This window comes from Symphalangus syndactylus, chromosome 4, assembly GCF_028878055.3.
Source record: "Symphalangus syndactylus isolate Jambi chromosome 4, NHGRI_mSymSyn1-v2.1_pri, whole genome shotgun sequence".
Classification (NCBI taxonomy): Eukaryota; Metazoa; Chordata; class Mammalia; order Primates; family Hylobatidae; genus Symphalangus; species Symphalangus syndactylus.
Window position 1 is genome coordinate 47,115,154 of NC_072426.2, and position 72,089 is coordinate 47,187,242.

Here is a 72,089-nt window from a genome sequence, read left to right on the forward strand (position 1 = left end):
AAATATTTATGACTTAAACTTTAGTAAATATTCAGGAGACAAAATTGTATATTCAGTTTTTTGTTGCTACGTAAAAATTGGGAAATTGATTGGATGGACATGCACCAAATCTTAAAAATGATTATACCTGGAAGTAAAATTATGAATGATTTTTCCTTGTAGTTTTCCATGTTACATTTTTTACAATAAATATATATTATTTTTAGAATCAGAATGTATTCAATCCATTGTGGGAATGTAAATGTGTGAAAAGAATGATTTATAATCCCACTTGGGAGGCTGAAGGGGGAGGATACCTTGAGCCCAGAAATTCAAAACCACCCTAGGCAACATAGCAAGATCCCCCGCTCTTAAAAACAAAAAACAAAACAAAATCCAGATTGATTTGAAGAATAGCTGGTGGCAACTGAATTTGTGGGTAGTAATTTCCAATCATTATCTATTTCAGATTACCATTCTCAGATATACATAAGTGGTTTTGCAAAATATTTTGTCATTTAAGGGTACAAGGGTAGCCTACATTTTAAAAAAAGACCATTACAAATCTTTTATATAGAGAATAGTTATTTTGTAAATCAGATATTTGCTGGTTTTTTTTACTATAATAATTTATCTTTTGTTGAAACTACTACATAAGTTTTCCGTCTGACTTCAGATTTTGTGAAAAGTCCATGTTCTCACTTACAAGTGGGAGCTAAACATGCTGTACTCATGGACATAAAAATGGCAACAATAGACACTGGGGACTACTAGAGGGAGAAAGGAGGGAGGGGAGCAAGGGTTGAAAAACTAACTGTTGGGTACTATGCTCAGTACCTGGGCGGTGGGATCATTCGTATCCCAACCCTCAGCATCAGGTAATATACCCAGGTAACAAACTTGCATATGTACCCACTGAATGTAAAATAAAAGTTGAAAAACAAGTCAGTAGTAAACATTAAAAATGTTTTGTGTGAAAAGTTTATGATGTTATAAACCGCTATTCAATTACGTGTTCAAAATAAATCTTCATTTACGTATGTTTTCTTAAAGTAGGATTTACCTATAGCTACTTGTGGGTGAGAAAATATTCTATACGTTCAAATTTATTCTAGACAATGACAACTTATATCTCATAACAGAATAATTCATTTAACATGGGAACTTTTACCACTAAAAGATTCTCACCATGTTTTTATGTTTGTATATTAATTGGATTGTTTCAATCATACTTTCCTTATAGTAACTTATAAGGAAAATAAGGTAAAATATTTGCAACATGTATTTTGAGATGAACAACCTGTACAGAGGGAGAGGTTGATGATACAAAAGAAAAATGAGATCATTGGTACTGCCAAGTCCCAGAGTTAGGAGAAAATGGTATATTAGTGCACAACTGGAGGTCTCACCTTGGACTAGAAGAGGCACACTTCATTATTATTATTACCGTAATTTTCTGCATTTCATTGTAGAGATTTTTAAATAAAAATTGACAGCTACCAGAGAAATCAGGACAGAGCCATACCTTTTCACTAATTTTAGGTGTCCTTACAAAAAACCAAACACCGCATGTTCTCACTCATAGGTGGGAATTGAACAATGAGAACTCATGGACACAGGAAGGGGAACATCACACTCCGGGGACTGTTGTGGGGTGGGGGGAGGGGGGAGGGGGGAGGGACAGCATTAGGAGATATACCTAATGCTAAATGACGAGTTAATGGGTGCAGCAAAACAACATGGCACATGGATCCATATGTAAGAAACCTGCACATTGTGCACATGTACCCTAAAACCTAAAGTATATAAAAAAAAATTTTAGGTGTCCTTATCCTTTCTGACCTTTATCAATAATGGTTTCCATAATGATTTTTAGACTTTTGCCTTAGAGAAATAAATACCTTTATAAAAAAGAAAAAACCCACCCTAGTTTTAGGCTCATAGAATATTGGTACTATTTTTTAATGCATCATGTATTAATTGATCTCCTCTAATAGATTCTAAGGCTTTTTGAGGTCAAATCATGTCAAGAAGCTTTAGAATCTATTAGGTAGTACATGATTTGACCTCAAGCATCCATATATGTTGAGTGACTGCATCCTGGATCATGCTTGCTTCTGAAGGTGAAATCCTGGGTCAACTCAGTATTGACTTGAAGTTTGAGAGAGCTGTTTTCACTGGCTCGCTACAGGGTTCTATACTTGACCTAGTTCTATTTAATAATTTAATCAATGACTTTAATGAAAATAGGGAAAGTATGCTTGCCAAAATTGCAGTGGTTGAAAAATTGGAAATGTGTTGGCTCTTACAAAATTTCTGGAGTCTGGAAACCCTAACTCAAAAAGGAAAAGGTATGTGTGTGTATTTTTGCACATATTTAAAAAATAATTATAATAGATCAGGAAAGGAAAACAAGCAGGCTTAGCAGCCATTCAAGCATAAAAGATGCAGGCAAATTATTGTATTGCAATATGAACAGTGTTAAAGGGGCTACCGTCATACACTACTCAAGTACCATATAAATTTCTGTCTTCTGTGTACCAGATTTTAACAAACACATAGTTGCTAGAGGAGTGGATTAGGATCCATCAAACCCACCAATCTGTCATAAATCTCCTGTTTTTACTTTCTTCTGTGGTCCATCACCCTCTTGGAAATACTTGAGCATTGCTACATGAAAGGTGGTTAGGAAAAATCTCATTCAGTAGAATTGTCTAAGAATTCTTGACACGTGATTTTTTTCTTTTTTATACGTTCAAGGGGTATGTGTGCAGTTTTGTTACATGGATATACTGTGTAGTGGTGAAATCTGGGCTTTTAGTGAACCCATCACCCAAATAGTGAACATTGTACCCAACAGGTCATTTTTCAATCCTCCTCACTCCTCTCCCACTCTTCCTGCTTTTGGAATCCCTAGTGTCTGTTATTCTCCTCTCTATGTCCATGTGTACCTGATATGGTTTGGCTCTGTGTTCCCACCCAAATCTCATGTTGAATTGTAATCCCCAATGTTGGGGGAGGGACTTGATGGGAGGTGATTGCATCATGAGGTTGGATTTCCCTTTTGCCTTCCTCATAATGGTGAGTTCTCACGAGATCTGGTTGTTTGAATGTGTGTAGCACTTACCCCTTCACTCTCTCTCTCTCGCCAGCCATGTGAAGACCTTGCCCTCCACCATGATTGTAAGTTTCTTGAAGCCTCCTCCTCAGAAGAAGCCTACACAGCCTGCAGAACTGTGAGGTGATTAAACCTCTTTTCTTTATAAGTTACCCAGCCTCAGGTATGTCTTTATAGCAGCATGAGAACAGACTAATACAGTATCCATCCCGTAGCTCCCACTTATACGTGAGAAGTTGTGGTATTTGATTTTCTGTTTCTGAGTTACTTCACTTAGGATAATGGCCTTCAGCTCTACCCATATCGTTGCAAAACACATAATTTCATTTTTTATAGCTGCATAGTATTCCATGGTGTATATATACCACATTTTCTTTATTTAATCATCCATTGATTAACACTTAGGTTGATTCCATGATTTTGCTATTGTGAATAGTGCTATGATTAAGATTTGAGTGCAAGTATCTTTTTGATACAATGATTTCTTTTTTTTAAATAGATATCTACAAGTGGAATTGCTGGATCGAATTGTAATTCTATTTTTAGTTCTATGAGAAATTTCCATACTGTTTTCCACAGAGATTTTACTAACGTACATTTTCAACAATAGTGTAAAAGTATTCCCTTTTCCCCACATCCTTTCCAATATCTATTGGGTTTTTTTTTTTTTTTGACTTTTTAATAATATAAATTTCTGGCACATCTTTAAAATTTTTTTCTCTTTTTCCAACTTCTGTCTCTAGGTATACATGGCAAGCAGAGGCCAGATTATATACACTACCTTAAAGATTATGGTCTTTATCCTCAGTGCAACAAAATAAAGTCATTGAAGAGTTTTAAGTAGAGGACTGACATGATGACATGGTGAGCTATTTAAAAAAATTCACCCTGGTTTGCTCTATGAAGAATGGATAGCCAAGAATGAGTCTTAGTTGTTGTTGTCATTGCCTTTATGAATGGAGTGAGTCTTGAAGGACAGCAATATTTAATGGCAGGATAGAAGAATATATGCCTGGAAAGGACACACAGAAGTGGCCAGAGAAAGAAAGGACTTAAATCACGGAAGCAAAGGGAACTTAATGTTTCCGCTGGAAAGTCAAGGATGATGAAGCCTGAAATACGTCCTTTGAATTTAGGCACAAGAAGGTCATTCGTGAGTGCTGATTGTATGGAGTAGTGGTGGTGGGGAGATGTATTGAGACAGCTGGGAGAGTGAGTTGGAGGGGAGGAAGTGCAGGCAAAGAGCAGAAATAGCTCTTCTGCAAAGTTTGCATCAGAAGAGAATTAGTTATGGGTTAATGTGGTGTTCAGGCAGATTTCTTCCTTCCTTCTTCTATTCCTTCCTCCCTTACCTTATTATAATGGCAGAGGCTTGAGTAAGGTTAAAATAACTGTGAGGATAATCTATTAAATAACTGAGAGGAAGAGGCGGAGCATAAAAGGAAGAAAAATGAGTTGTCTTACAGAGAAGAGGGGATGCTGCTGTCTGGTATCAGAGGGGATACTGCTGTCTGGTATCCTGTGGACAACAAATCAGGGCAGGTGTGAAGGTTTGTAAGTTAAATGGTAGAAGATGGAGTCTTCTAGTCAGGGGGCATTATGGGTTGGTTCATGTCCCCTCAAAATATACATGGCAATCCTAACCCCTGGTGCCTGGATGTGACTGTGTTTGGAGGAGTATCTTTGCAGATGTAATCAAGTTAAGATGAGGTCACACTGAATTAGGGTGGGTCCTAATCCAATATAACCGGTGTCCTTATGAGAGAGGAGAAGAGAGACATACACACACAGAGGGAAGTCAATGGGAAGGCACAGAAAGACAGTGACATAAGACAGCAGAGGCAGAGATCAGAGTGGTGCATCTATAAGCCAAGGAATGCCAACGATTGCTGGCAGCACCAGAGGCTAGGAGCAGGCATGCAACACATCGTTCCCAAGAACCTTCAGAGAGAGCATGGCCCTTTCATCACCTTGATTTAGAGCTTCTAGCCTCCAGAATTGTGAAAAGATAAATTTCTGTCATTTTGTGCCACCCAGTTTGTGTTAATTTGGTATGACAACCCTGGGAAACTAAGACAGCTGGATTCTATTTTTGGGTGTGTAAAATGGTAGACAAGATCATCTGCTAAATATGAGAGGGCAGGTAGGGGATAGAGGTTTGAAAACAGCATGGAAAAGATCATGCTGATGTAGTGAGAGGAAGACAGGGCTGACCAGTGTCATAAATGTAAAGAGTTTGTCTGGCATGTTCAGGGCACTGGTCAGCAGGATTTCTAAAATGGCCCCCAAAAGACATTCTACCCTAATCCTCAGAACCTGAGAATGGGCTGAGGTATCAATCCTGTAATGATCTGATATTATATGGCAGAGTTGATGTTAAGATGGGGAGATTATCTGGGTGGGAAAGATCTAATTGCATGAGCCCCCAAAAGCAGAGAGATTTCTCCAGCTGATGGCAAAAGAGGAAGTTAGAGAGATGCACTTGAGAAGAACTCTATGGGGGCATTGCTGATTTGCAGATGGAGGGGCAGCCTCTAGAAGCTGAGAGTGGCCCCTGGCTGACTGCTGGCAAGGGTACCTCAATCCTACAACTACAAGGAACTAAATTCTGCCAACAGCTTGGATAAGCTTGGAAGAAGATTTTTCCACAGATCCTTCAGATAAGAGGTTAGTCCTGCTGAATCTTTGGTTTTGCCATGTAAAACCATAAACAGAGAACCATGTTGAGCTTGCCTGGACTTCTGGCCTACAATATGGAGAGCTAGTAAATGAGTGTGTTTAAGACTGCTAAGTTTGTGGCAATTTTTTAAATGTAGCAATGGAAAACTGATACGGGGTATTTTCAGGAATGGTGATGGCCAATGGACTATGAACAATTTCACCCAGTAGGCCCTGTGGGTGGAAATAATCTCTAGCAGTGCTTGGCAGCTCTGATGCAGACATAGTTTCCAAGACACCACATTCTTCTGACTGTAGTTCATTTGCATTTTTTGGTTCCTCTTCTCCCAAACTCTAAAGGTTGGAGCTCTCACCAGAAGTCACATATCTAATAATTGCCTTCAAACATCTTAAAGGCCACCATGTGGAACAGAGATTGTCTTATTCAGTATATATTCTGAAGTTAGAATTAGGACAAGTAGACTTTATATGAATGCAGATTTATACTTAATATAAAATGCAAGTTGGACTTTTTGAGAAGCTGACTCTGAGATAGAGATTTCCATATAGAAAGTTTATTGAGAAGTTTATTGATCACAATAAACTTAGGATCAATAACTATATGGGAGTGAAGGAAGGACTGGGCAGAGGGAGCTGTTGAATGGTAACGCAGGCTCAACAAAGACCTCAGCTGATCCCATGTACTTCAGATGAGATGGTCCCTCAGAGTTGTTCTGAGTTGAAGCAAGAGGGAAAGGTCCTTGTATCCTCTTAACCTGTCATTTAAACTAGAAAAGCGGCATAATCTTGGGCAAGGTAATTATCTTCAGCTGAAGGAAGTTGTTGGTGAGGAACTCAGCTGAGAATCACAGCTGTCAACATTCCCAGCTGGGTGGAAGAATGAATGCTTCCCTCCTAAAGGTGGGGATGAGAGGGGCAGAGATCAATGTGCTCCACAGCATCTAACATGATATAAAAGAAGACACACCAGTGTCATGGGGCTCTATGTCACTAAAGGGGTTCATCAGTAGAGGTGGCAGGACCCCTGGCAAGGATGTTGCACTAGTGGAATCTAGTATTGAACAGAACAATGAAGTGGAGTGTGAATCCTTAGAGAATTTCTGAAATTCTTTTTATTCTCTGGCATTTCTGGTGGCTACAGGTGTCCATTCCAACACTGGCTCACCCTTGCAGCTTTAATGTAGTGACCATTTATGAGCTCTCTGCCCTAGGAAGAAGATATAGCATGAGTCAAAGTATGGAATGATATATTAATACTTGACTACCCTTGACATATTGGATTTAATTGTGTTCTTCTACCCTCAGGACAGTACATATGTAGTCAGGAAAGTTCTCCAGGTGTCCTTGGACTGGCCCAGTTCTACCTCCTTTCTCACATGTAGTTCTCAAGAATAATTGTAGAATGTGCTGGGAATGCAGTAGCCTGAGATAAGGAGGAATTGGCCACAATGGCTCAGTCACCCCTAGAAACAGAATGCCCTCCAACACTTTAGCCCAGTGCGTCCTGTAGCTGCCAGGGTATAAAACCCAGAATGGGCTGCTTCCTGGGGTCTTTCAGCTGCATTTTAAGTGGGGCACATGGAGATGAGACTCCATCAGCCTTGGGTAGCTTTCTTGAGTCCTGGGGGACTGGCTCATCGTGAATCCTAGGCTTTTGTTGTCCTTTGCTGACTATCTGTGAGTAATAAATCTGCTTCATGTAACTTCTTTTTTTTTTTTTTTTGAGATGGAGTCTCACTCTGTCACCCAGGCTGGAGTGCAGTGGTGCAATCTTGCTTCACTGCAGCCTATACTTCCCAGGTTCAAGCGATTCTCCTGCCTCAGCCTCCTGAGTAGCTGGGATTACAGGCATGTGCTACCACACCCGGCTAATTTTTATATTTTTAGTAGAGATGGGATTTCGCCATGTTGGCCAGGCTGATCTCAAACTCCTGACCTCAGGTGATCTGCCCGCCTCGGCCTCTTAAAGTGCTGGGATTACAGGCATGAGCCACTGCACTCGACCTGCATGTAACTTCTTAACATGTGTGAGTGTTTTGTCTCACTGGACTCCCACAAGTAGTATAGGTGCAGCCGGGGATGCAGTGGGCTGAAATAATAACTAGTGCACAGTGAATCTGCTTTGCACGTAAGAGGTCTAGATTTTTAAAATTATAGAAATATCTTAATCTAGTCATTACTCCTTTAGAAAGAGTAAATTTCTTCAGTTTTTATAATTGGCAGAGCAGGCTTCTCTATTTCTATTTACACATCATTATTTAGGAGGAGTCTTTTAGCTTAAAAATGGGTTAGAGCTATTATCAATTATCTAAAAAGAGTTTTGTTTTTTAGTTAGGTTCAGCTTTCTGAAGAATTTGAGAATCCATCATTGCACTGGAAAATGGAAGAAAAAGTAGACTTCAAAGGACCTTGCCCACAAAAGACACCAGAATGCTGGGTCATCTGGCAGGGGGAGGCTAGAATATGTGGGAGGTGAGGTGGGGGCTGAGAAGGAATAACGAAGACAGAGCTTCTGGGTACACACCAGCCTGTGTAATGTAGACAGGAAATAAATGTTTTTTACCTGCTGAACTCTGTGCTCATGACAGGATTCTGGTAAGACTGTTCTTTTTGGTAATGTTCTATATGTATACACTCTTCCAGACAGTGAGAGGCATAACAGCAGGGTTATAACAATTTAGCATTTCTGACTTTTCCTCATGCATATTATTTATTTAACGAATATTTAATGAATATTATTAAATGCAAATCACTATATCATCCATTAAAAATGCTTTTAATGTCCTATATCACTTGGTTCTTGTTCTGTCTTCCTAACCAGATGAGGCATCTTGTTAGATTTTTGGCATCCTCCAGGGTTAGGGATCCTGGCCACTTTCTCAGGAGTTAGTTTTCAGCTCTGATGTACCAAGCTCTGCCCTGTCTCAGGCTGTCCCACTGCTGTCACTCTAGAACATAGCAGGAGCATCTATACCACCACCATCTGATATCCAATTGATACACTCTTGCCATTTCCTGGACCCCTGAATGCATATTCAGGTGTTTTCATCCTAAGCATTGAATAATAATATGTGTGTGGAGTGACAGATAAATAGGATGATAGGCAGATATGTAGATAAAGTTTTATTTGCTTGGGGCAGGGCGCGGTGGCTCATGCCTGTAATCCCAGCACTTTGGGAGGCCAAGGCAGGTGGATCACTTGAGATCAGGGGTGAGACCAGCCTGGCCAACATGGTGAAACCCCGTCTCTACTAAAAATACAAAAACTAGCCAGGCAGGGTGGCATACACCTGTAATCCCAGCTACTTGGGAGGCTGAGGCGGGAGAATCACTTGAACCCCGGAGGTGGAGGTTGCAGTGAGCAGAGATCGCGCCATTGCACTTCAGCCTGAGCGACAAAGTGAGACTGAGCCTCAGAAAAAAAAAAAAAAAGGTTTATTTGCTTGGATCCAAATCCTTTCTGTGTGCAAACCCTTACAACAAAATAGGTGAAAAGGGCTCTTTCCTTGCTCTATTCTCTCTGGGGCCTGGCATATGCCTCCCTCTTCAGGAGCTGGAAATTTGTTAAATGGCATAGAGCACCAGCGGCGAAACCTCTGACTTCTTCATTTCAAAGATACAACTCAGTCTTAGAGTACGGGAGTGTGTTTTGAACATTCAAGTGGATGCTGTGTGTTTGTGTGAGCTGCTAACAGTAATGCTGTCTCATAATGCATGGTATCACCCTTCACTCTCCTTTTAATGGCATCACACAGATGAAAGGTAAGCATAAGAATGTGTAAGAACCTCTGTAGGAGGTAGGAATAGACAGTGAAATGCTACAAAGATGCAGTGCCTTTGTTAAGTGTCTTTTATTCTGTCATGGTCCAGATATAATTAATGACACAGTGAAGTTGTAAAAATAAGGATGGTGTGTTCACATAACTGAGAATTAAGGAAGTGAGAGGAAACCTAAAAGGAACTAAGGCAGTGGTTGCACAAAAAATCAGTGTTCTGACCTTTAATGGACTAAAGGGAATTTGGTAACTTTAAGCAAATGCCTTCTGTAGGGGAAAGACAGCACAGTTTATTCAAAGTTATCATGTCTGGCTCATTTATTAATTTTGGGGGCATATATGAATAAGGATACACAGAAACAATAGACATAATTTGTTTTATCATTCAAAAAGCCTTTCACAAAATTTTCCATCAATGTTACAATGGGAAAAGATGAGGCGGGTAGACAATTTAAAAGGTGTAAAAAGTCTTAGAGACATAAAATGAAAAGTCTCTGGAAATAGAATTGTGATCTTCCGAAAGGGAAGGTAGAACTGGATGGGTTTAACAACTTATAAATACGGGAAAGTCAGAATAAGCAGTGACGTACTTGAAGATATTGCTTGTTGCTAAGCTATTTTGGGAATTTTAATGACTATGGAATAAACTGGTGACTACATGAATAGACAAAAAAAGGCATATTAATTTCAGTGATTGAAAATGTATGAAAAATTAATCCAAGTTAGATTTATCTATGTGTTATCAGTTATGGACCAGGTGAAAGACCTGAAAATCAGTTAAAGTGTAATCTCAGTGTGGACAGCCTAGAAATTCAAGATTTTAAACAAAATGTTGATACAAAATAAAGGCTATCATCTACCCTAGGTCAAAGTCATGTGCTCTGATAGCAAATTCCATGCACAGTTTTAATAGACTCCATAATAAAATAATAAGAAAATAGGCAAATGTTTCCAAAGAGGTAATTTAAATGATCCTAAAAATGGGTGGGCTGAACATTTGCAAGAGATCAGGAATACAGGTTGGAAAGATGACCAGGGAATGTGATTTATTAATTTTTTCTCAACTTTTTTATTTTGAAAAATTGCCAACCCTCAAAGAAGCTGAAATGAACATCTATATGCCCTTCACCTAGAATTCATCAATGAGCATTTTTTACATTCATAATCTCTGTTTTTCCAAATTCTTTGAAAATAAGTTGCGGAGGTCACATTGTTTTTTTCCTAATACTTTAGCTTCTGTTTCCAAAGAAAAAGGACATTCTGTTATATAACCACAATATTATTATCACAATATGACTGACACATTAGTGTTATCTAATAAATGGTCCACATTTTCAGATTTCCAAAATTTTCAATAAGATTTTAGTTATTTTTTAAAAAAACTAGAAGCCAATCAATAATTATTTGTGCATTAAGTTGTCAGTCTCTTTAATCTTTCATTTTAAACATACTACCAGTCGTTTTTTTTTCTAGTTTTGGTATTGACATCTATGAAAAGTCCAGGCCAGTTGTTTTGTAGAATAGGCCACAATTTGGAATTTTTTAAAAAATATGTATACTGGGTCTCTGTCACCCAGGTTGGAGTGCAGTGACGCGATCTCGACTTGCTGCACCGTTGCCTCCCAGGCTGAAGCAATCCTCTCACCTCAGTCTCCCGAGTAGCTGGGACTACAGACATATGCCACCACACCCAGCTAATTTATTTTGCATTTTTATTGGAGATGGGATTTCACCATGTTGCCAAGTCTGGCCTTGTACTGCTGGGCTCAAGCGATCTACCTTGCTTTCCACATTGCTGGGATTACAGATGTGAGCCACCATGCCTGGCCCATGATGTGGATTTATCTTATAGTTTCTTTATGACTGTATCAGGTTAAACATGTTTTAATATGAATAATACGTAGGTGGTACTGCTTTCAATGCATCCCTCCAGGTTGCATATAATGTCAACTTGCCTCATCATTGGTAATGATGAGTTTAAGCACTTGGTTAAGGTGGTGTCTGCTAGATTTCTCCACTGTAATAGTAACTTTTCCCATTGGTAATCAATAAACAATCTTTGGAGTGACGTTTTGAGTCTGTGTTCCTCAATAACTTTTTAACCAAGAGTTTTAGTGTCCATGGAAGATTCATACCTATTTTCTCATTCTCTCATTGCTTTTATATTACTAGCTGGCATTCTTTTAAGGATGAACTCCCTCTACCTTTTTAAAGGATCACTGTGGCCTTGCCGATTCTTTTTCTATTTAATGTGTTAAAATCCGTTCCATAGTTACTCTTTTTGATGCTTGAATTGTTCTGACTCCAGTGTTCCTTTGAACATCTCCGTCAATTTTTCAGGATTCTTTTGTTTTCCAACACAATACAGTATTTCAAATTCACCTTGAACTTTCCTTGCTCCAAATTTGTAATCAACTATTTATCCAAGAAATTCATTAAAAATTATTTATGTATTTATTTAAAAGTAAGAAGTGGTATTTAGATACCAAGATCTGGGTGTTGGGAGAGAGACAATTCTGTGCAGGTCTCTCACATTTCTGTGCACCTTGTGAGGGAGGGAGTCCCAGCTCTTTGTTCTGGACTCATTTTTCCAGGGTGTCTGTGAAGTGAACAGCCTTGGAAGACAGAGATGAAGTCTTTCTCCAGAACAAAGGCCAGGTTTGTTTACTGTCCGGTGTAATCAAGATAACGTCTCTCTCTGGGGCAAATGTCAGACAGCCTTCCCATTCTACAAGATTCGGCCAAGTTCAGGGTTTCTTTCCTATAACAGAACCCACTGCGTGTGCAGGCATTACCTGGTTCTTTTCATGTTGCTCTGTGGAAATTGAGGTTGGAGAACAGGAGCAAATGCTGATACTCTGGGAACTCTATTTCCACGAATAATAAACTCCTTTGTTGCTGACCCAGGAGTTTCTTGTGTTCTGCTGGCATTCATGAAACTGGCAGGCTAGCTTGTCGGGTTTCAAGTAGGATAACATCTCAGACTCTGTACGGTTCTTGACACTGGGGAATGGGTGTGTTTACTGCTACTGATGTGTCATTGCTTCCATGCCTTTTCAATGGAGAAAACTAGGAAATATATTTTTTTTAAATCGTGAGTGGATACTAACAACTTGTATTTCAAAACAATGCCATTAAGTTCTTCCTCTCCTTCCGCTAATCCATATTTACATCTCCCTTCTCCAACAGAGAGAGCCCTAGTTCCTAAGAATATCAATAAATTCACACAGTTGCTCTTTCCTGCATTTCATATAAATTGGGATTACAATTATTATGCCAAAGTTATTATAAGTTCAGTAGTTGTTTGCAGTTTTTTTGTCCTTACAGTATATCACACCCAAGATGCAGTCATATTACTGTACTATAAAGATACTTCAATTCTCTTTTTTTTCTGATTATGTTACCAATTTGGTATTGTTCTGACTCCAGTGTTCCTTTGAACATCTCCATCAATTTTTCAGGATTCTTTTGCTTTCCAACACAATACAATATTTCAAATTCACCTTGAACTTTCCTTGCTCCAAATTTATAATCAACTGTTTATCAAAGAAATTCATTTTAAAAATTATTTATGTATTTATTTAAAAGTAAGGGGTGGTATTTAGACACCAAGATCTGGGTGTTGGGAGAGAGACAATTCTGTGCAGGTCTCTCACATTTCTGTGCACCTTGTGAGGAAGGGAGTCCCAGCTCTTTGTTCAATTTTAGACCTGCATAATACTCCATCTTGTTTATTCAACCAGGTTCCTGTGCATGGGCATTTTGATCGTTCCTAATATTTTACTATTATCAGTAATGCCATATTGAATAACCTTTTGTTTTGGGTGAGGTATACCTTCACGGTAAATTCCTAGAAGTAAAAATGCTGGCACAAAGAATAAATGCACATGCAATTTGCTAATATCTTCCTAATAGATTACATCATTTTGTAGTGCCATGTAAAAAGTTTGAGAGTGCCCTGTTCATTTCTTCTTAATGGTGTGTATGGAAAAGCTCCTGAATTTTTGCCTATCTGAAACGTGAAAAATTGTGTTAGTATTTGGCATTTCTAATTATATGTGAAATTATGCATCTTTTCATGTGGGGGGAAATCGGTGTGATTCTTATACACATGCATATGTCAAAGCTCATCAAGTTAAATATTTTAAATGTGTGCCACTTATTGTATGTCAATTATAGCTAAATAACACTTTTTTTAGTTTAAAAAAATTAAGGAGTGAAAAGAGACTAAAACCCCAAAAGAAAAATGAAAAGACAGGAGCAGGCAGTTAAACAAGAGAGAGATAAATAAATACTCTTTAATAATACGCCTTAAAATTATGGCATAAATTTAAATTTTTAAAAAATTTCTTTCTGTGAAACCTAACAGGAAAATTACAGTGTATGCCGTCTCAACCCAAGATAACCAAACACTTTTCACAGATAGAAAAAAGATCATTTGAATAATATAAATATAAGTAATAAAAACAACTTGAAAGTAAATAAACAGGTCATACATAAAATGTAACATGAAGAAGGTTTATTATATTCTCCAAAGGAGGAAGAAATGGCTTGATAGTGGGTGGCGAAGGAGGATGTGGGCGCTTGGGGAGTCATTCTTTGAAAGGTGCATTCTTTTTTTCTGCATGATCTTCATCAATTTTTTTCACTTTAGGGAGATCACAATTATTTGCAATCAAATTACACTTAAAAATAAAGTTTATAGGCAGGGCGCCGTGGCTCACGCCTGTAATTCCAGCACTTTGGGAGGCCGAGGCCGGCGGATCACGAGGTCAGGAGATCCAGACCATCCTGGCTAACATGGTGAAACCCCGTGTAGTTCCAGCTACTCGGGAGGCTGAGGCAGGACGATGGCGTGAACCCGCGAGGCGGAGCTTGCAGTGAGCCGAGATCGCGCCACTGCACTCCAGCCTGGGCGACTGTGCGAGACTCCGTCTCAAAATAAATAAATAAATAAATAATAAATAAATAAAAAATAAAGTTTATAACAGTTAAGACCACCTTCAAAGAAAAATACAGGGTAGACATTACAGTGCTTTGAAACACACGGAATTAGCTAATGTGTAGGGCAAACTGCAGAGCACAGATCTGTTGGCATAGGTCCACACAGAAAAATATGTTTGGACCATCCAAACGTGGAACTCAATTCAAATTTGTTCCATTTTGAAATTTCCTGACTAGAAATATATTGAGTAAAATGGTGACTGTCTTTTTCTAAAACTGTAATATTGAAATATCACTTTTTACACTAAATCTACTTAGCATGTTTTTTGGGGAAAGGTAATTATAACAAGAAAAAAAAACCCCAGATAATGTGAAAGGCGGTATAACTTTTCAAGAGGCGTGATGGTAAAAGTGTCATTGAAATCAACAATCATTATATAAACTGAGCTTGTATTTCAATGCTACTATTCTAATGGATAAGAAAAGCCGAAATTATCATGTCTAAGTAAGTAGTTTACTTTGGTAGAGGTACTGATGATTCATCAAACATACTGCCCTTGTAGACACTAAACAATTCTAAGTTTGGTTATCACATGCTTTCTTTCATGTTTTAACTCAGAACCTTGATTTATGCTTCCCATTGTTTTTGGATAAAATCCAAATTTCCTAATTCTGTTGAAAGAGCCTCCACAATTTGGTTCTCACAAATCTCTTCAGGTCTTTTATTTTCACCCTTCCTCTAGAGCTCTGTGTTTTAGCTATGTTGAAATGCTTTTACCTTCTAGAATTTGACCTACTTCATCTCATCCAAAGGCCTTTTAAAACCTGTTTGCTCACATTAAACACCCTACCTTTTATCGTGATTTGAAGGTTACACAATATATACATGTATCTAAATATCGTGTGATACCCTGTAACTATGTAAAATTACTATATGTCAATAAAAATAAAATAAACATAAAAACACCAACCCCGCCTTTTGTTCTTTGCCTCATTCTCTCCTACTGAGGAGTGCCAGCTTAAATTTCAATTCTTTGGAAGGTCTTCCGTGTCCCCAGATTAGGTTAGCCCTTAGGTTCCCTTGCTAGGTGCTTCCAGAGTACTGTGTATTTCCTTAATTACAATAGCCTTTATTATAATGCTTGCTTCATTGAATGCCTTCTGAACTTTCAAGGGCAGGTACTATGAATGTCTTATTTATTCCTGTCTCTTCAGCATATAGGAAGATCTCTGTAAGTATTTCTTGGATGGATGAATAGGTAAAAATGTATACGAATTATGCCATTAAATATACACTTCTAATATACTTTTGTCAACTCTATCAGTTAAAAATTGGGGGCTTTTAACCCTATCATTAACATTTTTATTACAAAAATGTATTTATATTTATCTGTTTCTATTTCCCTGCAATGAGAAGGACAGAATTCTGAAGCATAGACACAGAATAAATAATGCCTCCTTGCTGTTACAATTTACTTGGAAAAAGCATGTCTACTTTATAAACATTGTTATTTTTATCCTATACTTTCTGATTGGCACAGGACAGATATTAAAAATATTATACTTTATAACCTGAAATCTGTTTTTTAACTTAATTTTTTTTTGCTTTTTAAATATATAAATTTTCAGAAACTCATTGCTTGCTAACTGAAATCTGTTTTAAAGCAATACATTTTCCATAGAGAAGGTATTTTGGATAAAAAGAATGATGATGTAGCAAGTTAGAGATTTGGGAGAGCATTTTAAGTAGTTCGATTTGTTCAAGTATTGAATATGAAATTTAAATCACATTTTAACTCTTTCCTTTAAAAGTATACAATGTTTAAAACAATATTATTAAAAACTTTATTTTAGATATTTAACAATACCTTTTAGAATTGGTGGCTTTATATTAACATTGCAGTTTTAGCTAGTCCATGGTATTTGGAAAAAAATCAGGTTTACAATGGTGATAAATATAATGCAAAAGTCTTAAAATGATTTAAAATGATGACTTAAGAGTTATGAAATAATCAGCCTAAGCCTGTATTAAGAAAAAGTTCCTTTTTTAGTTTTGAAAAGCAAAAGGGCTCCACCTGGTGTTGAATGAAACTATAGACTTTTAAAAATGATTTGATGATTTTACATTTTCTAAAAATTGAAATTCAAAATGCTTTTCTCGATTTTCTGTTTATAGTAACGCTATTGATATTGTTCCAAAATTACATGGACTTAGTTCTTTTATGAAGTAATTAATGTGTGCCTGATAAAAAATGTTTCCTTTAACATTTTAAAAGATTTTAGAGAAACTTCTCTCATGCACCTTCCCTTCATCCTATCTTTGGCAGGCATGAAAATGCACCTCACAGACAGAGCACCCAGCTGCTGTGCTTTGAAGTCAGCCACACCTCCCATTCATTGCTCTTACCAGTGGACTGACTGCTGTGGCGATACTGAGGCCGTCTTGGTTCTGGAAGACAGGTGGGGCTCCTTCCACCGCTTAGGCTGGAGTACTTCCCCAGGGCTTTGACAAACAATCCTTAGACTGCAGAGCAGTGTAGGATTCTTCCATTCAACCTTCTCTCCCTCATCCTGGGGTCAGACTTGGATGCAGTCCGACAGCTCTCCCAGCCTTTCCGAGCTCCTTCTTTATTTCTTTTTACACGGGCATTTCCCACTATTAAAATCCTGACATATTTAATCCTGTCTTTGTTATCTGTTTCTCTGAGGTCCTGGGCTAACACAATTTCCCTTCTGGAACTTTTATGAAAAATGAGCAAGTGGAGACATTGATCTTATTTTCTAATATCTGGGTGATCTACTATTTGGTTCTTATGCATTAAATTAGATTTTGAAATCTTAAACTCAGGTCCAGGTCTCTTTGAGCTTTGCTAATTAGTGCATGGTGTGGAAAAGTTCATGTGTCCTGTGGAACCACTTGACACTTTGATGCTCCATGGCTTCAAAGCATGAAGAATGAAATAAAATGGTATAATTATTTTGTATTTTGACTACAAGATCTCAAAGGATGTTATAGTTAAAATTCAAAATAATTATACTATTTACATGATATAACTATATACCATATAAGGTATAAGGGCTCTCTGTGATCCTTTAATTCTCCAGGATCTCAGAGAAACAGATGCAAAGACAGGATTAATAAATATAAATAAATTTATATAATAAAAATATTAACGACGGGGTCAAAAGCCCCCAATTTTTAACTGATAGAGTTGACCAAAGTATATTAAAATAATATATTTAATTACTTAGTTTAGTCAGCATGTTATTGTTTGCACCAGTCACAAGGGCTTTTGGACAAGAGTGATGATAAATCAATGCAAATCCAACATCGCTTCTAGAAAAATGCCTTCTCATGCCTGTAATCCCAGCACTTTGGGAGGCTGAGGTGGGTGGATAACATGAGGTCAGGAGTTCAAGACCAGCCTGACCAACATGGAGAAACCTCGTCTCTACTAAAAATTAGCCAGGTGTGGTGGTGCATGCCTGTAATCCCAGCTACTCGGGAGGCTGAGGCAGGAGAATCGCTTGAACCTGGGAGGCAGAGGTTGTGGTGAGCCGAGATCGTGCCATTGTACTCCAGCCTGGGCAACAAGAGCAAAACTCCATCTCAAAAAAAAAAAAAAAAATTTTTTTTTTTTACTGATGAAGAGAAGGACTTTAATGTCACTTTTTACCCACACAACAAATCATATTTAGTGTTATTTTTCAATATTAAGTGCTGGTGATGATGCAAATGCATATTCAGATTTGTTGGTTCTCATTGAAATGGGATATACATTATTGGAGTATCCTAGAGAATAATCAACTATGTGAAGTGAAAGACACTTCAGTTCCTGATAGAAAGGCAATAAGCACCAGTAACTTGCGATTTCTGGAAACTGCCCAGGGATCTTGTGTCATTCCATGTGCTTGGTTTGCTTCTATCTCACTGATATTTACACTGAGAGGTTAATGCAACTCTAGGAAAATAAAACTTCAGATTACTTTGTAGTATAAGAGAATGGAAAGAAACCATAGCCTGGGAGGTAGAATATTTGCATTTGAGTCTTGGCTTCACTTACCTTGGGTAAGCCACTTACCTTCCTTAAACTTCCCTTTCCTTATCTGTAAGATGGGGCTTTAATTCTCTGACTCTCATTCACATGGTCATAAGGCTTAAATGAAAAAACCCACTTGAGAACACTCAGTAAACTAAAGCACATTGCATGTTTAAGGTTATATAATCATAGTTTAATTGTATTTCTAATAAAATTATCTGCTAAAAATGTAAGTAGGTATTCTGATCTTTTATAGGAATTTTGAAATTTATAGTACATGTAAAGATATTTAAGTAAAAATTTTCTGAAGCAACTATTTAAATAAACAAATATGTTTTAAAATAGATCTTATTTTGCTTTGCTTCTTTCATGTAAAATACATAGATTATTTATTAACAAAGACAAAGATTATAACTTAGCTACCTTTGGTAGGTTAAAAATGGAAACAAAACTAAGTGTAAATTTGAATTGCATGAAAGTTCTGGAGAGACAGAGAGGTTAATTCTCTCCCTTCAATTTTTGAGGCAGTGGTGGAGGAAACACATTTTTATAGAACCTGACAAAGCACAGAATGAAAGAAGACATCTTTGTTTATCTGTAGACCTGAACAATGAATAATATTTTTGTTTTAATTTTTTTATTGTGCTCTTTTATAGGTTTTCATGAAAGTAAGTTAATAATGTAACATCTCCACAAATTCTGTTTTAAAACTATAGCTGATAATGTTCTTACATGATAAAATATTGTCCATAAATTATTCATTTGTAGTTAAAATACAAAATAATTATTCCACTTAATTTTGTTCTTCATGCTTTATGCAACCATTTAACTGTGATAAGTATAACACTGTTATTATGAAGTAGTTTAATTAGGCATCCTTATTCTGGTTAACTTAAGCAAAAAGAGGAAAAAATGAGCTACTGATATTTCACATAGACTCCAAGGAAAAGTTGAACATCTAGGCCTTGGGAAGTGCAGGAACAGGAGGCTCTGAGGTCTAGGGAGAAACTTTTCATCCCCTCTTTGCTCTGCCTAAGATACTCCTTAAGTCAAAGTCTGGGTAAGGTTGCACTCTGAGCCCATTCCTTGGTCCTGAAGAAAGTAAAATATCTTCTGTGAAATGCCAGTTTTGTGCAATACAAGAGGGGTGGTCCCCAAAAGAAAGTGAAGGGATGCTGGGCAAGAAAATAACAGATACTCACTACTTGATGTATTCAACTCAAATATTTTCCAATGACTTTTTTCATTTGTGACAGTTATAATCACTTTCCTTAGTTTCTAAGATGACATGCACTATCTGTTAAGTCATGACAAGCTCAGATATTCACCAACATGCTTTTTTGATGTTCGTTTCTTCTCTCTAAGCAAATACTGCACTAGATAGACCAGGCACTGATGCTTATCACTGAGGTATTGGTATTTTTTTGTTCTTAGGATTGTATATTCTTGAAATGATTGCTGCCGTGTAAAGTTAAGGCAAGGCACACTGGAAAATTGCAGGCTTGGCGAGTGTCCAGGTAAATGGTATTCTTTACTGCTTCCCTATGGCCATTATTAACAGGATGACTTGAGCAGAGGCAGCAGATGCCCATGGGAATAGTGTTTTATCTTCTAGAGATAGAAGCTCTGTGTATGCATGCTCATGGACAGGGCACAGGTATGGCTTTGGGCCAAAATATGTGTATCTGCTGCTTTGAGAATGACTTCTTTCAGAGGCCAATGTGGGAGGATTGCTTGATCCAAGAGTTCGACCCGGCCTGGGAAACATAGCAAGACTCTGTCTTTACAAAAAATAAAAAATGAGCTGGACATGGTGGTGTGCACCTGTAATTCCAGCTATTTGGGAAGCCGAGATGGGAGGATCCTTTGAACCCAGGAGTTCAAGGCTGCAGTGAGCCATGATCGCGCTGCTGCACTCTAGCCTGGATGACAGAGCGAGATCCTGTCTCAAAAAAAGAAAAAAAAAAGACTTCTGTAGGTACTTTAGTTTAGAGTTAGCTAGAAAAGTAGTACTAGAAATGAGACATGATACATGTTTCACATCTGAAAAACTCTCAGAACATCTCTGATTTCTATCACCATTATGTATACATTACAATAATATCTGTTGTTTAGATTGGACAATATGTGTTGCTACTCTTATTTTTTATTACATTTGAAACATTTTACATATTCAGATTCTGTTGTTTATAATTTACTTTTTAAATAGTTATAAAAATATCATTTAAATATATAATTTATCTTTCTGTTATTAAAACAGATATTCTAGCAAGAAACACTAGAGGGCATTCACTGCTTTGTTCAAAGACATTGGTCCACTTTATATGCAGCTGTTCATATGTGATGCAATTTGTTAATATGCTTGAGAAATTAAATATGAAAATTTTCATTTTCTAAACTATCTCAGCATATTATTGAATACTGAAACAACAAAAACGAAAAAGTGGATAAGTAGGTCACAGGGCACAAGAATATCGAATTTTTCATATTGGAAACAAATCTTTAAATAATCTTTAATGTGACTTAATTTCTCTTAAAATAAGTCAACAAATAATACAAAATATCAAGTTTTTAGCATTTCTAGCACAGAAAAAAAGCTTGATATAATTTTAGACTTACCTTTATTTTAAACGCACCTGGAATTTAAAAACACAAGTAAATTATGTAGAAGCATCAATGAGTTAAATCATTCATTTCCCAATTGTCATTTTATTATAAGATATCACTGAAATTATCCTGCTTCTATTTCCATTCTGAAGTTTTCTTATTACACTTACCTATCCTTTTGCTCTCTATTCAATTTAACTTATTTATGCATTCAATTCTCTTATTGGGCACATTCTCTATGCATTGTTTTGGGTTTGTAATTCTCAAAATACTGTGTGTATGCTACAACAAAATATGCTCAAATAATTTGAGTAAGAACAAATCCTCATGAACTATAGAGATAACAGAAAGAAGAAGTAGTTTTTTTAGCCTCAGTTTCTTTTTTGATAGGTTTACTTTATTTTATATTTTATTTATTATTATTATTATTTTTTTGAGACAGGGTCTCACTCTGTTGCCCAAGCTGCAGTGCACTGGCAGGATCTCAGCCTGCTGCAACCTCTGCCTCCTGGGCTCAAGCAATCCTTCCACCTCAACCTCCTGAGTAGCTGGGGCTACAGGCGTGCACCACCACATCTGGCTAATTGTATTTTTAGTAGAGACAGGGTGTTGCCATGTTATTCAGGCTGGTCTTGAACTCTTAGGCTCAAGCAATCTGCCTGCCTCTACCTGTCAAGTTGCTGGGACTACAGGAGTGAGCCACTGTGCCCTGCTGATAGGTTTATTTTAGACTGGACATCTGGCTAAATATTCTTATTGGCTTAAGTTTAGACCAAAATATGTAAAATAATCTGAACAATTTTATAGATAACTTTGTAAAACCACATGGCTTAACGAAAACCTAAAAAAGCAAGTGTTCACTTAACATTTTTACCCCTAATTTTTATATTTATATGTGGAATTTTAAAAAATGCAAGTATCACAAATATGAATCTTAGCATATCTCTCCCCTGCCTTCAGGAACCCATTTTTAGATAAAATTATCTAATAAAAGTTAAGTAAATTTTGGCCCAGTGTGGTGGCTCACGTCTGTAATCCCAGCACTTTGGGAGGCTGAGGCGGGCGGATCACGAGGTCAGGAGTTTGAGACCAGCCTGACCAACATGGTGAAAGCCCGTCTCTACTAAAAATACAAAAATTAGCCGGGCATGGTGGTATGCACCTATAATCCCAGCAACTTGGGAGGCTGAGGCAGGCGAATCGCTTGAACCTGGGAGGCGGAGCTTGCAGTGAGCCGAGATCACGCCACTGCACTCCACCCTGGGCGACACAGCGAGACTCTGTCAAAAAAAAAAAAAAAAAAAAAGTTAAGTAAATTTAAACTATATGTATGAAATCCTTTAAAAAGTATAAGTGCTGTATAAATGTAAGAAGCTGTCATTTTGGGATTTAAATTTTGACTTTGGTATTTATCAGCTCAGTGTTTTCATCTGTAAAAATGAAAACGACAACTCATTTGATGACTTTCCTCCCTTTTTGCATCAGTACTTTCCTGAGAAATAACAGTCTAGCTGATGGATCGTGTCTAGGTACTGCAGAAGGTGGGGAACCATATGAGGAGCAAGAAAGAAAAAAGCAAGGAAAAAAAGACATGAAATTTAAAAAAATTACAGAACTGTAGGAATGAATTTTTCAATTGTAATGTAACACTACCAACCTAAAAAGATGACAAAAAAATTGCGAAGGACTATTTAGATGTCTTTTGAGTCACTACCCTTACAGTATCTTGGTTCTCAAATTTCTGTACGAGTTTTCTGTTTTACGGGTTTTTCCAACACATTTTGAAACTTTCACTGGCTTCTTCTAATCTGCACTGTTTGTGATCTGTCTCCTATGTTACGTCAGTGTGGGATTAGAAAATGCAATAATAAATTATGTTAAACATAATTAGAAAAGCAAATCTATTAGCATTCCAAAAAATATATGACTTTTGGAGTATTCTTTTTTTTTCTGTTTGTAGTTAGCTTCTTTAGTGTAAAGGTAATTAGGAAGTTTCACTAATAAACTTGCCCTCTTTTGATTGTGCAATTAGCTCTGAGACAGCAAAGTTCAAATGGTGTATCTTTTCATTTTTGCAAACAATGACTCTGTTTTAGAGTCAGTGCTTTTGTTCAAATATTGTAGAGGTCTTTTGGTGTGGGATAAGGGTGTATTCTGGGAGGTAGCTGGTGGTGACATCAGAATCAGAAGGAGCATATGTTGTTTTAAGAAGCACATTTCAGCTTTGAACAATGAGAACACTTGGACACAGGATGGGGAACATCACACACCAGGGCCTGTCATGGGGTGAGGGGAGGGGGGAGGGGGAAGGGATAGCATTAGGAGATATACCTAATGTAAATGACGAGTTAATGGGTGCAACACACCAACATGGCACATGTAAACATATGTAACAAACCTGCACATTGTGCACACGTACCCTAGAACTTAAAGTATAATAATAAAAAAAAACACATTTCATTGTATAATTACTCTGATGTGTTCTTAATCATTTTACATTGAAATTTTGAATAACATTTAAAAAGGGCCTGAGATTTTTAGATTTATTAGAAAGGGGCAATAGGTTTAAAAGAAGGTTGAAAGATAGAAATTATTGGGCAGCTACTTTTGGCACAAAATGATCCTTTGTTTTGCAAAAGGAAATCTTGTACTCCAAGATTCCTGGATATACAGCACACAATTTGATCTTTAAAAATTTTATTTACCCACATTTTGGAAGGACTATATTTACTTTGGAAATAGGGCACATCTAGAACTTTTTTTTTCCCCTTTAATTTTGCTAATATGCTGAGCAACTCCTAGTTCTGATAACTACCAGAGAAAGTGAGGAATTTAGGGTAACAGCATTCACCGACAGGGGAGCTTCTCTCGCAGAATCCTGAGAGTCTCTGGGACCTTGAAAAAGTGAAGGAAACTTTCATGTCACCATACTCCTCACAGTCCTACAGTCCATATCTAATTGCTTCCACTGACATTTGACTGCTCCAATATTTTGTCTTCCCCTTAAGCTCTCGACATTATCTGGAACCTGCCTCACCCTCAGCCTGCCTGCCTGACTCTTCACTGTCAAGAGGCCTTGCTACACACAGTTTCTTTAGCTTTCTCCTTTTTTCCCTCAAAATATTCTATCTTGTAATCCCCTGATCAAAATCTGCAGAGACCCACTTGCATATTTCAAACTGAGTATGTATCCTTCAGCCTGGTATTTAAGACCCTCTATAATTGGCTGTCTCTGTATAACCTCTCATGACTTATTTTATTCTCCACACTCAAGTCAAACTCATCAATTTGCTTTTTTTTTTTCTTGAAAATGTGCTACATTTTCTCAGCTTTTCACATTTTCTCTTGCTGTTCTATTCACCAGGAATACTTTTTTTCATTTTCATCTGTAAAAATTCAAGCCATCTTCAAGATACATCTAGATGCCAAGTTCTTGGTTAAGCCCTCTCTGTTCTCATTTGGATGTCACATCCCGTTACCCCCCTGAATTATGCACTCAGCTTATGCCTTTACCAGGTCTTATATTAATACCTACCTTATATTAAAGCTATTTTATATTTTTCTTGAATTCTGTTCTTAAGGACAGAAGAGTATCTTAATCCAAGTTTTGTCTTGTTTTTTTGAGACAATCTGGCTATGGTGCCCAGAATGTACTACAACTCCTGGGCTCTAGTTATCCTCCTACCTCAGCCTCACAAGTAGCTGGGCCACAGAGGTGGTGTATAGTTTTATTTTTTCATGCAATGTCTAAAACAAAGCTTGACTCACAGTAAGTGATCAACAAATATTTGTTCAGGCTGGTCTGGGCAAAGCAGTGAAACCCTGTCTCTATTAAAAAAAAAAATTAGCCAGCCATGGTGGTGCACACCTGCAGTCCCAGCTACTCAGGAGATTGAGGTGGGAGAATCTCTTCAGCCTGGGAGGCAGAGGTTGCAGTGAGCCGTGATCGTGCCTCCAGCCTAGGCGACAGAGCGAGACCCTCTCTCAAAACAAAAACAAAAACACACACACAAAAAACAGAAATAAAATATTTTTTGCATTATTTTCTGATAATGTGGGGTGATTTTAAAGATTGATTTTCAACATAACACAGTTCTGGAAACCATATTATGAAATAGATTGTTATAAAGTAGCTTATGTTTTGTATTGGAATGATATAATTCTCAGGGGCTTGATATGTGCCTGATCATCAATTTTGGCATAATATTACCAACAGTATTTTTTAAAAAGCAAGACTTGGCCGGGCATGGTGGCTCATGCCTGTAATCCCAGCACTTTGGGAGGCCGAGGTGGGTGGATCACCTGAGGTCAGGAGTTTGAGACCAGCCTGGCCAACATGGCAAAACCCCTTCTCTACTAAAAATACAAAAATTAGCTGGGTGTGGTGGCATGCGCCTGTAATCCCAGCTACTAAGGTGGCTGAGGCAAGAGAATCGCTTGAACCTGAGAGGCCGAGGTTGCAGTGAGCTGAGATCACACCATTGCGTGATCACGCCCATCCAGTCTGGGTGACAAGAGCGAAACTCTGTCTCAAAAAAAAAAAAAAAAGGCAAGCCTTTAAGTTCAATAACTCTCAATAGTCATTTCCTCAGACTGTAAGTATAGTGTTGATTATATAGTGTTTTGAAAGTGGACAGAATCACACAGAATCACCTTTTCCAAACTTCTTCAGTTTATGAGATGACAAAGAGGTTGAGTGACTGCTCAAGGTTTTACAACGGATTAGTGGCAGAACAGTGATTGAGACTCAAGTTTTTCGATCTCAGTTAAATAGCTTCTTCAGGACTTTATCATATCTCTTTAATAAAGTTCACAGTATGAGTTTAAAGGTACTTTACCTATTTATTATACCAGGTTCTATGACAATTGTCTTCAAGTGTAAATATAGCTCATAAAATATTCCTATGGACCTATTCCTAGGGTCTCTGAATGTGTCTCCTCAGAATTCATGTTGAAACATAGTTACCAAAGTGCTGGTATTAGGAGGTGAAGCTTTTTAGAGGTGATTGGACGAGTGCCCTTGTAAAAGAGACCCCAGAAAGCTGCCTTGCCCCCTCCACCATATAACACAGTGAGAAATTGGAAGAGGGCACTTACCAGAACCCAGCCATGCTGGAACCATGATCTTGAACTTCCCAGCCTCCAGAACTATAAGAAATAAACTTCCGTTGTTTATGAGCCATGCAGTTGATGGTATTTGTTATAGCAGTATGAATGGTCTAAGACAATTATGTTGTGTTTTTCTTATCTAAATGATATTTTAGTTTAATACAGTTGTGTATTGCTTAACAATGGGAATGCATTCTGAGCAATGCTCTAAGTGAGTTTACCATTGCATGAACATCATGGAGTGTATGTTCACAAACCTAGATGGTATAGCCTACAACATACCTAGGCTGTATGGTATAGTCTATTGCTCTTTGGCTACATACCTGTATTGAATACTTTAGGCAATTACAACCACTGTGTATGTAAACATAAAAAAGGTACAGTAAAAATATGCTATAAAAGGTAAAAATGGTACACCTGTATAGGGCATTCACTGTGAATGGAGCTTGTGGGACTGGGAGTTGTTCTGAGTGAGACAGTGAGAGAGTGGTGAGTGAATGTGAGGGCTGAGGACTTTATAAAACACTGTACCCTTTGGCTACACTAGCTGTATAAAAAATATTTTTCTTTCTTCAAAATGAATTAAGCTTCACTTACTGTAACTTTTTTTTACTTTATATGCTTTTAAATTTTTTTAAATTTATGATCTCTTTTGTAATAACACTTAGCTTAAAACACAAACACATTGTACAGCTGTGAAAATATTTTCTTTCTTTATATTCTTATTCTATATGTTTTTTTCTATTAACATTTTTAAATTTTTACTTTCTAAACTTTTTTGTTAAAAATGAAGACAAAAACACACACATTAGCCTAGGCCTGGACCCAAAGCGCTCCATGGCCTCTACAATATTCATGCCATCTTTCACCTTGCTAAAGACCACATGCTTGCCATCCAACCACTCCTGGCAGTGCAGATGAAAAACTGGGAACTGTTTGTGTTGGGTAAAGCATTTGCCATGGACAAGATGCCAGGACCTGTATACTTTAGGATGAATTTCTTCTCATCAACTTTCTCTCTGTCGATGGACTTGCTACCAGTGCCACTATGGTGTGTGAAGTCACCACCCTGCCACATAAACCCTGGAATAATTCTCTGAAAGCAGGGACCCTTATAACCAAATCCTTTCTCTCCAGTGCTCAGAGCACAAAAGTTTTCTGCTGTCTTCGGAAACATGTCTGCAAACAACTGGAAGGAGACACGGCCCAAGGGCTCGCTGTCGACAGCGATGTGGAAGAACATGGTGGGGGTTGACCATGGCTGATAGTACGGGGCTGCTGGCGGCGGTGGCATCTGCAAAGCATCATTTTCTAGATTTTCTGTAGTAAACTATGCATTAAACTCATCCCATTGAACATTCTTTAAAAAAAAATCCAACTATGGAGAACGGTACTATCATGAATCTAGGCCTCCCGAAATATAGGCATCTTGCCCTCTCTTCTTTTCTTGAAGACTTGGTGTAGAAACAGGGAGGAGTGATAATATTTATAGTTTCTATTTGTTGTAACAAGACATCGCTGAACTCTCAGTGTCTAAGTGCAATGTAGGCTTTTTTTTTCGCTCATGTCACAGTCTACAGCAGGTCAGGAAGCTTTTCTGGTCAACTCTCTTCTCAGTGGTGCTTTAGGGATGTGAGCTCTTTCCTCAGTGTGGTTCTGCCATCTTGGAGTACTTATGTCCAGGCCCATTGACAGTGAAAAGAGAAAAGAAAGAGTGAGAGAGAAAGGAGAGGAAGAGAGATTGACAGACAGATTTGAAAGAGAGCTTGACAGAGACAGAGGTGGGAGAGGGAGAGACTGAAACAGAGAGAGAAAGAGAGAGAGAGAGAGAGAATGAGAGATTGTGTGAGAACTTTTTTTAGGACTAGATTTAGAAGTGGTATACATCTTTCTACTTTGCTTCTACTTACATTCCTTAGTCCAGAGCTAGTCACATGAGTCTACCTGTGTGTCTAGAAGGAAAATGCAAATAATTTGATGCATACATAATATTGTTCTTGCCATAGTATATAGATAGAGATAGACACATAGATACACAGCAATATACAGAGATAAAGAGATACAGGCTTTAACTAATTGCAGATTATTTAATTAATTAATTAATTTAATTTTTACTCTTTCATATTGCCTCATTGATATGGTTTGGCTCTGTGTCCCCAACCACATCTCATATCGAATTGTAATTCCCAGTGTTGGAGGAGGGGCCTAGTGGGAGGTGAGTGGATCATGGGGACGGATTTCCCCCTTGCTGTTCTTGGGATAGTGAGTTCTCACGGGATCTGGTTGTTTGAAAGTGTGTGGCCTTTCTCCTTTCCACTCTTCCTCCTGTTCTGCCTGTGAAGAAGGTGCTTGCTTTTGCTTCACCTTTCTGCCATGATTGTGAGTTTCCTGAGGCCTCCCCAACCATAAGTCCTGTACAGCCTGCACAACTGTGAGTCAATTAAACCTCTTTTAGTCATAAATTACCCAGTCTCACTTTCTTTTTTTTTTTTTTTTTGAGACGGAGTCTCGCTCTGTCGCCCAGGCTGGAGTGCAGTGGCGCAATCTCGGCTCACTGCAAGCTCCGCCTCCCGGGTTCACGCCATTCTCCTGCCTCAGCCTCTTCGAGTAGCTGGGACTACAGGCGCCCGCCACCATGCCCGGCTAATTTTTTTGTATTTTTAGTAGAGATGGGGTTTCACCGTGGTCTCCATCTCCTGACCTCGTGATCCACCCGCCTCGGCCTCCCAAAGTGCTGGGATTACAAGCGTGAGCCACCGCGCCTGGCTGACCCAGTCTCACTTTCTTTATGGCAAAGTGAGAACAGACTAGTACACTTGTTAAGTGAGTATCTTTAGATTTCTGGTATAGAAAACAATAGAATAATGAGTAAAGAATTTGAGAAATGAAATACAGCTTATTATTAGTTAGAAGAAGCAGAGCAGAATACCGAATAGCAGGGTTTTGTGTTTAGGTTTTAAATGAGACAATGTATAAATTAAGCTTAAATAATATCCAGTAATGGATTTATGGAAATCTGTAGCCAGAAGAAGAATCGGAAGTTAGACAAGTTTCTTTAAAAAATAAAGTCCACAAAACAAGGCTTAAAGCCGGCAGTGTGTTGGTAACTTGCTAGGGCAGTAGGTAGGGTGGGAGGAAACCCTGGTTTGTAGCATTTGATGATTTCTGCAGTGTAAATGTTTCCACCAATGCCAAGCTTGAAAAATTAATTAACAGTTAATAATTAGCCCTCTAAGCCAGAACTAGCCAGGGGTAGCACACCACTCCTTAAACTCTACTACCACAGTCAAGCCCAGGAAACACTTTTTATGTTTTATTGTGCAGGCAATTAACGGCCACCACAGCTGCCCTCTCCACCTCCACCACCACAACTGCCACATATTGGTACTTACAGTGGGCCATGCCCTGTGCTAGGCATTATGAAGATGATCTCTTCAAATCCTCACAACTATGCTTTGAGGTAGGTATTATTAATGCTATTTCCGTCTTACAAATGAGAGAACTGAGGATTTGACTACTCCATAGTCAAATAGTGAGTAAGTAGCAGAGCCGGGGTTAAAAACATATGTAAATCTTAATTCAGTCTAAAACCAGGAATGCTTCGAAGCTAGTATCTGTAGCAAATCTCTTGCCATCCGGGGAATAAAAAATTAGATTTAGGAAGCTTCTAAAGGGGGATTTTTTGGAAATATTCAAAGAACAAAAAGCTGTCATTTGAGACTCGTACTGAGTCCTATTACTCTCAAACTTTAGCTGGCATTGAAGTGTTATAAGTGCTCTTAATATATCACTTTTATTTTAGGTTTTGAAAATATTTGTACAGTACAGGCATATTTTATTTTATTTTGCTTTGCTTTATTGCATTTCGCAGATAGTGTGTTTTTTACAAATTGAAGGTTTGTGGCAACCCTATGGGGACCATTTTTCCAACAGCATGTGCTGACTTCATGTCTCTGTGCCATATTTTAGTGATTCTTGCAATATTTTAATGTTTTCATTATGATCATATCTGTCATGGTTATCTGTAATCAGTGATCTTTGATGTTACTATTATAATTGTTTTGAGGCACCATGAATCACACCCATAAACAACAGTGAACGTAAGCGGTAAATATTGTGTGTGTTCTGACTGCTCCACCTACTGGCCGTTCCTTCATCTCTCACCCTCTCCTTAGGCATCCCTATTCCCTGAGACATAACAATATAGAAATAGGGCCAATTACTAACTCTACAATAAGTGTTCAAGTGAAAGGTATGGTAGCAAATCTCCCACTTTAACTCAAAAGCTAGAATTGATTAATCTTAGTGAGGAAGCCATGTTGAAAGCCAAGATAGGCCAAAAAGCTAGGCCTCATGCACCGAACAGCCTAGTTGTGAAAAGAAAAGTTCTTGAAGGAAATGAAAAGCGCTACTCCAGTGAACACATGAATGAGAAGAAAATGAGCAGCCTTGTTGCTGATATGGAGAAAGTTTGAGTGGCCTGGATAGATCAAACTAGCCACAACATTCCCTCAAGCCAAAGCCTAATCCAGAACAAGGTCCTAACTTTCTTCAATTCTAAGCTTAGAGAGGGGAGGAAGCTACAGAAGAAAAGTTGGAAGCTAGCAGAGGTTGGCTCATGAGGTTTAAGGAAAGAAGACATCTCCATAACATAAAAGTGCAAGGTGAAGCAGCAAGTGCTGATGGAGAAGCTGCAACAAATTACCCAGAAGATCTGGCTAAGATAATTGATGAAGGTGTCTACACTAAACAATAGACTTTGAATGTAGACAAAAGAGCCTCCTGCTGGAAGATGTCATAGGACTTTCATAGCTAGAGAGAAGTCAATGCCTGGGTTCAAAGCTTCAAAGGACAGGATGACTCTCTTATTAGGTGCTAATGCAATTGGTTACTTTCAGTTGAAGCCAATGCTTATTTGCCATTCCCCAAATCCTAGGACCCTTAAAATTATGTTAAATGTGCATTGCCTGTGCTGTATAAATGGAACAACAAAGCCTGGATGACAACACATCTATTTACAGCATGGTTCACTGAATATTTTAAGTCCACTATTAAGATTTACTGTTCAGAAAACAAGATTCCTTTCAAAATATTACTGCTCATTGACAATGCACCTAGTCCCCCAAGACTTCTGATGAAGATGTAGAAGGAGATTAATGTTTTCATGCCTGCTAACACAACATCTATTCTGTGGCCCATTGATCAATGAGTCATTTTGACTTTCAAGTTTTATTATTTAAGAAACGTGTTCTATAAGGTTATTGCTGTTATAGATAATGAGTCCTCTGATGGATCTGAGCAAAGTGAGTTGAAATCTTCTGGAAATGATTCACCATTCTACATGTCATTAAGAGCATTCATGATTCATGGGAGGAGGTCACAATATCAATATTAACAGGAATTTGAAAGAAGTTGATTCCAACCCTCGTGAATGACTTTGAGGGGTTCAGACTTCAGTGGAGGACATAAATGCAGATGTGGTGGAAATATCAAGAGGCCTAGAATTAGAAGTGAATCCTGAAGATGGGACTAAACTGCTGATATAACTTTAACAGAGGAGGAGTTGCTTCTTAAGGATGAACAAAGAAAGCGGTTTCCTCTTTTGTTTTTTACAGTTTTATTTATTTATATTTATATTTTCAGCTGTTCTTTTAGATTTAGGGGTACATATACAGATCTGTTATCTAGGGAATATTGTGTGATGCTGAGGTCTAGGGTACAAATGATGCCATCATCCAGGTACCGAGCACAGCATGCAATAGTTAGTCCCTCAATCCTTCACCCCACCCTACCTCTCTGCCCCCAGTAGTCCCTAGTTTCTATTGTTGCCATCCCTACATTCATGAGTATCCAGTGTTTAGCTCCTATTTGTGAGAACATGCAGTATATGCTTTCCTGTTCCTGTGTTAATTACTTAGGATAATGACCTCCAGCTGCATCCATGTTGCTGCAAAGGACATGATTTCATTCTTTTTTATGGCTGCATAGTATTCCATGGTGTATATGGACCACATTTTCTTTATTCAATCTACTGTTGATGGTCACCTAGATTGATTCCATGTCTTTGCTATTGTGAATAGTGCTGTGATGAACATATGAGTGCATGTGTCTTTTGGGTAGAAAGATTTGTTTTCTTTTGGATATATACCCAGTAATGGGATTGCAGGCTTGAATGGTAGCTCTGTTTTAAGTTCTTTGAGAAATCTGGCTGAACTAATTTACATTCCCATCAACAGTGCATAAGCATTCCTTTTCTCCACAGCCTCACCAGCATCTGTTGTTTTTTGACTTTTTAATAATAGCCATTCTGACTGATGTGAGATGGTATCTCATTGTGGTTTTAATGTGCATTTCTCTGATGATTAGTGATGTTGAGCATTTTTTCATATGTTACTGGCTGCTTGCATGCCTTCTTTTGAGAAGTGTCTGTTCATGTCTTTTCCCTGACGTTTAATGGGGTTATTTGTTTTTTACTTGTTCAATTGTTTAAGTTACTTATAGATTCTGAATGTTTTACCTTTATTGGATGTGTAGTTTATCAATTCTTTTTCTCTTTCTGTAGGCTGCCTGTTGACTCTGTTGATAGTTTCTTTTGCTGTGCAGAAGTGCTTTAATTTAATTAAGTCCTACTTGTCAATTTTTATTTTTGTTGCAATTGCTTTTGCTAACTTACTCATAAATTATTTCCCAAGGCCAATGTCCAGAATGGTGTTTCCTAGGTTTTCTTCTATGATTCTTATAGTTTGGAGTATTACATTTAAATCTTTAATCCATCTTGAATTAATTTTAGTATATGGTGAAAAGGAGGGGTCCAGTTTCGTTCTTCTGCATATGGCTAGCCAAATATTTCAGCTCCATTTATTGAATAGGAGTCATTTCTCCATTGCCTATTTTTGTTGATTTTGTTGAAGATCAGATGGGTGTAGGTGTGTGGCTTTATTTCTGGGATCTCTATTCTGTTCCATTGCTGTTTTTGTATCAGCACCAGCTGTTTTGGTGACTGTAGCCTTATAGTGTAATTTGAAGTTGGGTAATGTGATGCCTCTGGCTTTCTTCTTTTTACTGAGGATTGCTTTGGCTATTCTGGCTCTTTTTTGCTTCCAGGTGAATTTTAGAGTAGCATTTTTTAGTTCTGTGAAAAATTATGTTGGTAGTTTGATAGGAATAGCATTGAATTTGTAGATTGCTTTTGGCAATATGTCCATTTTAACAATATCGAATCTTTCAAGCTATGAGCATGGATGTTTTCCATTTGTATATGTCATCTTTGAGCAGTGTTTTGTAGTTCTCCATTTAGAGATCTTTCGGCTCCTTAGAGTTATTCTTTGATATTTTCTTCTGTGGCTATTATAAATGGTTTGATTTGGTTCTCAGCTTGAATGTTATTGGTGTGTAGAATTGCTGCTGATTTCTGTACATTGATTTTGTATCCTGAAACTCTACTGAAGTCATTTATGTTTCAGGAGCCTTTGGTGAAATCTTTAGGGTTTTGTACATATAGATTTATATAATCAGTGAAGAGAGTTAGTTTGACTTCTTTTCCTATCTGGATGCCTTTTATTTCTTTCTCTTGCCTAATTCCTCTGGCTAGGACTTCCAGTACTATGTTGAATAGGACTGAGAGTGGGCATCCTTGTCTTGTTCTAGTTCTCAAGGGGAATGCTTCCAGTTTTTGCCTGTTCAGTGTGATGTTGGCTGTGGGTTTGTCATAGATGGCTCTTATTATTTTGAGGTATGATTCTTTGATTCCTAGTTTCTTGAGGATTTTTATCATGAAGCAATGTTAGATTTTATTGAAAGCTTTTTCTGCATCGATTAAGATGATCATATGATTTTTGCTTTTAATTCTGTTTCTAATTAAGTGGTGAATCATATTTATTGATTTGCATATGTTGAATCAGTCTTGCATCTGAGGAATAAAGCCTATTTTGATTTATTTATTTATTTTTTTGAGGCAGGGTCTTACTCTGTCATCCAGGTTGGAGGGCAGTGGCATGATCTTGGCTCACTGCAACCTCTGCCTCCTGGGCTCAAGTGATCCTTTCACCTCATTCTCCTGAGTAGCTGGGACTATAGGCATGCACCACCACACCTGGTTCATTTTTTTTTTTTTTTTTGTAGAGACAAGGTTTCACCATATTTCCCAGACTGATTTAGAACCCCTGGACTCAAGCAATCTGCCTGCCTCAGCCTCCCAAAATGCTGGAATTACAGGCATGAGCTCCCATTACTGGCCTGAAGCCTATTTTTTGATGTGCTGCTGAATTTGGTTTGCTAATATTTTGTGGAGAATTTTTGTGCTGATGTTCATTCATCAAGGATATTGGATTATAGATTTCTTTTTTAGTTGTGTCTTTGCTAGGTTTTGGTATCAGGGTGATGTTGACTTTGTAGAATGAGTTAGGGAGGAGTCACTATTTTGGAATGGTTTCAGTAGAATTGGTACCACCTCTTCCCTGTACATCTGGTAGAATTTGACTGTGAATCCATCTGGTTTGTGGCTTTTTTGGTTGGCAGGTTTTATTTTATTTTGTTGTTTTGAGACAGGGTCTCACTCTGTCAGCCAGGCTGGAGTGCATGGGCACTATCATGGCTCACTGCAGCCTCAACCTCCTGGGCTCGAGCAATCCTCCTGCCTAAGCTTCCTGAGTGGGTTTTTTTTTTAAAAATCACTGATTCAATTTTGGAACTTGATATTGGTCTGTTCAGGGCTTCAGTTTCTTCCTGATTCAATCTTAAGAGGTTGTGTGTTTCCAGAAATTTATCTATTTCCTCCATATTTTCCAGATTGCGTGAATAGAGGTGTTCATAATAGTTTCTGAGGATCTTTTGTGTTTCTGTGGGATTGGTTGAAATGTCCTTTGTCATTTCTGATTGTGCTTATTTGGATCTTCTCTCTTTGTTAATCTAGCTAGCCAACTATCAAAATCATGCTTATCCTTTCAAAGAACAAAGTTTTGGTTTCATTGATGCTTTGTATAAAGTTTTGGCTCTCAATTTATTTCAGTTCTGCTTTGATTTTAGTTATTTTTTTTTCTTCTGCTAGCTTTGAGGTTGGTTTGTTCTTATTTTCCTGGCCTCTCTGTGTGTGGTATTAGATTGTTAATTTGAGATCTTTCTAACTTTTTGAGGTAGGTGTTTAGTGCTGTAAACTTTCCTATTAGTACTACTTTTGCTGCGTTCCAGAGATTTTGGTATGTGTGTCTCTGTTTTCATTTATTTCAAAGAATTTTTAGATTTCTGCCTTTTTCATTGTTTACCCAAACGTAATTTAGGAGCAAGTTGTTTAATTACACATGTAATTGTGTGGTTTTTACATATCTTCTTGGTATTGATTTCTATTTTTATTCCACTGTGATCTGACAGTATGGTTGGTATGATATTAAGTTTTTTTTGACTTAATTGAGACTTGCTTTATGACCAAGCATATGATCAATCTTGGCACATGTTCTGTGTGCAAATGAAAATAATGTATATTCTGTGGTTGTTGAATGGAGTATTCTGTAGATACCTTTTAGGTTGTATTGGCAAAGTGTTGAATTTAAGTTCAGAATTTTTTTTTTTTGTTAGGTTTCTGCCTTGATAATTTGTCCGGTGCTGTCAGTCTGGTGTTGAAGTCCCCTATTATTATTGTGTGGCTATCCAAGTCTTTTCATAGGTCTAGAAGTACTTGTTGTATGAGTCTGCATGGTCGAATGTTGGGTGTGTATATATTTAGGATAGTTAAGGCTTCTTGTTGAATTGAACACTTTATATAATGCCCTTCTTTGTCACTTTTTACTCTTGTTGGTTTAAAATATGTTTTTTCTGACATAAGAATAGCTACTTCTTTTATTTCTTTTCCATTTTCATGATAAATCCTTCTCTAATCCTTTACTTTGAGCATATGAGTATTGTTACATGTGAGATGGGGTCTCTTGAAAACAGCAGAGGGATGAATCTTGATTTTTCATCCAGCTTGCTAGTTTGCACCTTCTAAGTGGGGCATTTAGACTGTTTAATTCATGGTTAATATTGATATGTGAGGTTTTGATTCCATCATGAAATTGTTAGCTGGTTGCTTTGTTGTTTCTATTGTGTGGTTGCACTACAGGGTCTATGGGCTATGCATGTATGAAGTATGTTTTGTGGTTGGAGGTTTTTTTTTTCTCTTTGTGTGTGTGTGTGTCCATGTTTAGCACTCCCTTAAGGATCTCTTGTAAGGCTGGTATAGTAGCAACAAATTCCCTTAGTTTTTCCTTCTCTAGAAAATATTTTATTTCTCCTTTGCTTAAGTAGCTTAGTTTGGTGAGATATAAAATTCTTGATTGGAATTTCTTTTTTTTTTCTGAGATGGAGTCTCACTCTGTCGCCCAAGCTGGAGTGCAGTGGCGCGATCTCGGCTCACTGCAAGCTCCACCTCCTGGGTTCATGCCATTCTCCTGCCTCAGCCTCCCGAGTAGCTGGAACTACAGGCGCCCGCCACCATGCCTGGCTAATTTTTTGTATTTTTAGTAGACACGGGGTTTCACCATGTTAGCCAGGATGGTCTCGATCTCCTGACCTCGTGATCTGCCGGCCTTGGCCTCCCAAAGTGCTGGGATTACAGGCATGAGCCACCGTGCCCGGCCGGAATTTCTTTTATTATCTTATTGTTTTTTGAGACAGAGTCTCACTCTTTCACCCAGGCTGGAGTGCAGTGGCACAATCTTGGCTCACTGCATCCTCTGCCTCCAGGGTTCAAGCAATTCTCCCACTTCAGCCTCTGAGTAGCTGGGACTACAGGCACATGCCTCCACCCCTGGCTAATTTTTGTATTTTCGGTAGAGACGGAGTTTTGCCATGTTGGCCAGGCTGGTCTCAACTCCTGACCTCAAGTGATCCACCCCACCTCTGCCTCCCGAAGTTCCGCGATTACAGGGGTGAACCACCATGCCTGGCTGGAATATCTTTTCTTTAAGAATGCTAAAAATAGGCCCTCAATCTCTCCTGGCTTGTAAACTTTCTGCTGAGAAGTTTGTTGTTAGTCTGATGGGGTTCCCTTTGTACCTGATCTGACCTTTTTTTCTAGCTGCCTGTAAGATTTTTTCTTTAGTACTGACTTTGGACAATCTGGTGAATGCATGCCTTGGTGACGTTCTTTTTGTAAAGTATCTTATGTGTATTCTATGGATTGTTTATATCTGAATGTCTACCTCTCTAGCAAGATTAAGGAAATTTTCTTGAACTTTTCCCCCCAGATGTGTTTTCCAGGTTGTTTCCTTTATTTCTCTCAGGAATGCCAATACTTTGTAGGTTTGGTCACTTTACATAATTCTATATTTCTTGAAGACTTTGTTCATTTTTTTTAAAGTTCTTTTTTTATTTATAGTTGTATGACTGGGTTAGTTAAAAAGACCAATCTTCAAGCCCTGAAATTCTTTCTTCTGTTTGGTCTAGTCTATCAATAAAACTATCAATTGTATTTTGAAATTCCTTAAGTGAGTTTTTGAGCTCCAGAGCTCTGATTGATTTCTTTTGAAACTGTTGATTTCTTCCATCATTTCCTGTATTGCTTTAGAAGTTTATTTGTGTTGTTTTAAATCTTGTCTTCAATCTCATTGAGCTTCCTTACAATCCATGCTTTGAATTATTTATATGTCATTTCTGAGTTTCCATTTTGTTCAGGGACCATTGCTGGAGAGCTAGTGTGATTCTTTGGTGGTGTCACTACATTCAGATTTTTAATGGTGCCAGAATTCTTGCACTGGTTCCTTCCCATCTGGATATGCTGGCACTTCAAAATTTTGTAATTATTTTAGTGCAGGTAGAATTTTTTCTTCTTTCCCTATGATACTTTTTGTTCTTTTCCTTTTCTTCTTCCTCCCTAAAGGGTGTGGCTGCAGAGAATGCATGCACTTCTCTTGGCAGCTTTTATATTGGGCTGTGCAGTTCAACCTACAAGCCAGTAGATGGTGCTTATAGGTAAGAGCTGGCTGCAGCCATTGAAGCTGGGTATATACCTGGTCCTTGTTTACTGGGAGAAGCTCTCTGTTATCTCAGACAACGGGCTGGTTTGTGGAATGCACAGTAGTCTGAGCTTCTTGCTCAGCCCTGGGGGTGTGGGGGTCAAAGTAGTTTATTGAGATGGAATTTACTCCTGGTAAAGAGGCTGTGAACATTGTTGAAGTGCCAGCAAAGGATTTAGAATATTTCATAAACATAGTTCATAATGTGGCAACAGGATTTGAGAGGATTACCTACAATTTTGAAAGAAGTTCTATTGTGGGTAAAATGCTATCAAACATCATTACTGGTAATAGAAAAATCTTTCAAAAAAGGCAGTGTCAATTCATACAGCAAACTTCATTGTTGTCTTTTTTTTAATTTAAAGGAATTTAATTTAGCAATGAATGATTCATGTATCAGGCAGCCTCTTGAGCTAGAGTAGGTTCTGAGACTCCCCACTGTTGTCATTTTTTTTTTCTTTTGAGACGGAGTTTCGCTTTTGTTGCCCAGGCTGGAGTGCAATGGTGTGATCTTGGCTTACTGCAACCTCTGCCTCCTGGATTCAAGCGATTTTCCTGCCTCAGCCTCCCGAGTAGTTGGGATTACAGGTGCCCGCCACCATGCCCAGCTAAGTTTTGTATTTTTAGTAGAGACAGGGGTTTCACCATTGTTGGCCAGGGTGGTCTTGAACTCTTGACCACAGGTGATCCACCCGCCTCGGCCTCCCAAAGTGCTGGGATTACAGGTGTGAGCACCGCACCCAGCCCCCATTGTTGTCTTATTTTAAGAAATTGCCACAGCCACCCGACCTTCATCCACCACCACTTCGATCAGTCAGCAGTCCTCAACATCCAGGCAAGACCCTCCACTAGAAAGAAGATTATGACTTGCTAAAGTTCAGATGATTGTTAGCAATTTTTAGTAATAAAGTATTTTAAAATTAAGGAATGTGCATTGTTTTTCTAGACATAATTCTGTTGCTCATTTAATAGACTACAAAATAGTATAAAGGTAACTCATATGCACTGGGAAACAAAACATTTGTGTGACTGACTTTATTGCAATATCTGCTTTATTATGGTGGTCTGGAACCAAGCTGGCATATATCTTCAAGGTGTGCCTATATATTTTTCTTTAGTTCTTTTTGTTTTTATCCAGAGGATTTTTATGCATAAAAAAAGATTCGTTCATTCAGCACATTTACTGTTGTCTGCAGATCATGACTTTTGGCATATCAAACACTAAAACATGTCCACTTTACCTTGCGTGGACATGTTTTGAGTAATTATAGTTCTGTTGACCTCACTTTTGCATTTCAGGTCTAAATTTCTAACCCAGTTACATAGCTGCTCGTGGGCAACATGGGCATTTCCAATGTGGTAAGATACTTAGACTCCCTTAACTGTGTCTTCTCGTTGGCTACCTAAATTCTGACTCTGGAAGAGTCACATTTATAAATCATCTTGTGGCATGTCATTTAAAAATTTTTCTCATTATCTTATGCAGAAGGAGAAACCTACTCATTTCATAATAATTTCGGATGCACAGAAGCAATAACCTTAGAAGAGAGAAGTCACCTTATAATAGTTCAATTCTTTTGTTTGAGGTCAGTTTTATAGTTAGACTTAAAAACCTTATCCTCAAATCTGTGGTTGTTCTTATGCAGTGTAGCAGAGATGCAGTAGCATATGTGACCTGAATATGTAGCCAATTGTGTACACTCTGTGTACACAATTGAACTCAGGAGTAATGATTACTCAGGAGTAATCAGTAAACTGATTAGGTCTTGCTCTGATGGTAGTATCCTGTTAAATTTTCTAGAATAAGAATGATACATGTGACATTTTAAATATCAGCTTACATATGCTTCATCAGTGTGCAATTGTTATTTAATTATTACAGCATTTTCTTATCAATCTAAAGTCATTTAAATAATTCTTTATATATGAAATTAGAAAATATCTGAAGATATTATAAAGAATAATCGATAAACCATAAGGGATCATATAAGACAAAATGAGTCTTATTTATTTAAAAAGAAGGAAGGAACATTTAAAAGGTTGTGTCTGTTGGCTGGGCGCAGTGGCTCACGCCTGTAATCCCAGCACTTTGGGAGGACGAGGCAGGCGGATCATGAGATCGAAACCATCATGGCTAACACGGTGAAACCCTGTCTCTACTAAAAATATAAAAAATTAGCCAGGTGCAGTGGCGGGAGCCTGTAGTCCTAGCTACTCGGGAGGCTGAGGCAGGAGAATGGCATGAACCCAGGAGGCGGAGCTTGCAGTGAGCCGAGATGGTGCCACCGCACTCCAGCCTGGGCGACAGAGCAAGACTCCATCTAAAAAAAGATTGTATCTGTTGAGGGTGGTGTATATGTATATATACACATAGGTGTGGGTGAAATTTTTTCCTCAAACATGTTTTATATTACATTATAAATGGAGCTGAGTCTTTTAAAAAAAATCAATCCAAGAAGAGAATGGTATCATAGAAGTCTTTAGATTGCCTGGAAAATAAAGTGTTAGTTGAGACAATTTGCACAAACGCCAACACTGTTGGGGAAGGATTTGGACCAAGTCTTGGTATACTTTGTTTAGCATACAAATGGAACAAATGCCACCAATTTTGCTTCTTCTGAGTGTAATTTTTCTTAACTTAGCCATAAAACAGGTCTTCGGTCAAACATCATTTTAGCAATTTGCTCAATTTTGGACTATGTGAAATCAGTTGTCAAGTAGGACATCATCTAAATATTTTAAACATCATGGAGAAAGTTATAACAAAAACCCAACAGTAATACTATTGTGGCCTTTTTAATTGGGTAAGCATTTTGACCTAGTGTGTATACTTCTGAAAATATAACTGTATCAGTCAGGGTTCAACCAAAGAGGCAGAACCAATCGGAGGTATGTATTAAGAGATTTACTGTAAGGAATTGGCTTATGGGTTGTGGAAGCTGTCTATATGAGTCCAAAATGTGTAGGGCAGGCTGTCCATAGGTGAAATTTACTGTCCAGGGAAGCCTCAACTCTGCTTTTTAAGGCCTTTCAACTGATTAAGTCAGGCCCACCAGATTATCTAGGATAGTTTTCCTTATCAAAGTCCATTGATTATGGACTTCACAGTCACAAATACAAAATGTCTTCCAGCAACACCTGGATTAGTGTTTGAATAACTGGGGACTGTAGCCTAGCCAAGTTGACATATCAAAAGACCATCACATTAACCTAAAGAAATAAGCATAAACATAGAAAAAGCTTTCTGTGCAAATCTGTTCATTTTTGCTAAAAACCTGGGAATTGTAAAATATTGAGTAATAGGCAAGTAGTTAAATTATGATACATTTATATGAGAGATATGTTATTAAAATAATATTTTTAAATTACATAGAGGATTTTTAAAGTTTCATAAGGTTAGCTAAAAATTCAGGAGACAAATGTGTGATTATTATTTTAAACATTTTAATAGAAAAATGAATATTCAGTAAAATGTCAGAAAAGGTATCTTTGGGTACTTTTGGCATCTTTGGTACAAAAATTACTGTTCCAAAAAGTAGTGTTTCTACTTTTTAGAAAATTACTGTTCTAAATTCGTAGTGTCATGAATTTTCAAAATATCATGTTAAGGATGTTTTAATTTCCATTAAGCCAGTTGATTTTTTAATTTTTTTTTCAATAAACTTGTAAGGTTGTTATTAAAGATGTTTAAACTTCTATGCCATGTCACTATCATAAATTAGGGCAGGAATACACCACTTGCCTTGTGCCCTTTTAAGAAAGGGAGAAAAAAATATAGGTCTTAAATTCATAGGAATTTTTTATTACAAGTAAAGAATTCTCCGGCTAACTTATTTGTAAAAATGTTTTCTAGCTTTAACAAACTTTAATAAAAATAAAACTTTAATAAAAGTTCAAAGTTTGATGAATTGTTAAGTATATTCTTACTTATTAGAATTTATAAAGAACTTTTTTTTTTAAACATTTAAAATTATATTTCTTTATTTTATTTTATTTTTTGAGACAGGATCTTGCTCTGTCTCCCAGATTGGAATGCAGTGGCATGATCATGGTTCACTGCTACCCTGACCTCCTGGGCTTAAAGTGATCCTCTTGCCTCAGCCTTCTGAGTAGCTGGCACAACAGGCATGTGCCACCATGCCTGGCTCACTTTTTTTTTGACTTTAGAGTTATTTTATTCTAACTTAATTTTCTTTTTTTTTTATTATTATACTTTAGATTTTAGGGTACATGTGCACAATGTGCAGGTTTGTTACATACGTATCCATGTGCCATGTTGTTTTGCTGCGCCCCTTAACTCGTCATTTAGCATTAGGTATATCTCCTAATGCTGTCCCTCCCCGCTCCCCCCACCCCACAACAGTCCCCGGAGTGTGATATTCCCCTTCCTGTGTCCATGAGTTCTCATTGTTCAATTCCCACCTATGAGTGAGAACATGTGGTGTTTGGTTTTTGTTCCTTGCGATAGTTTACTGAGAATGATGTTTTCCAGTTTCATCCATCCCCCTACAAAGGACATGAACTCATCCTTTTTTATGGCTGCATAGTATTCCATGGTGTATATGTGCCACATATTCTTAATCCAGTCTATTGTTGTTGGACATTTGGGTTGGTTCCAAGTCTTTGCTATTGTGAATAGTGCCGCACTAAACATACGTGTGCATGTGTCTTTATAGCAGCATGATTTATAGTCCTTTGGGTATATACCCAGTAATGGGATGGCTGGGTCAAATGGTATTTCTAGGTCTAGATCCCTGAGGAATCGCCACACTGACTTCCACAATGGTTGAACTAGTTTATAGTCCCACCAACAGTGTAAAAGTGTTCCTATTTCTCCACATCCTCTCCAGCAGCTGTTGTTTCCTGACTTTTTAATGATGGCCATTCTAACTGGTGTCAGATGGTATCTCACTGTCATTTTGATTTGCATTTCTCTGATGGCCAGTGATGATGAGCATTTTTTCATGTGTTTTTTGGCTGCATAAATGTCTTCTTTTGACAAGTGTCTGTTCATGTCCTTCGCCCACTTTTTGATGGGGTTGTTTGTTTCTTTCTTGTAAATTTGAGTTCATTGTAGATTCCGGATATTAGCCCTTTGTCAGATGAGTAGGTTGCAAAAATTTTCTCCCATTCTGTAGGTTGCCTGTTCACATTGATGGTAGTTTCTTTTGCTGTGCAGAAGTTCTTTAGTTTAATTAGATCCCATTTGTCAATTTTGGCTTTTGTTGCCATTGCTTTTGGTGTTTTAGACATGAAGTCCTTGCCCACGCCTATGTCCTGAATGGTATTGCCTAGGTTTTCTTGTAGGATTTTAATGGTTTTAGGTCTAACATTTAAGTCTTTAATCCATCTTGAATTAATTTTTGTATAAGGTGTAAGGAAGGGATTCAGTTTCAGCTTTCTACATATGGCCAGCCAGTTTTCCCAGCACCATTTATTAAATAGGGAATCCTTTCCCCATTGCTTGTTTTTGTCAGGTTTGTCAAAGATCAGATAGTTGTAGATATGCGGCATCATTTCTGAGGGCTCTGTTCTGTTCCATTAATCTATGTCTCTGTTGTGGTACCAGTACCATGCTGTTTTGGTTACTGTAGCCTTGTAGTATAGTTTGAAGTCAGGTAGTGTGATGCCTCCAGCTTGGTTCTTTTGGCTTAGGATTGACTTGGCAATGTGGGCTCTTTTTTGGTTCCATATGAACTTTAAAGTAGTTTTTTCCAATTCTGTGAAGAAAGTCATTGGTAGCTTGATGGGGATGGCATTGAATCTATCAATTACCTTGGGCAGTATGGCCATTTTCATGATATTGATTCTTCCAACCCATGAGCATGGAATGTTCTTCCATTTGTTTGTATCCTCTTTTATTTCATTGAGCAGTGGTTTGTAGTTCTCCTTGAAGAGGTCCTTCACATCCCTTGTAAGTTGGATTCCTAGGTATTTGATTCTCTTTGAAGCAATTGTGAATGGGAGTTCACTCATGATTTGGCTCTCTGTTTGTCTGTGATTGGTGTACAAGAATGCTTGTGATTTTCGTACATTGATTTTGTATCCTGAGACTTTGCTGAAGTTGCTAATCAGCTTAAGGGAGATTTTGGGCTGAGACGATGGGATTTTCTAGATATACAGTCATGTCATCTGCAAACAGGGACAATTTGACTTCCTCTTTTCCTAATTGAATACCCTTTATTTCCTTCTCCTGCCTGATTGCCCTGGCCAGAACTTCCAGCACTATGTTGAATAGGAGTGGTGAGAAAGGGCATCCCTGTCTTGTGCCAGTTTTCAAAGGGAATGCTTCCAGTTTTTGCCCATTCAGTATGATATTGGCTGTGGGTTTGTCATAAATAGCTCTTATTATTTTGAGATACGTCCCATCAATACCCAATTTATTGAGAGTTTTCAGCATGAAGTGCTGTTGAATTTTGTCAAAGGCCTTTTCTGCATCTATTGAGATAATCATGTGGTTTTTGTCTTTGGTTCTGTTTATATGCTGGATTACATTTATTGATTTGTGTATGTTGAACCAGCCTTGCATCCCAGGGATGCAGCCCACTTGATCATGATGTATAAGCTTTTTGATGTGCTGCTGGATTCAGTTTGCCAGTATTTTATTGAGGATTTTTGCATCAATGTTCATCAAGGATATTGGTCTGAAATTCTCTTTTTTGGTTATGTCTCTGCCAGGCTTTGGTATCAGGACAATGCTGGCCTCATAAAATGTGTTAGGGAGAATTCCCTCTTTTTCTATCCATTGGAATAGTTTCAGAAGGAATGGTACCAGTTCCTCCTTGTACCTCTGGTAGAATTCGGCTGTGAATCCATCTGGTCCTGGACTCTTTTTGGTTGGCAAGCTATTGATTATTGCCACAATTTCAGAGCCTGTTATTGGTCTATTCAGAGATTCAACTTCTTCCTGGTTTAGTCTTGGGAGGGTGTATTTGTCGAGGAATTTATCCATTTCTTCTAGATTTTCTAGTTTATTTGCGTAGAGGTGTTTGTAGTATTCTCTGATGGTAGATTGTATTTCTGTGGGATCGTGGTGATATCCCCTTTTTCATTTTTTATTGCATCTATTTGATTCTTCTCTCTTTTCTTCTTTATTAGTCTTGCTAGCAGTCTATCAATTTTGTTGATCTTTTCAAAAAACCAGCTCCTGGATTCATTAATTTTTTGAAGGGTTTTTTGTGTCTCTATTTCCTTCAGTTCTGCTCTGATTTTAGTTATTTCTAGCCTTCTGCTAGCTTTTGAATGTGTTTGCTCTTGCTTTTCTAGTTCTTTTAATTGTGATGTTAGGGTGTCAATTTTGGATCTTTCCTGCTTTCTCTTGTGGGCATTTAGTGCTCTAAATTTCCCTCTACACACTGCTTTGAATGTGTCCCAGAGATTCTGGTATGTTGTGTCTTTGTTCTCGTTGGTTTCAAAGAACATCTTTATTTCTGCCTTCATTTCATTATGTACCCAATAGTCATTCAGGAGCAGGTTGTTCAGTTTCCATGTAGTTGAGCGGTTTTGAGTGAGTTTCTTAATCCTGAGTTCTCGTTTGATTGCACTGTGGTCTGAGAGACAGTTTGTTATAATTTCTGTTCTTTTACATTTGCTGAGGAGAGCTTTACTTCCAACTATGTGGTGAATTTTGGAATAGGTGTGGTGTGGTGCTGAAAAAATGTATATTCTGTTGATTTGGGGTGGAGAGTTCTGTAGATATCTATTATGTCCGCTTGGTGCAGAGCTGAGTTCAATTCCTGGATATCCTTGTTAACTTTCTGTCTCATTGATCTGTCTAATGTTGACAGTGGGGTGTTAAAATCTCCCATTATTATTGTGTGGGAGTTTAAGTCCCTTTGTAGGTCACTCAGGACTTGCTTTATGAATCCGAGTGCTCCTGTGTTGGGTGCATATATATTTAGGATAGTTAGCTCTTCTTGTTGAATTGATCCCTTTACCATTATGTAATGGCCTTCTTTGTCTCTTTTGATCTTTGTTGGTTTAAAGTCTATTTTATCAGAGACTATGATTGCAACCCCTGCCTTTTTTTGTTTTCCAGTTGCTTGATAGATCTTACTCCATCCCTTTATTTTGAGTCTATGTGTGTCTCTGCACGTGACATGGGTTTCCTGAATACAGCACACTGATGGGTCTTGACTCCTTATCCAATTTGCCAGTCTGTGTCTTTTAATTGGAGCATTTAGCCCATTTACATTTAAAGTTAATATTGTTATGTGTGAATTTGATCCTGTCATTATGATGTTAGTTGGTTATTTTGCTCGTTAGTTGATGCAGTTTCTTCCTAGCCTTGATGGTCTTTACAATTTGGCATGTTTTTGCAGGGGCTGGTACCGGTTGTTCCTTTCCATGTTTAGTGCTTCCTTCAGGAGCTCTTTTAGGGCAGGCCTGGTGGTGACAAAATCACTCAGCATTTGCTTGTCTGTAAAGGATTTTTACTTCTCCTTCACTTATGAAGCTTAGTTTGGCTGGATATGAAATTCTGGGTTGAAAATTCTTTTCTTTAAGAATGTTGAATATCGGCCCCCACTCTCTTCTGGCTTGTAGAATTTCTGCCAAAAGATCAGCTGTTAGTCTGATGGGCTTCCCTTTGTGGGTAACCCGACCTTTCTCTCTGGCCACCCTTAACATTTTTTCCTTCATTTCAACTTTGGTGAATCTGACAATTATGTGTCTTGGAGTTGCTCTTCTCGAGGAGTATCTTTGTGGCGTTCTCTGTATTTCCTGAATTTGAATGTTGGCCTGCCTTGCAAGATTGGGGAAGTTCTCCTGGATAATATCCTGCAGAGTGTTTTCCAACTTGGTTCCATTCTCCCCATCATTTTCAGGTACACCAGTCAGACGTAGGTTTGGTCTTTTCACATAGTCCCAAATTTCTTGGAGGCTTTGTTCATTTCTTTTTATTCTTTTTTCTCTAAACTTCCCTTCTCGCTTCATTTCATTCATTTCATCTTCCATCACTGATACCCTTTCTTCCAGTTGATCGCATCTGCTACCGAGGCTTCTGCAATCTTCGCGTAGTTCTCGATACTTGGCTTTCAGCTCCATCAGCTCCTTTAAGCCCTTGTCTCCATTGGTTATTCTAGTTATCCATTTGTCTAATTTTTTTCAAAGTTTTTAACTTCTTTGCTATTGTTTTGAATTTCCTCCCGTAGCTTGGAGTAGTTTGATCGTCTGAAGCCTTCTTCTCTCAACTCGTCAAAGTCATTCTCTGTCCAGCTTTGTTCCGTTGCTGGTGAGGAACTGGATTCCTTTGGAGGAGGAGAGGTGCTCTGCTTTTTAGAGTTTCCAGTTTTTCTGCTCTGTTTTTTCCCCATCTTTGTGGTTTTATCTACTTTTGGTCTTTGATGATGGTGATGTACAGATGGGTTTTTGGTGTGGATGTCCTTTCTGTTTGTTAGTTTTCCTTCTACCAGACAGGACCCTCAGCTGCAGGTCTGTTGGAGTTTGCTAGAGGTCCACTCCAGACCCTGTGTGGCTGGGTGTCAGCAGCGGTGGCTGCAGAACAGCGGATTTTCGTGAGACCACAAATTCAGCTGTCTGATAGTTCCTCTGGAAGTTTTGTCTCAGAGGAGTACCCAGCCGAGTGAGGTGTCAGTCTGTCCCTACTGGGGGGTGCCTCCCAGTTAGGCTGCTCGGGGGTGAGGGACCCACTTTAGGAGGCAGTCTGTCTGTTCTCAGATCTCCAGCTGCGTGCTGGGAGAACCACTACTCTCTTCCTATAAAGAACTTCTTGAAACTGATTATGTTATTGCAAACATGATCACATAGAAAGGTTGTGTATACTCTTTTGGGATCGTTGTGTTTCTTTTTTTTTTTTTTTGAGACAGGGTCTGGCTCTGTTGATCAGGCTGGAGTGCAGTGGCGTGATCATGGCTCACTCCCAGGCTGAAGAGATCCTCCCACCTCAGCCTCCCAAGTAGCTGGGACTACAGGTGCACATCATCACGCCCGGCTAAGTTTTGTTCTTTTTGTAGAGACAGGATTTTACCATGTTGCCCAGGCTGGTCTCAAACTCCTGAGCTCAAGCAATTCGCCCACCTTGGCCTCCCAAGGTGCTGGGATTACAGGTGTGAGCCACCATGTCCTGCCTGTGTTTCATTTGTAAGTAGTAATAGGCAAAATAAAACCATATACTCTGTATTATCCCAACTATGTATGAACTGTATGTGTGTGTGTATGTATGTGTGTGTGTAATACAACAAATAGTTAACAGAGATTAGATATGTGTGGTTAAATTATTGTTATTTTTTTCTGTATTTTCCAAACATTTTCTAATGTTACCGTTGTGATCATGCAAACAAACTTTAAAAGTAGTCTTTAAGTGGAATAAAGAGAGTGACATCAGCAAGACAGGGGACTAGAGACATGTGGCATTTGCCACCACCCCCATCCCCCAAGAAAGGACCAAGGCAATGAATAAACAGCTATGATTTGACAGGAGTCTCAAAGGGAGAGTGCTGGAGTGCAACAGGTAAGTGAACAGATGCCTGTGGTGATTAAAAATCCCAGGAGGGCAGCATGGAGACACCTGATCTCTGCTGCTCCATCTTCCCAGGCTGGATTGGCCCAGAGTTAGGAGGGACTTCCCTTGTGGGAAGAAGGTAAGCAGAAGAACCTCAGTAGCCCTCATTGTTGTTGCAAACACCTGCAGTGCTTACTACAAGAGATCCCATAGTCTTCACAAGCACTGAGCCCAATTTAGGGAGCTGCTAGGAATTTACACAGCTGCATTGCTCCAGATTAAGAGCACAAAGTGTGCACTCCCAACTCCTGCCTTCGCTCTCAACCCTTGTGACCTAAGCTGCTGCAGTATGGTGCCATCTTGAGACCAGAGCCACTTCTGGAGTGCACCTTGCTCTGGGAGCCAGTAGCCACTGAACATCTCCAGCCATGAGGCTCTGTCTCTCTTCTACTAAGACCACATGGTGGTATAGAGCCACATGGGTGACTGCAACGACGTGACCCTGGCTGCATGGAGCCTGGGTCCAGGACAGGCTGTGGCTCTGGTCCTGCATGGCCAGGAAACCAACCTCTGTTGGATGTGGTGGCTTACGCTTGTAATCCCAGCACTTTGGGAGGTCGAGGTGGGCAAATTGCTTGAGCTCAGAGGTTCAAGACCAGCCTGGGCAACACGGTGAAACTCTGTCTCCACAAAAAATACAAAAATTAGCTGGGCATGGTGGTGTGCACCTGTAGTCCCAGCCCAAGAAACAGTCTGGTAGACCTGCCCAGGGCAAACCCGCCCTTCAGCTGGCCAAACTGCCATGCACACTCCCTCAAGTAGGAGTGGCCTCCGAGCTGCCTAGCAGCTAAAATGCCCCCCACTCCCAGCCAGTACAGTGGCTATGTTTCTGTGCGCAAGACCTGAGAAACCCTTCAGTAGGTCCGCCCCCAGCTGATACACTCCCAGTCCTGCATACAACCTATGCATACAAAGGGTTGGCAAACCTGAGCTCTGGCTCACTGGGGTTGGGGTCACAGGGCTGTTACTCTGGCCTGTGGTTAGGGCACATGGCTGTTCAGCAAGCCTAGAGGTGTGTGTGCCAGGGATGGGCCCACAGTGCTGTTTCTCAGGCTCTGGACACTGGCATATGACCACTCACTCACCCGTGGACATGGGCTAACCACTCCCTCACTGGTCAGCCGCCAGCTGACACACTCCTAGGACTGCCCAGCAGCCCTGCACCTGTGCCCAGGACCTGAGAAACATCCTGGAAGTCCATTCCTGATAGACCCACTCCCAGGCTGGCCAAGTAATCATGTGCCTGAGCCCAGAGCCTAAGAAACAGCCCAGTGGGCCTGCTACTGGTAGACAAACTGTACCACATTGCCTCCACAAATGCGCATAGTCACTGAAACACTTGCAAACATCACCAGTATGGTTTATAGCTGAAGAAACTGCACAGAGATACTATATTTCTTTGTCTACCTAGAGCCAAAGCCAGTGCACTCCACCCAGTTGACACATCAAGAGTCACCTATAGGAATAAGTCTTTCTCCACAAAACCTGCTAAATAAAATTGGAAGAGGTGACTCCTTCACCAGATGCAAAAAAAAAAAGAGACATATCAAACATGAAAAAGGAAGAAAACATGTCACCTTCATAGGAACACAATAATTCTGCAATAACAGACTCCAGCAATAAGAAAGTATATTAAACACCAGAAAAAGAATTTGTGTTAGGTCATTCTTGCACTGCTATTAAAAATACTTAAGGCTGGGTAAGTTATAAAGAAAAGAGGTTTAACAGGCTTACAGTTCTACAGGCTGTACAGGAAGCGTAGTACCAGGATCTGCTTGGCTCCTGGAGAGGCATTAGGGAAGTTACAAGCATGGCAAAAGGCAAAGGGGAAGTTGATGTATCTATCACATGGCAAGAGTGGGAGCAAGAGAGAGAGTGGGGAGAAGTTGCCACACACTTTAAACACAAAATTATTGCAACTGTTTTGTTTTGTTTTGTTTCATTTTTGAGAAGGAGTCTTGCACTGTTGCCCAGGCTAGAGTGCAATGGCGCAATCTCTGCTCACTGCAACCTCAGCCTCCTGAGTTCAAGCGATTCTCGTGCCTCAGCCTCCCGAGTAGCTAGGATTACAGGCATGCGCCACTGTGCTTGGCTACTTTTTTGTATTTTTAGTAGAGACGGGGTTTTGCCGTGTTGGCCAGGCTGGTCTTGAACTTCTGACCTTAGGTGATCTGCCCGCCTTGGCCTCGAAGTGTTGGAATTACAGGCGTGAGCCACCATGCCCGCTGCAACTGTTTTTATTAGATCTTTGGGGCCGGCGGGACTCCCTTGGGCAAAGGTCCTGCTGAGAGATAAGCCACGCCCTTACAGGACCAGCCTATAGAGGGAGGCACGCCTAGGTCCCAAACCAGCCCGCAAACCTGTGTGACTCAGCCCTCTCAGTTTTCCGAGAGTGTGGCCTCCTCCTCCTCTCCAACTTCCAGCTCTGGGCATAGATCCCGGCTTGACACTGCCAAACCAAGGGTGGCAGACCTGGGGGAATAGGACCTACTCTTGGTCCCCTCCTTCAGACTCTTGGAGTTGAGTTCCAGGTGTGCTGGGGAATCCAAAGGGCTCCCAAGCTGCCACAATGCACTCAGCTGGAGCAAAGCACCCATGCTGGGCAGCAGAGGCTGCACTGCGTACACACTCCTTTGGGGCAGCCAAGCAGGAGCCCTGGGAGGGGCTGGCGGGCAGGTGGGCTTGCAGGGCACACATGCCCTAGTCCAACAGGGAAGCCAGCACTCCTTTCTCCATGGTGGTTAGCTGGGGCCAGAGCTTCTCAGAGGGAGACGGAGAGCCCTGGGGGATGGATACTTATGGCCCGGCTCTGCTGGAGCTGTCCTGTGCACAAAGGTCCCTGGCTCCATGCCTGCTATATGTCTGTCTTCATTTAATCTCCAGAAAGATCCCCCTATACCAGCTCAAACATCTGTGAGGACTGTGGGGTCCCCTGCAGCTAGGATCCCAGAGGTCCATGGTGAGAGTAGGCATTCCCTCAGTTCCTTCACTGACTCATTCCCCAGGAGTCAAACCCAGCCCTAGCATTCAGGCAGTCCACATGCGGTTCCCAGCTTCCTCCCTCTTCAGCTTCAGCATCTGTATCTTTTCTTCGTCCACATTTGGCATTTTCTCTCCAAAGAGCTGTTCAAATTATGTTGATTTGGTTGAAATACTGTTGTCTCTCCGTAGGAGCAGCACTTCCCGCCTGCATCTAGTCGGCCATCTTGCCCACCCTCCCGAAATTCTTGGAAAAGGAGTCTTTCTGCCAGATGCTGATCTTTCTTCATGCTAGTAGGGTATATAATAAGGTAGTATTTCAATTTGAGAGGCATATCTGAAAAGAGTTCTCTCTCCAAATTTTCCTTGGAGTTGGAATTAAATTTATAACACTTGCCTGAACTATTACAGCAATGTAAACTTAATACTTGTCAACCTAAAAATTTAGGAAGAAAAACAAGACATTTTTATCATGTATGAAGACAAAAATGGTTGTATTCCTATGTTATGGGTTAGTCACTATCTTCATTTAGCTCAAGGTGAAGAAGACTGAGAAGAAATGTCCAAACCCATTTCCCCTTCGTTTTCCATTCAAAGGGGAACAAGCAGTCCTTTTAAGGGGAGAAGCCAGCAGGACTCCCTCCAGGCAGGATGAGAGGAGACAGGATTCTATTTCTTCTTAAAGACCCACAGCTCACATTTTTCTCTTTTTAACTACATAGCTGGACACAGAATCTTTAGAGTTGAGAGTCTTTACAAAGCTGGCTGGGTAGATTTCTGGCCCAGCCTAAAATCTTCTGTCGTCCTTCTCTTTCCAGGATCAGTCAAACGCACGCCTGAATTTAAAATATTACCATCAGTTGAAGTAGCTAAGCTAATTAGTGTGTTTATTAGACACGTTTCTTAGAAAGGGATTAATAGATTTCCTTTTATTCCTTGATGCACTCTTCATGAATATTTCACTCATTCATTCATTCATTCAAATGACAAATATTTACTGAGCTTCTACTGTGTGCCAGGCATACATCTACACTCTGGGGATCCAGGTAGTAATAGGAACAACATCTTTCTCATCATGGAACATAATTTATAGTGAGGGCCATGGACAAGAACAAACATGTATGTAATACATAGGTGATATGATTTGGATATTTGTCCTCTCCAAATCTCGAATTGAGTTTATTTTACTCTAATAGTTTAAGCAAGTGTTGTCATGGGGTTGGATCCCTCATGAATGACTTGGTGACCTCTCCACGGTAATGAGTGAATTCTTGCTGTTAGCTCACGTAAGTACCGGTTATTTAAAGGAGCCTGACATCCTTCTCTTGCTCCTACCCTTGCCATGTGATACATCAGCTCCCCCTTTGCCTTCCACCATGATTGTAAGGTTCCTGAGTCCTCACCAGAGACTAAATGGATGCTGGTGCCACGTTTGTACAGCCTGCAGAACTGTGAGCCAAATACATCTCTTTTCTTTATAAATTACCCAGTCTCAGGTATTCCTTTATAGCAATGCAAAATGGATTAACACAATAAATATTAAAGGTATGGAGATAGAGAATGATATCATTGTGGTCAGGGAAAGCCTTTCTGATAGGAGATGTGAGTGAAGTGTCGGGGAAAGCTATGTAAATATGTATTGGAAAGGCATTCTAGGAAGAGAGAACAAGTGCAAAGACCTTGAGTTGAGATTGTGCGCGGCCTATGGAATATCAAGGACAGTATTGAGGCTGGAGAGGATTGAGGAGAGAGAGTATTGAAGAAAATGAGCTCACAGAGGTGGCGATATGAGATGAGATTTGCATGTGTATTTCTGTACCTCACTGGGTTAAATGAAAGTTGAGGGCTCAGTTTTTAGATATGGTGACATGCATTTAACTGTGATGATTGTATTGATCTGAGAATAGTTCACAAGTGAATAAACTATATATTTTAATTTCAAGTGTTTTGATTAAATCTTTAATGTAGGTGCAAATTTTGTGCTTGCACAGTATTTTATATTTAATATACTTTAATTAGAATTGAATTAAAAGAAACTAGTAATCATCAAGTACCATCTTTTTATTTCATAGATGAGTCAATTGTGATCTAGAAAGGGTAAGTAATCATATTAATAGCATAATCATAGCTATAGCATTCTGTGTCAAGCACTATGCTGAGTGCTTTACACACTTGATCCTCACAGTCGCCACATGGGGTGAGCATTATGGTCCCCATGGGGTGTACCCTAATAAGTGGCAGAGATATTCAAAGGCAGCTGCAATCTTCCTCTCTGCTGACAGTGTGACTGTTTTTAAGAGAGGCTCTCTGAAGATTCATGGTTTATTTTTAGACATGAAAAAAATTCCAGTATCTAGGCTGCTTGAGTTTTGGGACAAAGCCTTCTGTATTTCCTTTGCTTGACTCCAAAGCCCAGGTTGTTGACTACTATGCTGTATTGCTTCTAAGTGATAATGTTCTAAGTTGATAATTGGGATAGTTGAGTCTCAAGCCTCAAAACAAACCCTTTGTATTCCCAGTTTGGTGGTGTCTTCAGGATACCTCCTCTCCCTAATTCTTTGAGCAAGCGCTGGATCATACAGGGAGGTAAAGGGGTGTTAAAACCCCGCATTAGGTGTTCCTACTGCCATAGCCCTGTCTTCAGGTCCCCAGGTCCTCTGACAGATCCATCCCTCAGTGATTGCTTGAATTTTGGTCAAGGTCTGCTTCACCGTTTTTACATGCCCTAAATTATTTTGCCATGTTGGTCTAGGAATATTTCCAAATTAAACTATGCAGAGATTAAGGAGAATAATTCTATCAGCATTTTTTTTTTTTTTCTGAAGAGTTATGAACTAGGGGAGAAATGAGGAGGAAAGACAGAGCACATTTAATGGTGTAGACCATACTGTTCTGCCAGAAATTCTTCCTTGTTTTTAATTCTTTTCTTCTCTCCAGAGACAGTGTTTTAAACAACATTCAGAAGGAAGACATAAAGGGCTAACATCTTTGGAGAAGATAAATATGTGTTATCTGAGAAGAATAACCTGAACCATCATTTGCAAATGACATAATAATCATCAAGAAATGCTGAAACCAAAGAATAGTGTGTTATTGAGTTCCACGGTTTTCTTTGAATTTTTGCCGTATCTTTGTTTTGTTTTCCTTGTGGGAGAAGACCATTATGCACATATCCCAAAGGATTCTGGAGAGTTGGCTTGTTCTGTTCTCTCTCCACACGTGGCTAAATACTCTTTGGCACTATACAGCTTGGGTAAGATGTGGATTTATTGACCAACAGGCTGGGGGTGACTGTGTCAAAGGAATACATTCAATCATTTTTCAGAAAACTAAATGAGCAGGAGGATTCCAAAGACTTAGGAATCTTAAAAATTTGAAACTTGACTTAGCAAAACCACATCTGGAAATTTATATCCAGGAAGTAGTGGAACAAGTAAAAAACTTGCAAATGCAAAGTTGTTCACTGAAGAGTTATTAAGAATAGTAAACATAGAAGTACCTTAAACATATGGGGGAATTTTAAAAGTTTTAAAAATTAATTATGGGGCTGGGCATGGTGGCTCAGGCCTGTAATCTCAGCACTTTGGAAAGCTGAGGTGGGTGGATTGCTTGATCTCAGGAGTTTGAGACTGGCCTGGCCAACATAGCAGAACCCGAACCCTGTCTCTACTAAAAATACAAAAATTAGCTGGGCATGGTGGTGCATGCCTGTTGTCCCAGCCACTTGGGAGACTGAGGCAGCAGAATCGCTTGAACCTGGGAGGTGGAGGTTGCAGTGAGCTGAGATCATGCTACTGCACTCCAGCCTGGGGGACAGTAGTGAAACCCTGTCTCAAAAAAGAGAAAATTAATACATGGTTCATTTATTGAATGGAGTATTATTTAACCATGAAAAACTAATGTAGATAGATATTTGCTTGGATGAAGAAATTTCATAGTATATTGTTAAGGGACAAAGCAGATATTTTACATATTACATATTTACAATAGAATTCAGTTGTATTCTTTGGACAATTAGACATAATTTTTCTTTCTGATCATCTATGATTTTAACTTTTTCTACATAAAAACTAGGACTATAAAAAGTTTAATCAACATGAAACACACATATTTAAAAGTGTCTCCCATAAGATGTTCTCATTTCCTTTCATCCAAATAAGATGGCATTTTTATGTGCATGTCTGTGTAGAAATAAAATGTTGTTTCTGAGAAAATTCTCTAGTACCTTAGTATTTAAATTAAGGGAGTGAACTTTAAAAATAAAAGTAATTATGTCACTTCTCTGCTCAAAATTTCCCAAAAGCTCCACATGTTAAAGCGACAGATCTTTAAAACGACCAAGAAAGTCCCACCTGAGCTGACCCTTCATTGCTTGTCTGATTGCATCTAGTACTTTCCTTCAGCTCACTCTGCTCCAGCCACACCCCCTGCTGTCCCTAGAACTCTCTAGGCTTCTTTCCTACGGCTTTTGCACTTGTGGATCCCTTTGCCTGGAATGCTGTCCCCCAGATTCTGCCTAACTATCTCTTTCAAGTCTTTGCTCAAATGTCTTCTTAATGAGGCCTGACCTTTACTGTACTTAAAATGGCAACTTGCCCATTTTTCTCAGTACTCCTGATCTTTCTTGTTCTGGCTTAGTTTTTTTCTACTGGACAATATAGTATTACTTCAGTAGGGAGTCTAATGATGATCATTGTATTAAAAACACTCCAAATTCCATGAATTGTTTGGTTGACAATAAAGAGGCTGATTAACTTCAGATTTTGTTAATTATGTATGTTAAGTTTCTGGGAAGTCATAAGAAAATAGAAATAGATTATATATTTTTTAAGCTTTTAGAGGAGAATAAAGCAAAGAAGGGTAAAAAAATCAGTTAATCCAAAAGAAGTCAAGGAAAAAGAAATAAATGTAGAAAAAGCAGGATAAAATGAAAGCACAAAATACATAAATAAAAAATATGTTTTCAATAAATATAAATTAGTTAAATTCTCTATTTAAAAGCAAAACATTGTCAGACTGGATCACACACACACACACACACACACACACACGCCCTGTAATGATACCAAAAAGTTGAAAGTAAAAGGATAGGAAAAGATAGGTAAATATGTATGAATTGAAAGCTGGTATAGCCATATTACTGTTGGACAAATAGACTTGAAGTTTAAACAGGGTGAAAGAAAACCAGTACAAACATATTTTTGTTTCTCTCAAGACAATTATGTTAGAGATCAATAAGATGATACAAGATAAAATAAATTCCCTATATTTGGAAATTAAAAAAACCCCAAGCCTCAAACACTTGTATTATAAAAGAAGAAATTTAAACATTATTGACCTAATTCAATCTCTTTAGAAATTTGAACAAGCACAGTAGAATAAACATAATAAAGTAAAAAGAAGGAAATAATAAAGATAAGAGGGGGATTAATAAAATTAAAAATGAGATATAATAGAGAATAAAGAAGTAAAGTAAGATATAATAAAGAGAATAAAGAAGTTCATTGATAAAAGAAAATATAATAAAGAGAATAAAAATAAGATTATAATAAAGAGAATAAAAAATAAGATATAATAAAAAGAATAAAGAAGTTCGTTAGTAAAAGAAGGAATCACCCTGAAAATGAGAAAGATTTGATATGGAATAAGAGAGAATTTGTGGTTAAGTATGTGAGGCGATAGATATGTTAATTAAGTTGATCTAATCATTCCACAACATATAATATATAAAACATCACACTGTACCCTATAAATATATGCAATTATTATTTGTTAATTGAAATGTTTTAAAAAATAAAAAAAAGAGAACCTGTGGGAAACTTATAGTCTTAAATACTTGTATTATAAAAGAAGAAATTTAAATATAATTGGCTTAATCCAGTCTTTTTAGAATTAGAACGAGCACAGTAGAATAAACATAAATAAAGTAAAAGGAAGGAAATAATAAAGATAAGAGAGAAATAAAATTAAAATAAAATGCAATAAAGAAAATAAAGAAGTCAAAAGTTGACTCTTTGAAATACTAGTAAAATTACCAAATAGATGGCAAGATTTATATTAAAAAGAGAAAAGCCACAAATAAACAAAATAAGGAATGAAAAAGAGGACATAAATACAGATGCAGCAGACATTAAAATAATTTATGCCAGTAAATTTAAAAACCAAGTGGAAAAACTCCTAGAAAAATGTTAACCCTAATTGGCTTAAGAAGGATTTAAAAACCTGAATCCTATAACCACTAAAGAAATTGAATCAGTGGTTCTGTATCTTTTCACAAAGAAAACACCAGATCAGAGAGCTCTTCTGCTGAATTCTAGAAAAATTCCAGGAAGACATAATATCAATGTGAAAATTATTTCAGATACTCTCTATTTTATGTCATAAGAATGGTACAATCTTAATATCAAAACCAAACAGAGTAAGAAAAGGAAAATTGCAGATCAATCTCATTCATAAATATAAATATAAAAATTCTAAACAGAATCAAATTCAGCAGTGCACAGAAAAGTAGATTGCATAGTTATCAAGTTGGGTTTATTCTAGGAGTGCAAAGATTATATTGTGTTATTTTTAAGTATCTTTCACCACATTGCAGATGAAAATATTAACCCAAAAATGAATGCATTGATAAATATGCTTATATTAAAATTAAGATCTGCTTATCAAAAGATACCTTAAACAAAGTGAAACACAGGATTCAACTTGAGAGAAGAAATTTGGAGCATATATAATTGACAAAGATTTTTACTTAATATACAAATTATTTTAAAAAATCAATTAGAGGAAATCAGGCAGTCCAACAGAAAAATGGGCCAATGATATGACCAATCACTGCACAGAAAAGGAAATGGAAATGAATACAAAATTGTGAAAGGAGACTCAACCCCATTTGTAATCAGGAAAATTCATATTAGAACTACAATGAGGTACAATGAGGTTTATACTTATAGTGGCAGAAGTTAAAATGTGTAATATCAATGGTTGCTGAGGATGTAGATAAAGCAGAAACTCTTATACACTGATGATCAAAATATCAATTGGTACAAAACTTTGGAAAATTTGGAATTGTCTGGTATTGCTGAAGATGTGTAAATCTTACAACCTGCAATTACACTTCTACTTTCATACTTAGGAAAAACTCTTGCTCTTGTGGATCAGAAGACACACATAAAAATATTCATGGTTGCATTGCTTATGAGAGCCCCAATCTAGAAGCAACCCAAATGTTCAATGGCAGGAGACTAGACAAACACATTGGGGAATTCATACTGTGGAAGACCACGCTGAAGTTGAAAATGAATGAACTACAGCTACTCAGATCAACATGGATGAAGCTCACAAACAAAACATGGAGTGAAAAAACAAGTCGTAAAAGAGTAGAAACAGAATGAAAAGATATAAAAAACAGGCAAAATTAAATAATATGTTTTAAAAGTAATAAAAATATGTGGTGAAATATTAAGAAAAGCAAGGTAATGATAAACGCAGTTTAGGATTGAGGGGAGAGAGGTGAGATGGGGCAGGACTACCAGAGGCACAACTCCAGGGCACTCTTAGCACTATACGATATACAAATGATGATCCTTGGAGTTAGGAAGCACAGTGGCTTTTGGGAGGGGATCCAGGGACTTCAGCAAAAATGGCAATGTTCAGGTTTTTAAGCTGTGTGGTTGATTATAATATATGCCCTTTTGTAAGTAAAATAATTAATAAAATAGAAAAAGAAGTGTAAAAAACCTTCAGATAGTGAATGTGAGTTCTTGTTCCAGCTCCATTTCTAATATAAAAACTATGTCATCTTTGGCAAGCCGCTTAGCCTCACTGAGCCTCATTTTTCTTGTTTTAATAAATGGTTATAACAAATCCAGCCTTACCTGTTTTATAGGATTGTGTGAGGATCAAACGTACTTTAAAGCATTTTACGTGTTATTAACGAAATGACATATTCATGTGCAACAGTTTTCCCACATGTGAATTCAAAGGTTTATCTCTCCAAACTTAAAGGTTTATCAAACTCCAAACTTAAAACCCACACGATGAAAGGTGAGGGTGATTAATTTAATCGTGCAGCTTTTCTTCTTCCAGTTATAGTGTTCTGTATCGTTATTAGCCAAAGACTGTCTAAAGTGGTTAGCAGCCATGATGTAGCTGGCCTTGGAAAACTTAGTTTTGAATCTTGGCTTTGTCACTTACTAACTGAGACGTTGGCAGTTTGCTTCCTACCTATGCTCTTTGGTTGTTGTATCTGTAAAATGGTGGTTTTATTGCCATTGTTCTAAAGGGGGAATTGAAATATTTTCTTTTCTTTTCTTTTTTTCTTCTCTTCTCGTTTCTTTTCTTTTTCTCTAGAGACGGTCTCGCTGTCACCCAGGCTAGAGTGCAGTGGCATGATCATAGCTCACTGCAGCCTTGAACTCTTGGGCTCAAGAGATCCTCCTGCCTCAGCCTCTCAAATAGCTAGGATTACAGATATGTGCCACTGTGCCGTACTAATTTTCTTATATTTTGTAGAGATGGGGTCTTGCTATGTTACCCAGGCTGAAATATTTCCCTAAGAGATGGCAGGGCTCCCCTTCATTCTTTGTATCTACCCAGGGTGCATGAGAAGCAGCAGCAGCCCAGTTTTCTTACCCTGGTCAGTCAGTCAAGGTAGCCGTAGATTTTCATTACGTCGAGCACATCCAACCTGATTGTTTTCTTCTGTATTGTCTGTCCATTTGCAGACAATAACCTATTCTGCCTTTTTTTTTTTTGAAATGGAGTCTTGCTCTGTCACCCAGGCTGGAGTGCAGTGGCATGATATCGGCTCACTGCAAGCTCTGCCTCCTGGGTTCACGCCATTCTCCTGCGTCCTCCTCCCGAGTAGCTGGGACTACAGGCGCCCACCACCACGCCCGGCTAATTTTTTGTATTTTTAGTAGAGATGGGGTTTCACTGTGTTAGCCAGGATAGTCTCAATCTCTTGACCTCATGATCCGCCTGCCTCAGCCTCCCAAAGTGCTGGGATTACAGGTGTGAGCCACCACGCCCAGCCACCTATTCTGCCTTTTAAGTTTTGACTTGCTTGTGGACCATTTGTGAGGCAGTGAACACATGCTTCTCTTAAGAGAAGCTGCTTCCTTCTTCTTCGTCCTTCTGCACCTCAAGTTCCCTACAAAGCAGCAAACATTACAATCACGGTGATTACTAGCGCTTTTGATTGTAACATGTATTGTCATGTTGCATAATGCAGCAACCTAGAGCCGGTAAACTTAACGAGGCTTGTTCCAATTTCATTAGGGCTTTTATGTGTTAAGGGCTAGTATTAGTAGATTGCATTATTTTGATGATTAAATCTAGAGGCATATAAAAAATTAAGCTTCTTATTTTGAGATAATTGTAGATGTACATGCATTTTAAGAAATAGTACCGAGAAGCCTCTGTAGCCTTTACTTACTACAGTATCACAACCATTCCAGTGTGTCTTATGCAGATTTACTTGTACTTGTGCGTGTGTGCATATTTAGTTCTGTGCAATTTATTATCACATGTGTAGGTTTATATATCCACACCACAGTAAAGACAAAAAATAGTTCTATCTCTACAAGGATCCCTTGTGTTTCCCTGTTTTTTGTTTTTTTTTTTTTTTTTTTTGAGATAGAATCTCACTCTGTTGGCCAAGCTGGAGTGCAGTGGCACGATCTTGGCTCACTGCAACTTGCACCTTCCGGGTTCAAGCGATTCTTCTGCCTCAGCCTCCCAAGTAGCTGGGACTACAGGCACGTGCCACCACGCCCAGCTGATTTTTGTATTTTTAGTAGAGATGGGGTTTCACCACATTGGCCAGGCTGCTCTCAAACTCCTGACCTCGTGATCCACCTGCCTCGGCCTCCTAAAGTGTGTTGCCCTTTTATAACACCCTTCTCCCTCATTCTAATCTTTGGCAACTGCAGATCTGTTTTCCATTTCTATACTTTTGTCATCTTAAGAATGTTATATAAATTGAATCATACACTTTGTAATCTTTGGAGATTGGCTTTTTTTTCTAAGCATAATTCCCTGGAGATCCATCCATTGTTGGATGTATCAATGGTTCATTCCTTTTTATTGCTGCAAAGTATTCTATGGTATGGATGTATGACTGTTGGTTTAAACATTTGTCCATTGAAAGACATCTGGGTGGCTTCCAGTTTTTGGCCATTATGAGCAAAGCATTTATAAACATGAATGTAAAAATTTTTCAGTGAACACAAGTTGTCATTTCTCTAAGATAAATGCCCAAGAGTACAATTGCTGGTTTGTATGTGGTTGCATGTTTAGTTTATGAGAAACTGCCAAACTGTCTTCCAGAGTGGCTGTACCACTTTCATTCCCACAAGGAATGTAGGAGTGATCCAGTTTCTATTGATCCTTGATAGTGTTTGGTGTTGTCACTATTTTATATTTTAGTGATTTTGGTGGGCATATAGAATTATCTTATTATGGTTTTAATTAGCATTTCACTACTAGCTAATGATGTTGAACATCTTATCACGTGCTTATTAGCCATCTGCATATCCCCTATGGTGAAATGTCTTTTACCTATTTCCTAACTGGATTTTTAAAAGTATTGAGTTTCAAGAGTTCCTTATACATTCTAGATACTAGTCTTTTCTCAGATACGTGGTTTGAGAATACTTTCTCCTAGTCTATAATGTGTCTTTTCACCTTCTTTAATGGTCTTTGGCAGAGCCAAAATTTTTAGTTTTCATAAAACGTCTAATTGATCAGTTTTTCCTTTCATGGATTGTGCTTTTGGTATCAAGTTAAAAACTCTTTGTCTAGTCCTAGATCACAAGGATTTTCTCTTATTTTTTATATTATTTTTCATAGTGTTGGGTCTTACATTTAAGTGTTTGATCCATTTTTGAATTAACTTTTGTGTAAAGTATGAAGTTAGATCTAGGTTCACTTTCTTGCCCACATGGATGTCCTATTGTTCCAGCATCATTGAATTAATTTTGCATGTTTCTCAAAAATCTGCTGGGCATATTTGTGTTGGTCTATTTCCATTTTCTTCTATTCTGTTTCATTGATCTATGTGTCTATGTCTCTGCCAATACTACATTGTCTTGATTACTACAGCTGTATAGTAAATCTTAATATTGGCTATTAATTTCCAATTAAATAGGTCATCTTTGATTTCTTAGAGATATTTTTACTGATAATTCTAAGTTGATTCTAGTGCTCAGAGTACCTCACACTGATTGGAATTAGAATATAATAGTACCTTTTTTGGGCAATCCCATCACATTATGGGATAAAATGCAAGTCAAAACATCTATGACCTTATCAAGGTCTATGAAATTGATAAAAGCAGTTTGCAAACCATTTTCCATGTATGTAGCATATGGGTATATAGTAATGATTGTCAATAGCACTTATATTAGTAGAAGTATGATATAAAAATTTTTAAAATTTAGTTTTTCATTCATTATTTGGTTGATTGATTTATATGGACCTTGGAGCCAAGAGTGAATGCCTGAAAGAATACACTGTAGGCATCATGACAGGAATCCTATGTTTCCTGCCCCAAGTGCTTTCCAGAGACAAAGCTCTTGTCCTGTGTTTGCCAGTTTGCTGCTATGTATTCCCAAAGAGACTGGAAACCACATCAAAATACCAGTATATTTCCAGTCCTTGGCACATGGCTTGGCACATAAGTAGATGGTCATTACACTTTTTAAAAGGTATCTAACAAGTCACACTATTTTGAGATTCATTTTTGGTTCTTTTCCTCTTTTATATGCTGGATTAGACTATGGTCATTACACTTTTTTAAGGTATCTAGCAAGTCACACTATTTTGAGATTCATTTTTGGTTCTTTTCCTCTTTTATATGCTGGATTAGACTATGGTCATTACACTTTTTTAAGGTATCTAGCAAGCCACACTATTTTGAGATTCATTTTTGGTTCTTTTCCTCTTTTATATGCTGGATTAGACTATGGTCATTACACTTTTTTAAGGTATCTAGCAAGTCACACTATTTTGAGATTCATTTTTGGTTCTTTTCCTCTTTTATATGCTGGATTAGACTATGGTCATTACACTTTTTTAAGGTATCTAGCAAGTCACACTATTTTGAGATTCATTTTTGGTTCTTTTCCTCTTTTATATGCTGGATTAGACTATGGTCATTACACTTTTTTAAGGTATCTAGCAAGTCACACTATTTTGAGATTCATTTTTGGTTCTTTTCCTCTTTTATATGCTGGATTAGACTTTGTTTCCCTGTGTTATTTAAAGCCATCTCTATCCCTCACTTCCTAAAATTTCATACCCTCCTGGTTTATCTTACTTTTTGACCTTTTCTTTTATTAGCCTTTTATTGTGAATATTCTTTTAACTCTATTCTTGGGCCTACTTCATTTTGCTCCCTTTCACACTGTAGGGTATATATTACATTACTTTGCCTATGAAGCACATTTTCCTTTCAAAAATTGCCTCTCTCCCATGCCATAGGATATGATGTGGCTCCCATTCCAAACCAGGCTGGCCAATTAAAAAAATTCCTATTTTTGGCTGGGCATGGTGGCTCACGCCTGTAATCCCAGCACTTTGGGAGGCCGAGGTGGGTGGATCACCTGAGGTCAGGAGTTCTAGACCAGCCTGGCCAACATGGTGAAACCCCCTCTCAACTAAAAATACAAAAATTAGCTGGGCACGGTGGCAGGCACCTGTAATCCCAGCTACTCGGGGGGCCGAGGCAGGAGAATCACTTGAACCTGAGAGGCGGAGGTTGCAGTGAGCCAAATTGCGCCATCACACTCCAGCCTAGGGAACAAGAACAAGACTTCATCTCTAAAAAGAAAAAAAAAGCAGAAAGAAAAATTCCTATTTTTTAACACGCTGTTCAGTCTAGGAATGGACACATTGTCAAAGCAGGGCTAATCAGAGTCCACTTGAAGTTTTTATATCAGTGCTGGGGAAGACAGGGTCATCTTTTAGTCTGGGATGATAAACTGAGATTCAGCCATTCAACAAATGCTTATTGAGTGTCTGCTCTGTATCAAGCACTATGGGGGACTCTGAATGACATGAATCAGAAGCTGTTCATGGCCGTGTTTGCTGCCACGGGGAGAGGGCCTATCTGAGAATGAAGCTAACACAGGGAAGAGTGGCTCCAAAGGATAAAAAAGCATAACAATCCTCAAGACCTTCTTTGAGCATCTGGATCCAGGTGTGCCTGAAGCATATATTGAACTTACAGTTAAGGAGAAGCCACATAATTAATTTTTTTTTTTTTTTGAGATGGAGTCTCGCTTTGTTGCACAGGCTGGAGTCCAATGGCGCAATCTCGCTTCACTGCAACCTCTGCCTCCCAGGTTCAAACAATTCTCCCACCTCAGTCTTTTGAGTAGCTGGGATTACAGGCATGCACCACCACATCCTGCTAATTTTTTTTGTATTTTTAGTAGAAATGGGGTTTCACCATGTTGATCAGGCTGGTCTCTAACTCCTGACCTCAAGTGATCTGCCCACCTCAGCCTCCTGAAGTGCTGGGATTACAGGTGTGAACCACCACGCCTGGCCATTATTACAATTTTCACTCAGACTTTGTCACGGAGTAATACACATGCCAAATCCTAATCATTTTAAAATCTGAATCTTCAGTTCTATTGGCTAGCACTTACTTTTTTCCTGGATATCTATTGTCCCCAGTCACTTGAATGTGCCAATAACCTCTAAAATGAAATGTACCCAGAAGTAAACTGAAAACTGATTATCGTAATTTACCAAAATATAAGCTCCATAAGGTCAGGAACTCTGGCTTGCTCACTCTTATGTCACAGTGCCTACAACAGTGCCTGGCACATGGTAGGAGCTCAAAAATATTGTTGAACAACTAATTAAGAACTCTCAGAGGCCAGTCATGGTGGCTCACGACTATAATCCCAGCACTTTGGGAGGCTGAGGTGGTGAATTACTTGAGCCCCGGAGTTTGAGACCAGCCTTGGCAACGTGGTGGAACCCTGTCTCTATTAAAAATACAAAAAAATTATCTGAGTGTGGTGGTGTGTGCCTGTAGTCCCAGCTACTTGGGAGGCTGAGGCAGGAGGATCACTTGAGCCTGGGAGGTTGAGGTTGCAGTGAGCTGAGATTGCGCCACTGCACTCCAGTCTGGGTGACAGGGCAAGACTCTGTCTCAAAAAAACCAAACCAAACCAAAACAAAAAAACCCTCTCAGATTATTATTACATATTTCCAATTATCTTTTACAAGTGCTTTTCTTTATATTAGCAGTTCTCAAGAATGTTGGAATATGGTGGTTTGGGAATGAGTTTATCAGAATCACCCAAGAAACTTTGTTAGGTAAGAATGACTGCCTATTAGAGTTATCTTAGATTTTAAAAAATATATCAAGTAAAAAAAAAGAACTTATGAAAAAAACTCTCCAGTTTCACGAATCCATGTTAAATCATTTCACAAAGCAAAGGAAAAATATTATAAACCTCCTAGTTTTTCAGCTTTGTAAATATTTCAGTTCTCTTTTGCTGTAATCTTAAGCATCCCCAAAGCTTAGTGGCTTAAAACAGTGACTATTTTATTATATTTCATGACTCTTGGAATTCAGGCAGGGCCATGACTAGGTGGTTCTTCTTTTCCACGTGGAATTAATGTTGACCACTTGGTGGTATTTGGCTGGTGGATGAGCTGTGTATATGGTGTAAGAACAGATCAAATTTTTTAACACTCTTTTCCTCTAGAAGGTACGGTTATTTTCAGTAATAACATGAAATGAAATTAATAACAATAATGCCCACAGGAGAAATAGAAAAATTGAAAAATTCTCTTTTATTAAACTTTATATACGTAATCATACCTGTTTTACAAAAAGAAAGTAAAACACACTGCACTACACTCTAGCCTGGATGATAGAGTGAGACCCTGTCTGTTAGAAAAAGAAAAAGAAAAAGAAAGTAAAATAGTACAGTACCAAGAAAAGGAAAAATGCACAACTATGTATTAATTAGTTGTTCTATTTAATCTGCATAGTTTGAACTTTGATCCTTTTTGTTCCAGTCTAGTATAATAATATTTTAGATAATAATTGTACAGTAACTAGTTAGTTTTAGGAAAGATGAAAAGTCTACAAAAGATTTAATTTAGGGAACTGCTAAATTGTACTACTTGTGTAATATTTCATTTTCTTGCTTTATTATTTAGATTTAAAATAATTAATTAAAATAGAATACATTTTAACTTTTAAAAATATTATTTAAACTCAGCAAACTATTTAATGTATAAACTAAAGTTTGCACTTACCAAACATCAATATTACACATTGTAATTTACACCTTGTTTCACTGTTTTAGATATTAAATACAAATTAAAACTCTAAGTGGTCAAGTAGAATGAGAGTATTGAAGACATTCAAGGTCTGTTTCTTTGTTTTTGCAACTACTGTGCTATCATTGTTTGACTCTCACATCACAATGCAGGAATATGTGCTTACAGGGGTAGGAGAATGAACTGTCCACAGCTGTCCACAATGTTCCCACAGAGAGCTTGAAATAAGCATGTTGCTGAGGCTGGATGTCTTAGGGGTAAAACTAGGAGTTCTCCGAATTTACTTCCGTGGAGAATACAATGTTTATTAAAGAACAGGTAACAAAAATGTGCTAATCTGAAGTGTACATGCACATGATTAAAACTTAACAATGACCACAGCAGTTATTTAGAAATTAGGCCAACGAAAGATTTTTTTCAGGTAATAATAGTTTACCACTGACATTGTTTAGAATTGCCAGCTCATGGTAATAACAAAAAGCAGACCAACTTTTTGTCCATTTTATTACTGTTTTAAAAGTCTCTACATACAGTGAACCCATTTATTGGCTGCTTCTGAAACAGATTGGTGCACTCTAGTTTTGGAAGATCCAAGCTTTTTGGGGCCTTTGCAGGGTTTGGGGAAGTTATGCCTAGTCAAGACCATCAGTTGGCACACCTGCTTGTGGCCTCTGTAGCATGGAAGGCTTCTCACATGGTAGTACAAGGTTCCCAGAGGTACCGTCCTAAAAGACCTGGGCAGAAGCTGCAAGGCTTCTTTGACCTAGTCTTGGAAGTTAGACTATTACTTCCTGTGCGCTCTGCTGGTGTGATGGTTAATACTGAGTGTCAACTTGATTGGATTGAGGGATGCAAATTATTGTTCCTGAGTGTGTCTGTGAGGGTGTTGCCAAAGGAGATTAACATTTGAGTCAGTTAAGGCAGACTCACCCTCAGTCTGAGTGGGCACAATCTAATCAACTGCCAGCGCGGCCAGAATAAAACCAGGCAGAAGAACGTGGAAAGACTAGGTTGGCTTAGCCTCCCAGCCTACATCTTTCTCCTGTGCTGGATGCTTCCTGCCCTCAAGTATCAGACTACAGGTTCTTCAGCTTTGGGACTCAGACTGGCTTCCTTGCTCCTCAGCTTGCTGATGGCCTATTGTGAGACCTCACCTTGTGATCGTGTGAGTCAATACTCCTTAATAAACTCCCCTTTATATATACATCTATCCTGTTAGTTCTGTCCCTCTAGAGAACCCTGATTAATATAACTGGTCAAACAAATCACTAAGATCAATCCAGATTTAAATGTGAGGGAAATTACAGCCTCCACCTCTCAATAGGAGGAGTAGCAAAACATTTGTAGCCATCTTTAACCTTCTAGAGGTAATGTAAATTTTTATTCAGGGATTATACCTCCTATCATCTTTGCATTTATGTTCGCTCCTCTCTCTCCTTTACCTCTTATACAATAAGTATTCAAGTCTGCTGGTTCTTCCTCTGTCAGGCCCTTAGAATTTATGAATTGATTAGTGTGACTTCTGGATTTCTGATTTTCTTCCTTTCCTGTTTTTATTTATTTATTTGTTTATGTCTCAAAGGCCCATTTGAGGCAGTGAGCGGCAGAGCTTAATACAGGTGCATAGGCTCTGGAGCCATCTGACTAGGTTCAAAATATAGGTATTTAACCTCTCTGTACTGTGGTTCCCTCATCTGTGCACTGAGAATGATGATAGTATCTATCTTTTCCACTGCGTGACATTTAAGTGGCTTAATAGGTATAAAGCTCTTAGAACAATATCTGTCACATGGCATATCCTTAACAAATGATAACTATTGTGATTACTATATATCTTGATTTGAGATCATGCAGAAGCACCTTCCAAAACAAAGATTTGAGTGCAAGTAGTTTATTTGGGAAGTGATCCCAGAAAACTCTATAGGGAAGTGAGGATATAAAACAGAGAGGGGAAGGCAGCCAATAAAGGACAAGTTACCAGCATGGGAAACTAGAGCTTAATCCACTAGAGAACCTGGGAGCCAGTGTAGAACATACATTTCACAGGGAGTTTGCCCAAGGGTCAGGGAAACTGGGTAATGTCACCCATCATTGGAGAAGGACTCTCTCCAGCATGTGTTAATTCCCTGATACTTCTTTTTTTGCTGTGTGAAAAAGTCTTTAGACAAGGAGATGTAGAATCTAGCAGGTGGAGGTCAGGCCATGGGCACAAAAATGATAAGGCCCGAGGGCACCTAGCAAGGGCAGTGATGGATTCCACAGACCATATTATTCATCTTCCAGGGATTATGAACTGGGTTCTTCTTATGGGCTTGCCACTTGAAAATTGGCCAAATATAGTGTAAGCTTGGAGGGAGAAAGAAGTAGCAGAGGAAGTAGAAGTAAGAAATGAGCATGTGGCAGAGCCAATGATAATTGACTCTTATGCCCAAATGGATCTTTTTTGCATTCTCAAGGCCTCTCATGACTTCGGCTTTCTGTATTTATCTACTTTCTTCCTAACACGTTCTTTTATTTTCCCTCCATTTAGCAAGGCTGAGCTACTTACCATAGCCTACATGAATCGTGATCATTTCCACCACAAATGCAGAATGACAATATCGTACATGCAGTGAGTAGAAGGAGAATTACTCCTTTACCAGCCTGGCACATATTTATGCCTACACTAATAGTCTGCAAACTGCACAAAGCACAGATTTACCTCAAACTGTATTCATAAATATTGAGGAAGTTGTTGTAATTACAAACTATAGTACTTTAAAATCTGATTTAAATTTGCAAAAAGTCATTCAAGACTACTGATCAGTTACCCTGTGATTTGAACATGCCATTCAGTTTCTCTGGAGCCTTCTCTGAAAGCCACACAACAAAGGTAGGAAGCACACTCAGAAAAGTCTTGAGGGAAGGGCACGGCATTTGGCTTGTATTACTCTGGGTTGATCTTGGATCTGATCTGTTACTGAGGAACAGAAAAGGTTTAGCGTGGGGCTGGTTTTCACAAAGGAGGCTTCCATCTCCTACTGGAGTTATTTGGGCTGAGCCACACTAGGAATGTTTTTGAAGTGGTATGCTCATTAAAAAATAAAAACCAGAAGAAATAATAAGAGTAAAGCATTGCAAATTACTTCTGTTTATTTAGGCAGTGTGTTACCACTGTGCTGGCAGAGGTTTTATTTTTTCAGTTTTGAACCAATCCTCTGAAACCAGAGCTAGCCTCATCAAATGTTCAATCAGCAAGTACTTGATGAATGTTCAAGGAATCTACCACTGAATGTGAGGAGCGTGTATGAAAAACCCAAAAACTCTGTTCTGGAGAAGTTTATAGTTTTATAGGTCAAACTAATGCATAATCGAAATAAATGTATAGTTGTAAATGCAGTAATTACTGATGTGTATTTAGGGAGAAGGATGGATAAGAACCAAGCTACTGGGTTGAAGAAATACTAAAGTGGCAAAAACTGCAAAGACGTTTGTTCTTGACTTAACCTCTTTTTCCCTGATTTTTTTCTCATTTAAGCCCTAAGGAAGATTATGACTACAGGTTGATGTACAAGATATTTTGGAGGCTTTGTGATTCAAAGATCCTTGGTGAAGTGCAGACCAGTGCTATTCAATGGGACTTTCTGTTATGATGGAAATGTTCTGTGTAGTCCAAAGCCATAGCTGCTAGTTGTTATGGGATCACTGGGGTGTTGCTTTTCTGGCTGGAAACCTCTGTAGCTGGTGGTGCCTTTGCCTGAGTTTTGCTCAGGCCTGCTGGGCTCATTTTGCCCACTCAGCCTGGCAGGCTGCACTCAGCTCATGCTACTGGCCTGGATCCTACCACCTGCCAAGGGCAAGTCAGGCATGGAGTGGTGAGCAGTGTGTGAATGACTGTGGGATTTAGCCACTGCACAGTCACGTGGGCTGTTGCAGTGGGGTGGGCAACTCCAGGTGCTGGCATGGGCGCTGGCTTTCAGAGAGTCTGTGGCCAGACCAGGTGCACAGCAGGCAGCTTCCACGGCTGGCACTGGAGAACGCAGTGGCGTCCAGAAGCTTGGAGATGCCAGAAACTGCAGGGCCCCAAAGAGGGAGTCACAGCCCTGGCTTGGGGAGCTCCCAGGTCTGGGCTTCCTAAAGGGCTGCAGCTCACCTCTCGTTCTTTTGGCCCACATGTGGCAAGCAAGGGGCATGTTTCAGCCCTGTTTGTGTTGCAGGTTGTCTTTTAGCCTTGCCATTCGGCATGTCCTGAGTTCTTGTCCTGCAACTGTGAAGAATGAGGTATGCAGACAAGTAAAGGGTGAACAAGATGAAGAGGAGCTTTACTGAGTGATATAACAGCTCAGAGGAGACTCACAGGGGGCAGCTTCTTTCTGCAGCCAGGGTGTCCTGCTGAATGTTCAACTCCCAGCTGAGAGGGTAGCTCCTTTCTGCAGGCAGGTTGTCCCAACAGTGTTTAGCTTCCAGAAGAGAGGGTGGCTCCTCTCTGCAGCTGGTCACCCCATTGTCTGTCCAGCTCTGCCTGAGCCTGGGGCCTTTATGTGCCTCAGAGGGAAAGAAGTGCACGCTGATTGGTCTATGGGCTGCTATGGGTGGGCCTGAAAAAGGCATCACAAGTTCCCACTCCAGTCTGTGGGACTGGTTGCTGAGACCCCAGCCTTCATGTCCTCCCTGGCTTGAAGGTGGGGCTTCACTGGGACTGCCCCCTTCCACCTGGGTGCCTATCTGCCTCCTGCCACCATCCATGGTGCCCAGGCTGCTCATGCCAATGGGCACCTGCAGGCCAGCACTGACCTGCCCTCAGTGTCTCCCCTTGGCTTTCCCCCGACCCTGTGCTCATTGTTGCCCAAAGTCAGGAGTGGGCTGAGGCAGCAGGGAACTGGCATGTTTCAAGTGTGCTGCCCTGAGTGTGTGCACACCTGGATAGGCTGTGACAGTGCCTGAACTCAGCCCCAACCCCACTTCAAGATTGGAGAGGGTACCAGGAGCAGAGAGAGGCCAGGTGGAGGGAGCAGACACCCCCAAGCCTGCAGGGGCAGGAGGGGCCTTCCCAGGCCC

General features: G+C 38.8%; 2 long non-coding RNA genes across 3 annotated transcripts; both read left to right on the plus strand.

Annotated features, from left to right (window-relative positions):
* Window positions 1–3,135: 3,135 nt before the first annotated feature.
* Window positions 3,136–8,209, plus strand: LOC129480640 (uncharacterized). Of its 2 annotated transcripts, none has more exons than XR_010120394.1 (4): window positions 3,136–3,220; window positions 3,841–3,961; window positions 5,617–5,764; window positions 8,108–8,209. It is a non-coding gene; the product is annotated as an uncharacterized lncRNA (long non-coding RNA). The 2 variants fall into 2 exon arrangements; XR_010120395.1 differs by having other exon boundaries at window positions 3,208–3,260.
* Window positions 8,210–16,830: 8,621 nt separating this feature from the next.
* LOC129480639 (uncharacterized) lies at window positions 16,831–54,749 on the plus strand. The gene is made up of 4 exons (XR_008657089.2): window positions 16,831–16,956; window positions 19,971–20,053; window positions 29,577–29,712; window positions 54,678–54,749. It is a non-coding gene; the product is annotated as an uncharacterized lncRNA (long non-coding RNA).
* The last annotated feature ends 17,340 nt before the right edge of the window (window positions 54,750–72,089 follow it).